Here is a 69756-nt window from a genome sequence, read left to right as displayed (position 1 = left end):
TGTGGGCCGGCTCTCGGGGCAGAAGGGGGCGGACGCTTCGGGAGGGGTGACGGCGCCATCTGGCTGGATGAGGTGAACTGCAAGGGCAGTGAGCTGCACCTGTGGCACTGCTCTTACTCACTGAAGCAGAGTGACTGCTCACACAGGCAGGACGCAGGGGTCACCTGTGCAGGTGAGGCCAGGAAGTACATTCCTGCATCCTCTCTGATAGTGTGGTTTTGTAGTTATTAAATATGAGGCTAAAATACTTGTTCTTTCCCTTAACCTGACAGTAATAAACACCAATATCATTCCTGTAGGTGTCACAGAAATCACCCCAGATGTCACTGGACCTCCCACAGTTACTCAGATGCAAACAGACCAGTCTGACCCAACAGTGTCATCAGTGGTTCTTGGGCTTCTGATCTCAGTACTTCTGCTGCTGATGGTTAGATTGGTGTACAGGAACTGGATTTTGACAAGAGGTAGGACAGTAGTTACATAAAATTATTTAGGTTTCATTTCTCTATTGAATATTTGATCAATTGATCATTTACAGAGCAGTGGGTTTTCTCCCTTAGTAACATGGCTAATCTGTCTGTGTCTGGTTGTTATATTGTCTGCTAAATAATTCTTGGTAGAGTGTGTCCTTCTTGTCTCACTATTCTTGATTTAAGTTTCGATAAACCTCTGATTTGCTCATTGCTGAAGATGGAGTCCCACAGCTATGAAGTATATCTATGTCTCAGGTCGGTTTTAAACTTCATACAAAATAACATTTGTGTCTTTATCCTTCACAGAACTTTCTGAGAATGACAATAAACAGCTGCCTCCCGCCATCTATGAGGAAATAGATTACAAACGTGCCCAAGTTAAGAGAGGTAACTTAACTGAAGTATGTATCACTGCTGAGAAACCACCACAATCACTCTGTGACACTCATTCACAAGGTGCTGTGACAGTGAGGTGGAGACAATCAAACTATAGTGATGTCATAGAAGTAGCTCACAGTGTGACTGCTGCACATCTACATTTATTTATGTGGATCTATAATGAATCTGCTCAGGGGAAATAACTCTGGGCTAAGAATGACTTTGTGCACAGTCAGGTTCATCCATGAAGACATCAGTACATTGTTCAGAGAGGATAGGTCTCCACACTGGAGTCTGACTGTATATTTAGCTGAACATCCTATAACTGCAGCCAGGTAAAGATCTGCCAGGAGTGTAAAAGTGTCACTAACCCTTCTTCTGGTGTCAGGGAGTGACCTTCCAGATGAGCAGCTCTCAGGGTATGAAGATGTGGGGGAAGCTGAAGGAGTCAATCTCTTAGGTAATGATGGTGCAGAACATCTAAGAAAATGATCTGTGGAATAAATGGGAATTTAGGGAACTTGTTTCTTGACAGGCACTGATGTGATGTGTGTCTCATGTTGTTGTGATTTAGAGAAGATGATCACTGGAGACGACCCAGAAAACTATGGTGACCATGTTTGTGAGAAAGAGACTCCAGAAAAGTTGAAAGGTGAGATTTTCTCTGCCCAGCAATACCAGGTTTCCCTTCTTAACAAATGTGTGATGGACTTCAGGTTTGAGGTCAGTCACCAACTTTACATACTTCCAGGATTTCTGAAACATTCACTTTAGAAATCTCATTCATCTTGACTTTGTGGTTGTAGCGGTAGATACCCTGGAGTACTACAATGACAACCCCGCAGATCAGACACCTGACTATGATGATGTCACTGACAGCCAGACCAATGACTATGATGATGTCACTGACAGCCAGACCAAAGACTATGATGTCGTCTCTGTGCAGCATCACCCTGACTCTCAGCCAGGTGAGTGGCTCTAAAGGGATCAGCTGGTCACTTTGCTCCAATCAGACTGAGTTTGATATAATCTCAGCCCAGGCCTTCTGTTATGCTGATTGTTATTACTAAACATGGAATTATGAATATCTCAAGTGTCACACTATAACAAGTATTTCACTAACTGCTTGGACATACAGTATGTTACTTTTTTATGGAACGTAAAGGTTATTTTTGAAATATTATACATAATATAAATGAAACATGATGTCATGCTGCCTCTTCCTCAATCAGCAATCAGAGCTACATACACATTCACCCAAAGGTCTGTGTGTCTGTGTGCCTCTCTGACAGATCTCCACCACAGTCACCCTGTAGGACACATGACTGAGCTGTCGTTCACCCAAGAATGGGGGCTGCCTAATGATGACATCACTAACTATGATGATGTGGGGGAGGGGCTTCTGTGAGAGGGAGGGGCCTGGGGGAGAGGCAGAACTGTTTCAATTCTTGTGCATCAGTGCACACAAGTAAAAGCACATTTACGTATATTTTTTATTTTAAAATATTTCTATACTATCCAGGCAAATAACCATTTAGATAAAGATATGCTTAAACATTAATATGCATAAGTACCAAAGTAGTTGATTATCTTTTTCTCTTTTCTGAGTTACCTAATAAAATTGTTTTTTTGTTTAACATTGAAATAAAATTTTGTTTACAATTTCCCTGTCTTTCTTTTGTAGTGATACTTCAACATTGAAACATTCATTGACACGTAACACACAATGACACTTTCACTATGTTTCACAGTCTCCAGTTTATCTTTCACCATCCACCCATTTTTTGTGCCGGTGGGGCCTGGTACCCTAACTGACTGTCTGTGCCCCCCAAAGTAATCACCCTTAGATGCTAAAAAGGAATGTTTCCCCAATGGTATCCTGGTAATACCACTGTTCGCCCCCCCACCTCCGTACCCTTCTGTGTTCTGTAAATCTCACACCCAGCTGCCTGATTAGTTGTGATGCCAACACTGTATCTTTGCTAAAATGCTTAATTAACAATATTCTCAGACTTGCGTTCCACACTTATGATACAATTAGTCCATTTTTACCTATAAAGTGGACTGTTTGGGTCCCATTTATTCTACTTTAGTTTTGTATAAACTGTCATGTGTCAGTACAAGTTCTCTCTCTCAAAGCTTTAAAAATTATAAATAAACTTGCTAACCACAGATGTATCTCGGAAAAAAGCAGAAAAAATATAAAAATGCAAAGAGACGTCGCCCTGCAGAGAGTTAGGAGATGGAAGTGAGAGATAGTGGATCGTAGCCCCCGGTAGCTGAGAGAGAAATGAACGTGGTGCCATCAGGCAGCGTAAGACCGCAGGCTTAAGGGGAGGAAGTATAGAGTGGAGGCGTGGGGAGGAAAGACGACTCAGCTCTATGATGCACAGGAGAGAGAGAGAGAGAGAGAGAGAGAGGGAGGGAGGAGAAGCTGCAGAGATCAGAGGAGAATGAGCAGCATGGCAGCTGGTTCATCTGCTCAGACGCTGCAGTGAGAGCATGACCTCCTGCTCCTCAGCGCTGACAGACGCTGCTGGATCCACAAGAGAAGCTGCAAACGCCGCCGTCACACTGGCAGAGTTACGTCATTTACAGAGTGAATGTGCTCAGGCAGCATGGAGTGTCTGTGTCAGGATATTACACTCTTTACTTTTGCTTAGTAGATGCTTTCATTTGTATAATGTATGTATGTAGCTTGTATACAGCTTGCAGTGCCAGACTGGTTCGGGTTGTGGCCTCACGCTAGCAGGGTTGTGGGTTCGATTCCCGCCCCAGCTCTTTGTGGGGGGAGCTTGTGTGTTCTGTCCCTGATTGTGGCAGCTTATTCTGGGTTCCCCCCATTACATCCGTGTTAAAATCCTGTCCAGCTTGTGCCCCATGCTGCATGGGAGGCTGCAGGCCCCCATGACCCCTGTCCTGGGTTAGCAGGCAGGAGATGGATGGTGTCCACGGTCTATGTCTTTGTTGATGTTTCCCCAGACCTCTGGAAGGTTCAGTATATGACTTTGATCTGTCATTACTGATATATCATTTAAGGGATTTCATTGAAAGGTGACTATCTTCATTGTACAGCATAATACAAAACACAGTTCAAGGCCGCACTAATAATCACCATGCTTCAGTAGTATGAATTATAACTATAGCCAATCAAATACCACTATTTTGTCACTTAAAGGGAGCAAAAATATTTTTATGAGCAATTACATCAGATAGAAATATCACATTATCAGTACTGTGTCAGAACACATTCAGCATGGAAGATTTTCGGATTCCTAAGGTTTGTAAATCACTGGGCATCTGATCCTGTGTCATTTATATTTAACCTTGCGGCCATTTGTCTGCCTTTTTCTCCCTTTGTGCTTTATCAGCATCCGGTCGTGTCTTCAGGTTGTAGGAGGTGTCCACAGATGTAACACATTACTGGTATATATGGAGACGTCTTCAGCAGTGTCTTCTGATTTGTTATTATTCTTGCTTGAACTATTAGACAGTTTGCTACCCTGGTGTCAAATAAGGCAAAGCTGACTGTGATTGGTGGGCTTGAGGCTGGTGGGGATGAGTGTGATTGGTGGGCTTGAGGCTGGTGGGGGCTGAGTCTTCACTTGGTGCTGGAACCTTCAGCAGAAGCTCTCAGATCTCAGGGTGCAGGTTGGCGTCTCCACATCACACAGGAGGAGGTTGATCTGCCCTGATAAACATGGGGAGCTGCCTGCTCCTCGTCTTCTTCTCTCTGCTGCCTCTGCTCTCCTCAGCAGGTAGGAACCTAAGTACTGTCTGCTTGGACCATATTCACCCAGGATCTTGGTTAGAAGCTGGAGTCACATTTTCGGGGTCATGTGGTCAGTCACGGGTGCATAAATTATATGGGAGGATTCTTTGCGTTTTTGACAAACTGTTTCCCTTTGGTTACACGTCTGCTGCCGTGTGATTTTCTCAGTATCGTGTTATATGTAGATATTTAGTTGCTGAAGCAGTACCGGTCCTAGCCAGTGTGGAGCCCTAGATGGGTATCAGCACCAGCAGACCCTGTCCGAGGTTAAGATGTCGAGCGAGTCGACGTCCCATCAGAAACTGCCTGTATCGCTTATAGGGTCTACTGGCTCTGACCAGAAGATGAATGAATATCTGATATTATTCCATATTTAGTTTTTATATCTAGTTGTTTTTATTTTTGACTGACACAGGTCTAAAGAGCATCTGTAATTCGATTGTATGTATAATTTTAAACAGCTCACAGCTTGTAGATGTTGGGTTTGGTGGAAACATTTTACACTTTCTTGTACAACAAATTTTTTAAGAATAACTAAATACCTGTCATCATCTGAGAATGGACCACAATGCACGAAGTTTTGTCCCTCTTTTGGGGTAAATATAAAAATAATTATATTATTATAAATACAGTACAGATATTGATTTGTCTCTTTACTTCATGGCCGATTTGCAGCATTCTCCACATACATGGCTGTGTTTTCTTCTCTGCTCTGAAGTCATTTTCTATATCTTGTGGCCTTTTCTCTCATTTCCGGTCTTTGTTTCTTTCCATTATCCAGCAGTGCCGTTGGTGATGTGATGTGTTGGTATATATGGAGAAATATACAGTAGCTTCTTCTGATTTGTTGCTTTACCTGTTTGAACTATTAGAGAGTTTTCTGCCCTGTGTCTAATAAGGTAACGCTGAGTGTGATTGGGCGAGTTGGTGCTGGTGGGGGCTGAGTGTGATTGGTGGGGTGGGGGCTGCTGAGGGCTGAGTGTGATTGGTGTGGTTGAGGTTTGTGGGGGTTGAGTGTGATTGGTGGACTTGAGGCTGGTAGGGGCTGAGTCTTCTCTTTGTACTGGAACCTGCAGCAGAAGGTCTCAGAGCTCAGGGTGAAGGTTGGCATCTCCACATCATAAACTTTTATTGATTATGTTAATATTTTGTGTGTTTGTAAAATGTCTACTGACTTATACTGAAGTTCGATATCATATCCATACTGTCAGAGAGATTTATACAACAAACCGAGGTATTTAAAGTTCCAGACCACAGGGGGGCCTGATTTGGGTTGGCACCGAATCCTGGGCTGTTCCCTGCTTTGCGTCCGTAGCCTCTGGGATAGGTGTCACATCGAGGACAAGGACAGAGGTGAAGGCAGGCGTGGGGGAAACCAAAAGGGGCTTCATTAAGGAAACTGTACTCCAGGCAGGGCAAAGGAAACGGACCACGAGGGGTCAAAACGGGGTAGTGAGGATCAGGCAGGAACACAGGGTACAACAGAGAGCAAATGCAGGCAGCAACATCAATGGCTGGACTGGGGATCACAGGACTGAACGAAGATTTATACAGGGCATGTGAGGGAGCAGACGAGAGGCCCCTGGGGTAATCGACACAAGGGCTGTAACGAGAGGTAAGATTAAACAGGCAACAGGTGTGGCTCGTTAGAGGGAGAGAACAAGGGAGAAGGAATGCAGTGTGTGACAATCGTAGTCCCCGCGATGCTGAACAGGACAAGTGGTTACAGATAATTGATGGATAGATGGATGGATGGATGAATGAATGCAAATAGAGGGGCAGTTTGTGGGTCAGCAAATTGGATAGTGCCTGTGATTTGAAGGTCATCATTTCAAATCTCATGGTCGGCAGAATGATCTCACCATTGAGCCCCTGAGTTTATTCCTTATTTGCTCCAGGGACTGGGTCCCCTCCAGGGACTGGGTCTCCTCCAGGGACTGGGTCCCCTCCAGGGACTGGGTCTCCTCTGCCCCTTCATGATTAACGTTTCCACTTATCGGCCAGCTTGCTGTAACTTTGCCATGCTAGACAACAGAACTCCTGAGTCTTTTCTGTGTTTTATTACAGTTTTGCTTAGATTTTCACCTGTCTCATACAGAGAAAATACGTAGCAGGTAGAGCACGCTGTTTATTACAGTATACAGTATATTACTATATTAACATTTAAAAATATTCCGAAAATACCAGTATGAAATGCTTAAAATATTGGTGACGGGCGCCTCCTGGCTTATCAGCCAATTCGCTTACAGACTTAGTTGAAGGAACGGAACTCAGTCGTTAGGTATGGAGTGTCTGTGTGTATATTTTCTCGTCAGCAATTGAAAACAGCCCTTGTCTGTAATCCTGGCCTGTGTGTACCCAGTTGTCGCGTTTGCCCTTACCTGTGTTTGTACTCGGTCCTTGCCTGATCCTCGTGTGTCTCTTTGTAATGTCTTGTTATTCACCGTGTATGTCACTGATCATCAACTGGCGGCCCGCTGAGCCGTTCAATCCGGCCCGCGACTGGATTCCAAAATTGTGAGGATCAAAAACAAAATAGTGGTCCACACTATTAAAGCAACTAAAAATAACAACAACTGAGTCTCTTGTCAGAATAACCACCATTTATGACTATATTTAGGCTATGAAATGGAAAAAGTATAAACATTAAACATAATGTTAAGCCAAAATTAGATTTTTATTTGATTTTCTTCTTGGGGGTCCGGCCCCCAAGGAGACTGTCTGGTAAAACTCTGGCCCTCTGACAAATATAGTTGATGACCCCTGGTGTATGTGATCGTGTGTCATGTGACCTTGCTGTGTTACCCTGTTTCCCTGTTATACTTGGTTCTGGTGCTTGTTCAGTGCCTGCGTTACTCCTTTTGAGGGCTATAATAAAAGGGCATGTTCTCCCCTTTGAAAGAGCCTCGTTGTCTTTCCCGCCGCTGCGATGCCTCGGTCTGCCCGGCGCCACAATATATACTTTGGGATAAAAGTCTCTGCTAAACAAATCAGACTCCTGCCAGTATGCTGCTCTACCTTCCTGTTACATTAATGCCGAATTGTCAGTCATGCGTCTGACTTTAAGGTGTAACAGAGAAACATTTTGATCCAGATGCTTGCATTGAATTATCAGCTTAGATTAAACAGGATTGAATTTTACTTATGCTTGAAATGCAGCTCCTGGTTAGATGAAACAGGAAATGCAGCTCCTGGTTAGGTGAAACAGGAAATGCAGCTCCTGGTTAGGTGAAACAGGAAATGCAGCAGGACGTCTGTTATTGGAGCCCATTCCAGGCAGCCTCAGACACAGGGCAGGCCCCCTCTGCCCCTAATTACATTAATAATGACGGTAACATGCAGGGCGGACATACAATGGGCAGCTGATTTAACTATCTTTATGTGTTTAGACTGTAGAAGAATTAGCCAACGACTATGACTTCTCTACCTACAGGACATGAGGAGCTGAGACTGGTGAAGGGAGGGAGTCCCTGTGCTGGGACAGTAGAGGTGAATCGTGGAGGACAGTGGGGGACAGTAATGCAGTTTGGCTGGGACATGAATGACGCTACAGTGGTGTGTAGAGAGCTGGGCTGTGGGTCTGCTGTAGCCACTCCTGGTAGAGCTCACTTTGGAGAAGGTTCTGGGAAGGAGCTACTTATTCAGGTTTCCTGTAATGGATCAGAGCCGACACTGTCTATGTGTCCATCTCAAGAGGCTGCTAAGATGCCAGGGTCACTCCGTCGTCCTCATGTACTTGATGCTGGAGTGATCTGTTCAGGTAAGAAACAGCCACTGCAAAGCTAATGCAGTTTTCACATTATTAGTAAAAAACCTCAAAGAAGAAGACGAATACGTTTATTTTGTAAAGCAAAAAAAATATGAGGCAGGAAAACAAGAAGCAAATGTGTATGATCATTATAAAGTACTAATGTCTATTTATGCTTTGATTTATTTGGACAATTATATATTTTTTTTCTTTATTTGTTAGGTCGCTCTGTGGTCCAGCTTGTGGGGGGGCCTCAGAAGTGCTCTGGGAGACTGGAGATTAGAGATGGAGATACCTGGGCTACAGTGTGTGATGGTAACTTTGACTGGCAGGATGCTGAGGTTGTCTGTAGGGAGCTGGACTGTGGGGCTCCTTCAGCTCTACACAAGGGGGCCCATTTTGGTGAAGGAGAAGGTCCCATCTGGTATAAAGGCTTCCACTGTGAAGGACAGGAGTCCTTCCTACTTGAATGTGTTACCCCAACTGGACCAGAACAGAACTGTACAAATCATACTGTAACACTGACATGTTCAGGTGAAATACATTCTCACACATATACAGGAATATAGCCACCTTTCTAGTATTAAATGGTTTTGGCTAAATTTTAATTGTAATTATATTGTACTGGAGATGCTATATTCACATGTTTTCTCTCATAGGAGAAGTCAATCAATGTTTTTGATAGACATAACTGTATCTCCTGTGTCTCCACAGAGCCTGCTGATGTGAGGCTGGTGAATGGAAGCAGCCCTTGTTCTGGGAGAGTGGAGGTGTATCGCTGGGGCGAGTGGGGGACCGTTTATCAGCGTAACTGGGACATGAATGATGCCGCGGTGGTGTGTAGACAGCTGGGCTGTGGCTCTGCTGTATCTGTACCAGGTGCAGCTCACTTTGGAGAAGGTTCTGGGCGGATGGTTCTAGGGGATGTTTCCTGCAGTGGGTCAGAGTCTGCGCTGAGGGAGTGTGGATCACTGGATGGCAGAGAGCATGACTTACCGCACACACTGGATGCTGCAGTCATCTGCTCAGGTTTGAAAAATTATTATAGTAATTATTTATGGATTCTATAAGGAATCAGATAATAAGATACAAATCCCTGTTAGTTTCCTGTGACTTTGGTGGTCAGATATTGTACAGTATTTAAAACGTGCCACACATTGCTGACTAGGGCTATAAAGCTGTAAAATACTTAAATAATATCTTATTTATGCACAGATCTCTTAAGAGATCTATTTCTGGATCTTTTTCTTTGGAGCCATATTTTTCACAACATTAAGCAGAGAATAATCAATCTTTAAGCCAGGATTTTTATTCTATCTGTGACTCCAGATCATGTGAAGCTTATGGGTGGAGCTGATCGCTGCTCTGGGAGGCTGGAGGTGAAGTTCAGTCAGTCCTGGGCTACAGTGTGTGATGGTAACTTTGACTGGCAGGATGCTGAGGTTGTCTGTAGGGAGCTGGACTGTGGGGCTCCTTCAGCTCTACACAAGGGGGCCCATTTTGGTGAAGGAGAAGGTCCCATCTGGTATAAAGGCTTCCACTGTGAAGGAGAGGAATCATTTCTCAATGAATGTCTCACCTCTGTTAGATCAGAACAGAACTGCAAAAACAACAGCTATATCAGACTGAGCTGCACAGGTAACCAGCTGTATTATTAATACTGTAACATCAGACCAATGATCCTTCTGAAGTGTCTTAGCAGCTCGGCTGTGTCCTAACAGGGCCTGAGGACCTGAGGCTGGTGAATGGAAGCAGTCCTTGTTCTGGGAGAGTGGAGGTGTATCGCTGGGGAGAGTGGGGGACTATAGCCCAGTATGACTGGGACCTTGATGATGCATCAGTGGTGTGTAGACAGCTGGGCTGTGGGACTGCTATATTAGCACCTATAAGTGCTCACTTTGGAGAAGGTTCTGGAAGGGTGTTGCTGAGAGATGTTTCCTGCAGTGGGTCAGAGTCTGCACTGAGGGAGTGTAGATCACTGGATTTCAGATACATGGATTTTCCTCACATCTTTGATGCTGGAATTATTTGTTCAGGTGAGAGACATAGTTTGTCATATTTTAATACACTTTTGTTGTTTCTCAATTTTCCGGTTGCAGTGATAAATTTAATACTAAATATTTAGTCAACTTCTGTGATATGATACTGTTTTAAAATGCTTAGGTATTTTCATTGCACTATTACAGATCATGTGAGGCTTGTGGGTGGAGCTGATCGCTGCTCTGGGAGGCTGGAGGTGAAGTTCAGTCAGTCCTGGGCTACAGTGTGTGATGGTAACTTTGACTGGCAGGATGCTGAGGTTGTCTGTAGGGAGCTGGACTGTGGGGCTCCTTCAGCTCTACACAAGGGGGCCCATTTTGGTGAAGGAGAAGGTCCCATCTGGTATAAAGGCTTCCACTGTGAAGGAGAGGAGTCCTTCCTACATGAATGTCTCATGTCAGATAGATCAGAGCTGAACTGCACAAATGGCCATGCAGTGGGATTGGTTTGTGCAGGTGAGTTCAGTATTCGGTTTTTATACTTATTAATTCAATATAATATTGTTGCTATTACATATTGCCCTTATTTAAGCTTTTATGATTTTCTGTTATTGAAAGTTACTGCTACTTTATAATATCCACTTATTTCAGTATGTATACATCAGTGACATGTATCAAAGATGAAGGTTGTTCTGTTTCACAGTGTAATTTTTTAAATTTCCTTTAGGTCCTGATTATGTGAGAATGGTGGATGGAGGCAGTCCTTGTGCTGGAACAGTGCAGGTGTATCTGTGGGGAAAATGGTGGACAGCAGGACCATATTTTACTAGTGTAGATGACCTTCTAACTCCTCTCAGTGTGGCAGGCAGAGATATGGGCTGTGGACCATTGGAATCCCTTGGAGGACCTGAATATTTAACTTATACTCAAAGCAATATATTGATAAGTGAACATTTCTGCAACGGATTAGAAAATAAATTAATCAATTGTAAGAATAATTACTTTATTGAAGCTCAGATACTTTCCGATGATGCTGATCAAGTCATTTTCACAGGTAAGAATCACATCATACAATAACTGCATCATGGCAGCAACAGAAATAGGCTGTGGAGCATTAGAATTTTTTGAATGTTTGCCTTGTTGGATCAAATACATTGATAACTGAACATTTCAGCATTGGATTAGAATCTGAATTGAGAAATTGCAAAAAAAATTACATTATTAAAGCTGAGGTACTTTTTGAAGAAATCCATCAATTACATTACACAGGTGGGAGTCATATACGACTGAATGAGGTTATGTAAAATGTCACGCTTTTTATGACAAATATGTATCATTAGTCAACTTTCCTGATTCATTCAGCCATTTCAGTGAAATTCATATCTATTTGCATTTACTTAGTTCCATGTTTCCAAAATCATGCAACAATATTGAGTCTTTGCAGCCAATTATCATTTCTCTGGCAATACCTACACACTGTAATAGAACTTGACTTCATTTTCTCCTAGAGTTCATCGTACAGTGAACTGTGCATTATGGCACTTTGCAGACACATAACTGAAGATGTAAAGTTAATACTGTATAAAATTATCATTTCTCTACCTGATTCTCTCATTTATTCTTCAGTCTAAAAACATGTGGTTATGCAAAATATATCTTAATTGCCCATAGTGTGTCGTTGTTAGAATGGGTGGATTATGTTTGGGTTCCGTAGGGACAAATCGAGTTCCCCTCCTGGCTGCACTTTGCCTATTGGTGTGTGTGGTATAGAAAAGGCTGTGATCCAACACTGGAGAAATGGTACTGGGAAAATGTATGTAGATGAAAATTTTACATTTGCAATATAAATATTATAGATTCAATAGATTCACTGGCATTGAACAGCTGAATGGAGCCGGAGCTTTGAGTGACAGAATATGATTAAAAGGAGTTGACTTTTTATTTTTTTAACCTTTCAGCCGTTCATGTTTACATTCAGTGTGACACTTGGACTGAGTGTCTGGTTCTGTACCAGCATTGTTAATATCTGAAGTGGCCCAATGTATTACAAAAGTCTGCATTTCTTTACATTGCATCAAGCTGATAATACACAATTTATTTTGCATTAATCGTAAAGTTAGAAATCTTAATGATGCATCAAAGGTTAATTAAAGTAAACAACATTAAGGGATCGGCCCATGTTTGCAAGGTTTTTCAGAATGGCGACGAGAGACGACTGCTTTCTGCGTAATATTATTAGCAAACAAGTTGTAAACAAGTTCCATGGATGCTAATATTTTATGTTACACATAAACCTGAGTATATGGTTCTATACCTGAATTGTCAATGTCTGAAGTGTCGCAATGTATTACAAAAGTCTGCATATCTTTACATTACATTAATCTGGTAATATACTTTTTATTTTGCCTTCATCATAATGGTGGAAACTTTAATGTTGAATCAAAGACTACCTCTATATTAAAGGTGTTTCACAGTAAATTAACAAAAGCAAATTAGCATGTCTGTTTCCATCTCAGGCCATCGGGGGATTCGGCTGATAGGAGGGAGTCACATGTGCTCTGGGAGAGTGGAGATTCAGCACGGAAGAACCTGGGGCTCAGTGTGTGACGCTGACTTTGACTGGCAGGACGCTGAGGTGGTCTGTAGATCACTAGGCTGTGGGGAACCTGCACAGCTGCTGGGGGGAGCTGCCTTTGGTCAGGGAGAGGGGGGGGTGTGGTCTGAGGAGTTTCAGTGTCAGGGAAACGAGTCTCATCTTGTTTTCTGTCCCAAAATGACACATAACAGGACCTGCGGCCATGAGAATGATGTGGGCCTGGTGTGTTCTGGTAAGAGTATCATTGCTCTCAGACACCCTCACTCTGTTATTATTATTATTATCTGAGTGACATTTCAGTGTATCTCATCTTCATTCTTCGCTCTCTCTCTTCATGCTGCTCCCAGGATACACACGGTTCAGGCTGAGGGATGGTCCTGACCACTGCTCTGGTAGAGTGGAGATGAGGTACAATGGAACATGGGGAACATTGTGTGATGCATCATGGGACATGAGAGCCACCACTGTCCTGTGCCAGCAGCTGAAATGTGGGGGCGCTGTGGCTGCCCTGGGACAGGCCTGGTTTGGGGGGGGCACTGGACCCATCTGGCCTGATGTGTTTCATTGTCAGGGGAATGAGACTCGCCTCTTCCAGTGTGCAGTGTCCCCATGGAGACGAACAGCCTGTTCTCATGGGCAGGATGCAGGAGTCGTCTGCACTGGTGAGGACTGACAAGTCAGTTATAGTCCAGAGAGAGACGGAGCAAATATTACCATAAATAGCACTTGAACTCCACAGTATGGAGACTCTCCTACTTTATTAGGCTCCTTTGTCATCAGTCTTGATTTTTTTCACAGGTTCAACCCCTTCTTCCTCTGATGGGGGTGTCAGGCTGCTGTCTGGAGGGAGTGACTGTGAGGGCTGGGTGGAGGTTTACTACAACCAGACCTGGCAGAAGGTTCACCAAGAGTCCTGGAGCTCCATGGATGCATCTGTGGTCTGCAGACAGCTGGGCTGTGGCTCTGCAACAAATATCTACAGGTCATACCTGTCAAGGACAGGGGACAGTGACAAGTGTGTGACAGGCTTTCACTGCTCAGGAACTGAGTCTCACCTGGGGAAATGCAGACCTCCACATGTCCTCAACTGCCGCCCCAGTGACCAGGTGTCCATGGTCTGCTCCAGTGAGTTTCTCCACATCAGTGGGATCTGTGTCAGCAGGATGTGTTATGGCTGTTCAGAGAGATACTTGTAACTGTTTAATTCATGAATTTGTGGTAGAAAAATGGAACATTTTATGACATTAGGACACCTAGATGTACTGACCTTTAGTTCACATGTGTGTGTTACTCTTGATTCACAGCATGAATGTTGTCATGTGAGCTCCCTGGGTTGGTAGATCTTCCTTCCTCACTCTGTCTTCTCTCCCAGACCACAGGTCCCTCAGGCTGGTGGGGGGAGGCAGTGACTGTGCAGGGAGGCTGGAGGTCTTCCACAGGGGCTCTTGGGGGACAGTGTGCCATGAGTCCTGGGCTCTGTCTGAGGCTCAGGTGGTGTGCAGGCAGCTCCGTTGTGGGACAGCCCTCAGTGGGCAGATCCCTGTACCCACTTACTTTGGCCCAGGGACTGGACCCATCTGGCTAAGCAAGCTGGGCTGTGTGGGGAACGAGTCGTCCCTGTGGGACTGTCCCTCAGTGGAGTGGGGGGGGAAGGACTGTGGGCACAAGCAGGATGTGGGTGTTGTGTGTTCAGGTAAAGCAGATCCAGCTCTGCATGAAACTGCATTCTGTCACTTTAAAGACAGACAGTGTCCAGTGGTTTCTGTAATCACTGAACAATAATGGTTCACGTTCCTTGTGTGTCTTTCACCACAGAGCACAAGGAGCTGCGTCTGTCTGAAGGATGTTCTGGCCACACAGAGGTCTACTACAATGGCACCTGGGCAAGTGTGTGCTTTGATGGTCTGGAACAACCAGCAGTAGCTGTCATCTGTCGCCAGTTAGGCTGTGGAGACAAGGGGACAGTGACTAAGACAATATCCAGGCTCAGTCCTGACCTGAAAGGGCTGGACTTTGGAAAATGTCGATCCCATGACACATCACTCTGGCAGTGTCCATCATCCTCCAAAGGGCCAAATGGCTGCTCAGAAGCTGCCAGAACAAGCTGCTCAGGTGAAGCTAAATTCAGCCTCTTTGTTGTTGTATGTTAATAAGTTCCATGAACCATGTTTTATTCCTCTATCTTGCTGATTATTGTAGATGCTGAAAAGCTGAAATCTCCATCAGACTTCATGCTCTGCAGATCTTCTTCTGATCTGAGCTTCTGTACCAGTAAGTTTATTCGGTAACACTTTACTTAAGGCCATGTTTTTAGTCATTTATAAACACATTCATAACAAATAATAATGCATTCAAAAAGCATTGTAAACATAGTTCCAAATATTTTTAACACCCAGACTACATTATAGGCTTGTTTTTTTTATCCATTATGAATGCCTTATGAAGTTCTCATCTATAAAATTTTTATAATATTTGTAGCCATGTTTATAATGCTTTTTGATTGCATGGTAATGCATTATTAATGTATTTATAAATTTCTAAAAACATGGTATTAAGTAAATAGTGTTACCATGTATTGCTTGTATCCATGTATCCCATTTATATTACAGATCTGTTTTAAAAACATTAAGAGACTAACAGGAGTAACCAGACTGCCTGTCTGTGAGTGAATGGAGTGTGAGTGTGAGTGTGAGTGTGAGTGTGCCATGCAATGGACTGGCAGAATGATTAATATATTAACTGTACTGTCCCCTTTGAGTTCTGCTCCAAATAACCTCAGCTGTCTCCTGTGTCCCCACTAGACCATCTGCCCCTGAGACTGACTGGGGGTACAGACACTTGCTCTGGGAGGGTGGAGGTGTATCACAGTGGCTCCTGGGGGACCGTGTGTGACGACTCCTGGGACCTGCGTGACGCCATGGTGGTGTGCAGGCAGTTGGGCTGTGGGCCGGCTCTCGGGGCAGAAGGGGGCGGACGCTTCGGGAGGGGTGATGGCGCCATCTGGCTGGATGAGGTGAACTGCAAGGGCAGTGAGCTGCACCTGTGGCACTGCTCTTACTCACTGAAGCAGAGTGACTGCTCACACAGGCAGGACGCAGGGGTCACCTGTGCAGGTGTGGCCAGGAAGTACATTCCTGCATCCTCTCTGATAGTGTGGTTTTTGTAGTTATTAAATATGAGGCTAAAATACTTATTCTTCCCCTTAACCTGACAGTAATAAACACCAATATCATTCCTGTAGGTGTCACAGAAATCACCCCAGATGTCACTGGACCTCCCACAGTTACTCAGATGCAAACAGGCCAGTCTGACCCAACAGTGTCCTCAGTGGTTCTTGGGCTTCTGATCTCAGTACTTCTGCTGCTGGTGGTTAGACTGGTCTACAGGAACTGGGTCCTGACAAGAGGTAGGACAGTAGTTACATAAAATTATTTAGGTTTCATTTCTCTGTTGAATATTTGATCAATTGATCATTTACAGAGCAGTGGGTTTTCTCCCTTAGCAACATGGGAGATTTATCTGTGTCTGGTTGTTATATTGTCTGCTAAATGAGTCTTTGTAAAGTCAGTCACTCACGTCTCACTATTCTGGATTTAATTTTCTGGATTATATTTCCCTGTTACTGAAGTAGAGGTCCCACAGCTATGAAGTATATCTATGACTCAGATTGTTTTAAAATTTTATACAAAATAATATTTGTGTCTTTATCCTTCACAGAACTTGCTGAGAGTGACAATAAACAGCTGCCTCCCGCCATCTATGAGGAAATAGATTACAAACGTGCCCAAGTTGAGAGAGGTAACTTAACTGAAGTATGTATCACTGCTGAGAAACCACCACAATCACTCTGTGACACTCATTCACAAGGTGCTGTGACAGTGAGGTGGAGACAATCAAACTATAGTGATGTCATAGAAGTAGCTCACAGTGTGACTGCTGCACATCTACATTTATTTATGTGGATTTATAATGAATCTGCTCAGGGGAAATAACTCTGGGCTAAGAATGACTTTGTGCACAGTCAGGTTCATCCATGATGACATCAGTACATTGTTCAGAGAGGATAGGTCTCCACACTGAAGTCTGACTGTATATTTAGCTGAACATTCTATAACTGCAGCCAGGTAAAGATCTGCCAGGAGTGTAAAAGTGTCACTAACCCTTCTTCTGGTGTCAGGGAGTGACCTTCCAGATGAGCAGCTCTCAGGGTATGAAGATGTGAGGGAAGCTGAAGGAGTCAATCTCTTAGGTAATGATGGTGCAGAACATCTAAGAAAATGATCTGTGGAATAAATAGGAATTTAGGGAACTTGTTTTCTGACAGGCACTGATGTGATGTGTGTCTCATGTTATTATGATTTAGAGAAGATGATCACTGGTGACGACCAAGAAAAATATGATGACCATGTTTGTGAGAATGAGACTCCAGAGAAGTTGAAAGGTGAGATTTTCTCAGCTCAGCAATACCAGGTTTCCCTTCTTTAGATATGTAAGATGGATGTTACTTCTCTTCCTGGATGTCTGAAACATTTACCTTAGAAATTTCATTCACCTCCTTGCCTTGACTTTGTGGTTGTAGGGGTAGATACCCTGGAGTACTACAATGACAGCCCCACAGGTCAGACTGACTATGATAATGTCACTGACAGCCAGACCAATGACTATGATGATGTCACTGACAGCCAGACCAATGACTATGATGATGTCACTGACAGCCAGACCAAAGACTATGATGTCGTCTCTGTGCAGCATCACCCTGACTCTCAGCCAGGTGAGTGGCTCTAAAGGGATCAGCTGGTCACTTTGCTCCAATCAGACTGAGTTTGATATAATCTCAGCCCAGGCCTTCTGTTATGCTGATTGTTATTACTAAACATTGAATTATGAATATCTCAAGTGTGACACTATAACAAGTATTTCACTTACTACTTAGACACATATTGCTGTTTTTCTTATGGAACCTTAAGGTTCTTTTTTGAAATATTATACATAATATAAATGAAACATGACATCATGCTGCCTCTTCCTCAATCGGCAATCAGAGCTACATACACATTCACCCAAAGGTCTGTGTGTCTGTGTGCCTCTCTGACAGATCTCCACCACAGTCACCCTGTAGGACACATGACTGAGCTGTCGTTCACCCAAGAAGGGGGGGCTGCCTAATGATGACATCACTAACTATGATGATGTGGGGGAGGGGCTTCTGTGAGAGGGGGGGGCCTGGGTGAGGGGCAGAACTGTATCAATGCTTGTGTATCAGTGCACATAAGTAAAAGTACATTTGTTTTTATTTCTTTATTAGTTTAAAGTTTCTATACTACTCCTTCAGGTAACCATTTAGATAAACAAACATATGCTCAACATTAAAAGGCATAAGTTCCACAGTAGTTAATCATCTTTTTCTGATTTCTGAGTTACCTAATAAAATACCTGTTGTACATTTACACATATTTTTAATATTGGCTTTTTTGTTTGACATTAAAAAATAAAATTTTGTTTGTAATTCCCCTGTCTTTCTGTTTTTAGTGATACTTCAACATTGAAACATTCATTGACACGTAACACACAATGACACAATGATGTTTCACAGTGTCCAGTTTATCTTCTTAAGACCATCTACCCAGTGTTGTTGCCATGGGGAGGCGCCGGTGTGACCCAGCAGCCCTAAATGCCTATCAGGTCAGGTCAGGTTGGAGAACATTTGCTGATGCAGCGCATTGCCGCACCCACCACACTGCAAAACTCCTCAGGATCCCTGCCAGTGATCACCCAGGCAGATACACGGTCCAGTCCCACCCTCCTGAAGTAGCCATCCATCTGCCGCAGCCAGCTATTACGTGGGCGTCCCCTCAGCCTGGTCCAGCCGCTAGGTCCCCAGCAATGAGGATCCTGCGAGCCGGATCACCCTCAGGGAAACGTGCCACATGGCCATAGTGCTGTAATTGACGCTCCCTCACAATGCAGGTAATGTGCCTCATTCAGGACTCCTCTAGCAACCGCTCATTCGACACAAAGTCAAACCAGCGGTACCCAAGGATTCTCTGAAGAGAGACAGTACTGAAGGAGTCCAGTCTTGGTCTCAGGGAGACGTCTCTCGAGAGCTCCGATCAGAATCTCCATTAACTCCGCTAAGATCACAGCATTTATGGCAAAGTCAATACAGGGGACAACCCAGTTCAATACAAAGTTCAATAAATCTTTCTTCACCAATGGATGCCCCACAGCTGCTGGACCCCATGACCCTGCCCAACACCCAGTCCATACAACCATTGAACAGAGTAGGAGCAAAAACACACCCCTGGCGAACCCCAGAATCAACTGAGAAGAACACAGAGGTTCTGCCTCCACTCTGCACAGCACCCACAGTACCAGTGTACAGGGTACCAGTGTACAGGCCAGCCATGACGCCCAGCGACCTCAGGGGGATCCCGCGAAGTCTCAGGATGTCCCACAGGGCAACTCGATCAACCCAATCCAACGCTTTACAAAAATTAACAAAGGCTACAAAAAGCCTCTGCTGATATTCGTGCTTGCGCTCAATGAGAACCCTCAGTGCCAAGTTTCCTTTGATTTTAGACTTCTTAGACGTAAAAGCAGACTGCTCTGGTCGCTGACAGACAAGCAAGTGATCATGGATCTGTTAAGGATGACCCTGGCAAGGACCTTACCTGGCACTGAGAGCAGTGTTATCCCCCTGAAGTTGCCGCAATCCAGGCGATCACCCTTCCCTTTCCAGATAGGGACTACAAGTCCCGTTTTCCAGTCAGTTGGGATGATGCCTGATTCCCAAATGGAAGCAATGATTACCCACAATGCCAGGAGGACAGCCTTACCAGCAGCCTGGAGAAGTTCACCCCAGATACCACAGATCCCTGTGGCCTTCCCTACCCCCAGCTGATGCAATCACAGTGAAATCAGGTGGTTCAAAGCTGATTGGAGGATCAGCTTCGAGAACCGTGGACCCAAAGATGTCCAACATCCTAGCTGGAGGGTCAGCTTTAAAAAACTGCTCAAAGTAGCTGTGAAGTAGCAGTGAATCACAACTGCAGTGTCATCCATAAGGACCGTCCCATCACCCGCCCTGACTGCAAGTCCCCAAAGAACAGATTGAGATGTGCGTAATGCTTCAATTCCTCTGTAAGCAGGACGTGGGTCACCAGACCACAGATGGTGTGTCACCTGCTCACAGATTCGTCTAACAAACGCCTCCTTATCTGCCCTCAGAACCCTCATAGCCGTCCTTCTCAGTTCCGGGTAGAGATTGGAGTTGCCACCGAGTCGTGCACTGCGACTCTTCTCAATAATATCCAGGGTGCCCTGCGAGATGAAACACCTCCTTCTGGGATCACTGGCAGGATCTAAGCTGAATCTTCAGAGTAGCAACAACAAGTCTGTGGTCAGAATTCACAAATTGGGCAATTCTGTAGACCCTGCAGGTCTGCAGGAGCCTCCAGCGTCTGCCCATGAGGATGTGATTGATCTCCTTTGCCTCACCAGTCACCACCAGTATTGGAGCACCAAGTCCAGCAATGCGGCACAGGGCGTTGGGACCAGGACTAGACGAAAAGTAGGTACAGTATACCCACCTACAGAGGGTGGCCACTCCCCAGACTGCGTACCTCAGAGAGTGCTGTCACTGAAACGCGGAGTTTACGAAGCTCCCCCGGCAGCAGAGATAGATGGTCATCTTGCTGGAGAGACAAGACGTTCCACACACCTACCCGGATGGGCCGCCTCAAACTGGGACCCAAGTGCCGCCATGCAGCAGGTGACGCCTCAGCACCACACCAGCCCCCATCCCCAACAGGCCTGACCCTATTAGCTCTCTGAAGGTTGCGAATCGTTCATGGTGCGTACAGCCTTCCTGGGGGCGGCTGCAGCAGAGCTACTCCTGAAAAGAGTATTGTGGTTGTTGAAATCGAGCAGTTGTGAGTTGTTTTACGGTGGCTGGAGTGCCAATTCCCTGCAAGTTAGAGGGCCGGATGCAGTGTAACGTCATACCCAGGACATAAATGCCTATGCCCCCCAAAAATAATCACCAGTTGATGCTAAACACCAATGTTGCCCCCGATGGCATTCTGGTAATATTACTGCTCCCTGCCCCCCGTACCCTTCTATGGAAATCTCAGACCCAACTGTCTGATTAGTTCTGGTGCCAACACTGAATCTGTGCTAAATTGTTTAATTAACAATATTCTCAGACTTGCGTTCCACACTTGTGATACAATTAGTCCATATTTACCTATAAAGTGGGCTGTTTGGGCCCCATTTATTCTACTTTAGTTTTATATAAACTGTCATGTGTCAGTACAAGTCCTCTCTCTCAAAGCTTTAAAAATTATAAATACACCTGTGGTTAGCAAGTTTATCTCGGAAAAAAGCAGAAGAAATATAAAAATGCAAAGAGTCGTTGCCCTGCAGAGAGTTAGGAGATGGAAGTGAGAGATATGGATCGTAGCCCCCGGTAGCTGAGAGAGAAACGAACGTGGTGCCATCAGGCAGCGTAAGACCGCAGGCTTAAGGGGAGGAAGTATAGAGTGGAGGCGTGGGGAGGAAAGACGACTCGACTCTATGATGCACAGGAGAGAGAGAGAGAGAGAGAGAGAGAGAGGGAGGAGAAGCTGCAGAGATCAGAGGAGAATGAGCAGCATGGCAGCTGGTTCATCTGCTCAGACGCTGCAGTGAGAGCATGACCTCCTGCTCCTCAGCGCTGACAGACGCTGCTGGATCCACAAGAGAAGCTGCAAACGCCGCCGTCACATTGGCAGAGTTACGTCATTTACAGAGTGAATGTGCTCAGGCAGCATGGAGTGTCTGTGTCAGGATATTACACTCTTTACTTTTGCTTAGTAGATGCATATTTGTATAATGTAAGCATGTAGTTTGCAGGTCATGCAGTGTCTGAGTGGTTTGGATTGTGGTCTCACACTTCCAGGGTTGTGGGTTCGATTCCTGCCCCAGTTCAGTGTCTGGAGCTTGTGTGTTCTGTGGCTGTTAATTCTGGGTGTCCCTGTTTAATCCCAGTGTCCAAATACTGTCCAAATGTCCCCCTGTGTTGTGCCCCATGCTGCCTGGGAGGCTGCAGGCCCCCATGACCCTGTCCAGGGTTAGCAGGCAGGAGATGGATGGACCCATCCTGGGTTGTCCCTTGCCTTGCAGCCATAGCGTCCAGGATAGGCTCCAGATCCCCCACAGCCCTGAGATAAAATTTGAAACTACTCTAATTATCACTCTGCATTATCAGTACGAACTAAAGCCATATGAAAACCACCGTTTTGTCATTTAAAGGCAGCAAAAAATAGTTTTATGAGTGATTACAGATTACAGATCTCTACAGTATCACTGTTTATTCAACGTGGAAGATTTTCAGGATTCCTCTGGTACATAAATGAATTTGTATCTGATTCAGTGTCATTTATTTTAAACCTTATAGCCATTTATCTGTTTTTTTCTTTCTTCGTGTTTTATCAGCATCCGGTCGTGTCTTCAGGTTGTAGGAGGTGTCTGCAGAAGTAACATATTCTTGGTATATATGGAGACGTCTACAGCAGTATCTTTTGATTTGTCATTGTACTTATTTGAAGTATTAAAGTTTCCTGCCCTGTGTCTAATAAGGCAAAGCTGAGTGTGATTGGTGGGCTTGAGGCTGATGGGGGCTGATTGTGATTGGTGGGCTTGAGGCTGGTGGGGGCTGAGTCTTCACTTGGTGCTGGAACCTTCAGCAGAAGCTCTCAGATCTCAGGGTGCAGGTTGGCGTCTCCACATCACACAGGAGGAGGTTGATCTGCCCTGATAAACATGGGGAGCTGCCTGTTCCTCGTCTTCTTCTCTCTGCTGCCTCTGCTCTCCTCCGCAGGTAGGAACCTAAGTACTGTCTGCTTGGACCATATTCAGCCAGGATCTTGGTTAGAGGCTGGGGTCAGATTTTCGGGGTCATGTGGTCAGTCACGGGTGCATAAATTATATGGGAGGATTCTTTGCGTTTTTGACAAACTGTTTCCCTTTGGTTACACATCTGCTGCCGTGTGATTTTCTCAGTATCATGTTATATGTAGATATTTAGTTGCTGAAGCAGTACCGGTCCTAGCCAGTGTGGAGCCTAGATGGGTATCAGCACCAGCAGACCCTGTCCGAGGCGAAGTGAAGATGTCGGGCGAGTCGACGTCCCGTCAGAAACTACCTGTATCGCTTATAGGGTCTTCTGGCTCTGACCTGAAGATGAATGAATATCTGATATTATTCCATATTTAGTTTTTATATCTACCGTATTTTCCGCACTATAACGCGCACTGCATTATAAGGCGCGCCGTCAATCAGTGGTCTATTTTCAAACTTTTTCCACATACAAGGCGCACCGGACTTTAAGGCGCTTTAAGCAAAACAAAACAGTCAGATAAGCCAGTCAACCAAAATTTATTTTACATCACGTGTTCACAATGACTGTCAACATTGTTCAAACGTTTATGAGCGTCTTCACTACTCTTTAACACGTAAAAAAAATGAGTCTTATACCGCTAAATCAAAAGTCAGCCTATTAACAATAACTGTAGCCTTAATGCTAGTGGTGCGGCTTTGCAGTTTACCAAAGTCATACTAAAACATTAAAATCGCTTCGATTTCAGTATGCACAACAGAAATTAATCCACGTTTAAAGCACACTGGATTATAAGGCGCACTGTTATTTTTTAAGAAAATCAAAGGCTTTTTAGTGCGCCTTATAGTGCGGAAAATACGGTAGTTGTTTTTATTTTTGCCTGACACAGGTCTAAAGAGCATCTGTAATTTGATTATATGTATAATTTTAAACAGCTCACAGCTTGTAGATGTTGGGTTTGGTGGAAACATTTTACACTTTCTTGTACAACAAATTTTTTAAGAATAACTAAATACCTGTCATCATCTGAGAATGGACCACAATGCACGCAGTTTTGTCCCTCTTTTGGGGTAAATATAAAAATAATTATATTATTATAAATACAGTACAGATATTGATTTGTCTCTTTACTTCATGGCCGATTTGCAGCATTCTCCACATACATGGCTGTGTTTTCTTCTCTGCTCTGAAGTCATTTTCTATCTTGTGGCCTTTTCTCTCATTTCCGGTCTTTGTTTCTTTCCATTATCCAGCAGTGCCGTTGGTGATGTGATGTGTTGGTATATATGGAGAAATATACAGTAGCTTCTTCTGATTTGTTGCTTTACCTGTTTGAACTATTAGAGAGTTTTCTGCCCTGTGTCTAATAAGGTAACGCTGAGTGTGATTGGGCGAGTTGGTGCTGGTGGGGGCTGAGTGTGATTGGTGGGGTGGGGGCTGCTGAGGGCTGAGTGTGATTGGTGTGGTTGAGGTATGTGGGGGTTGAGTGTGATTGGTGGACTTGAGGCTGGTAGGGGCTGAGTCTTCTCTTTGTACTGGAACCTGCAGCAGAAGCTCTCAGAGCTCAGGGTGAAGGTTGGCATCTCCACATCATAAACTTTTATTGATTATGTTAATATTTTGAGTGTTTGTAAAATGTCTACTGACTTATACTGAAGTTCGATATCATATCCATACTGTCAGAGAGATTTATACAGCAAACCGCTGTATTCCAGACCACAGGGGGGCCTGATTTGGGTTGGCACCGAATCCTGGGCTGTTCCCTGCTTTGCGTCCGTAGCCTCTGGGATAGAGGGCATTGAGGGCAAGGACAGAGGTGAAGGCAGGCGTGGGGGAAAACAAAAGGGGCTTCATTAAGGAAACTGTACTCCAGGCAGGGCAAAGGAAACAGACCACGAGGGGTCAAAACGGGGTAGTGAGGATCAGGCAGGAACACAGGGTACAACGGAGAGCAAATGCAGGCAGCAACATCAATGGCTGGACTGGGGATCACAGGACTGAACGAAGATTTATACAGGGCATGTGAGGGAGCAGACGAGAGGCACCTGGGGTAATCGACACAAGGGCTGTAACGAGAGGTAAGATTAAACAGGCAACAGGTGTGGCTCGTTAGAGGGAGAGAACAAGGGAGAAGGAACGCAGTGTGTGACAATAGTAGTCCACACGATCCTGAACAGGACAAGTGGTTACAGATAATTGATGGATGGATGAATGCAAATAGAGGGGCAGTTTGTGGGTCAGCAAATTGGATAGTGCCTGTGATTTGAAGGTCATCATTTCAAATCTCATGGTCGGCAGAATGATCTCACCATTGAGCCCCTGAGTTTATTCCTTATTTGCTCCAGGGACTGGGTCCCCTCCAGGGACTGGGTCTCCTCCAGGGACTGGGTCCCCTCCGCCCCTTCATGATTAACGTTTCCACTTATCGGCCAGCTTGCTGTAACTTTGCCATGCTAGACAACAGAACTCCTGAGTCTTTTCTGTGTTTTATTACAGTTTTGCTCAGATTTTCACCTGTCTCATACAGACAAAATACGTAGCAGGTAGAGCACGCTGTTTATTACAGTATACAGAACACTACTATATTAACATTTATAAATATTCCGAAAATACCAGTATGAAATGCTTAAAATATTGGTGACGGGCGCCTCCTGGCTTATCAGCCAATTCGCTTAAAGACTTAGTTGAAGGAACGGAACTCAGTCGTTAGGTATGGAGTGTCTGTGTGTATATTTTCTCGTGAGCAATTGAAAACAGCCCTTGTCTGTAATCCTGGCCTGTGTGTACCCAGTTGTCGCGTTTGCCCTTACCTGTGTTTGTACTCGGTCGTTGCCTGATCCTCGTGTGTCTCTTCGTAATGCCTTGTCATTCACCGTGTATGTGATCGTGTGTCATGCGACCTCGCTGTGTTTCCCTGTTATACTTGGTTCTGGTGCTTGTTCAGTGCCTTTTGAGGGCTATAATAAAAGGGCATGTTCTCCCCTTTGAAAGAGCCTCGTTGTCTTTCCCGCCGCTGCGATGCCTCGGTCTGCCCGGCGCCACAATATATACTTTGGGATAAAAGTCTCTGCTAAACAAATCAGACTCCTGCCAGTATGCTGCTCTACCTTCCTGTTACATTAATGCCGAATTGTCAGTCATGCATCTGACTTTAGGGTGTAACAGAGAAACATTTTGATCCAGATGCTTGCATTGAATTATCAGCTTAGATTAAACAGGATTGAATTTTACTTATGCTTGAAATGCAGCTCCTGGTTAGATGAAACAGGAAATGCAGCAGGACGTCTGTTATTGGAGCCCATTCCAGGCAGCCTCAGACACATGGCAGGCCCCCTCTGCCCCTAATTACATTAATAATGACGGTAGCATGCAGGGCGGACATACAATGGGCAGCTGATTTAACTACCTGCATGTGTTTAGACTGTAGAAGAATTAGCCAATGACTCTGACTTTTCTACCTACAGGACATGAGGAGCTGAGACTGGTGAAGGGAGGGAGTCCCTGTGCTGGGACAGTAGAGGTGAATCGTGGAGGACAGTGGGGGACAGTAATGCAGCTTGGCTGGGACATGAATGACGCTACAGTGGTGTGTAGAGAGCTGGGCTGTGGGTCTGCTGTAGCCACTCCTGGTAGAGCTCACTTTGGAGAAGGTTCTGGGAAGGAGCTACTTATTCAGGTTTCCTGTAATGGATCAGAGCCGACACTGTCTATGTGTCCATCTCTAGAGGCTGATAAGATGCCAGGGTCACTCCGTCGTCCTCATGTACTTGATGTTGGAGTGATCTGTTCAGGTAAGAAACAGCCACTGCAAAGCTAATACTTATAATTATTCTTTTACAAATCAAACAGGAAAAAAAAAGATAATTCTGTATGATACATTATAAAGTACAAATGACTACTTATGCTATAATTTTCTATGGACAAAGTTGTTTCTTTCATCGTAGGTCCCTCAGTGGTCCAGCTTGTGGGGGGGCCTCAGAAGTGCTCTGGGAGACTGGAGATTAGAGATGGAGATACCTGGGCTACAGTGTGTGATGGTAACTTTGACTGGCAGGATGCTGAGGTTGTCTGTAGGGAGCTGGACTGTGGGGCTCCTTCAGCTCTACACAAGGGGGCCCATTTTGGTGAAGGAGAAGGTCCCATCTGGTATAAAGGCTTCCACTGTGAAGGAGAGGAGTCCTTCCTACATCAATGTGTCACCCCAACTGGACCAGAACAGAACTGTACAAATCACACTGTAACACTGAACTGTTCAGGTAATATACATTGTCATATACATACAGGGCTATAAATACCTGTCCAGGATCAATTATTTTTGGTTAAATATTAATTTAAATGTTTTTTATTATGAAATATGATATATTGTCATGTCTCTTTGCTCTAATTATGGAATTAAAAGTTATTAACCTGTAAAATTGGACATAACTATCTCCTGTGTCTCCACAGAGCCTGCTGATGTGAGGCTGGTGAATGGAAGCAGCCCTTGTTCTGGGAGAGTGGAGGTGTATCGCTGGGGAGAGTGGGGGACCGTTTATCAGCGTAACTGGGACATGAATGATGCCGCGGTGGTGTGTAGACAGCTGGGCTGTGGCTCTGCTGTATCTGTACCAGGTGCAGCTCACTTTGGAGAAGGTTCTGGGCGGATGGTTCTAGGGGATGTTTCCTGCAGTGGGTCAGAGTCTGCGCTGAGGGAGTGTGGATCACTGGATGGCAGAGAGCATGACTTACCGCACACACTGGATGCTGCAGTCATCTGCTCAGGTTTGACAATTTATTAGAATAATTATTTATGGATTCTATAAGGGATCAGATTATAAGATACAAATCTGTGTTAGTTTCCTGTGATTTTTGTGGTCAGATATTGTATTTAAAAGGTGCCACACATTGCTGACTAGGGCTATAAAGCTGTAAAATACTTAAATAATATCTTATTTATGCACAGATCTCTTAAGAGATCTATTTCTGGATCTTTTTTTTTGGAGCCATATTTTTCACAACATTAAGCAGAGAATAATCAATCTTTAAGCCAGGATTTTTATTCTATCTGTGACTCCAGATCATGTGAAGCTTATGGGTGGAGCTGATCGCTGCTCCGGGAGGCTGGAGGTGAAGTTCAGTCAGTCCTGGGCTACAGTGTGTGATGGTAACTTTGACTGGCAGGATGCTGAGGTTGTCTGTAGGGAGCTGGACTGTGGGGCTCCTTCAGCTCTACACAAGGGGGCCCATTTTGGTGAAGGAGAAGGTCCCATCTGGTCTAAAGACTTCCACTGTGAAGGAGAGGAATCACTTCTACAAAAATGTCTCATGTCAGAGAGATCAGAACAGAACTGTAAAAATAACAGCAATATCAGACTGAGCTGCACAGGTAACCAGCTGTATTATTAATACTGTAACATCAGACCAATGATCCTCCTGAAGTGTCTTAGCAGCTCGGCTGTGTCCTAACAGGGCCTGAGGACCTGAGGCTGGTGAATGGAAGCAGTCCTTGTTCTGGGAGAGTGGAGGTGTATCGCTGGGGAGAGTGGGGGACTATAGCCCAGTATGACTGGGACCTTGATGATGCATCAGTGGTGTGTAGACAGCTGGGCTGTGGGACTGCTGTATTAGCAGCTATAAGTGCTCACTTTGGAGAAGGTTCTGGAAGGGTGTTGCTGAGAGATGTTTCTTGCCGTGGGTCAGAGTCTGCACTGAGGGAGTGTAGATCACTGGATTTCAGATACATGGATTTTCCTCATATTTTTGATGTTGCAGTTATATGCTCTGGTAAGATGAAGCTTTCTTACAATTTAATAAATGTTTGCTGTTTAGTAAGATCCATATGAATAATAATCCATGAGTTTTTTACAGTCTGCAAAATCCTAGAAAATTGAGTATTTTTATCTTGCACGCACAGAACACCATTTATTTACTTTGTTTTATTCTGTGCGATGAATTCATGCAATTTCTCACCAACTGGTAAATTAAACATGTGTTGCTGGTTTCATTGCTCAATTACAGATCATGTGAGGCTTGTGGGTGGAGCTGATCGCTGCTCTGGGAGGCTGGAGGTGAAGTTCAGTCAGTCCTGGGCTACAGTGTGTGATGGTAACTTTGACTGGCAGGATGCTGAGGTTGTCTGTAGGGAGCTGGACTGTGGGGCTCCTTCAGCTCTACACAAGGGGGCTCATTTTGGTGAAGGAGAAGGTCCCATCTGGTATAAAGGCTTCCACTGTGAAGGAGAGGAATCCTTCCTACATGAATGTCTCATGTCAGATAGATCAGAGCTGAACTGTACCCATCACCATGCTTTGGGATTGGTTTGTAGTGGTGAGTTCAGTATTACATTTTTATATTTTTTATTTATTCTACTATTTTGGCTATTACATATTGCCCTTATTTAAACTTTTATCATTTTCTCAGTTATTGAAAGTTACTGCTACTTTATAATATCCACTTATTTCAGTATGTATGCATCAGTGTCAGATATCAAACGTGAAGGTGTTTCACAGTTTAATTTTTTTAAATTTACTTTAGGTCCTGATTATGGGAGAATGGTGGATGGAGGCAGTCCTTGTGCTGGAACAGGGCAGGTGTATCTGTGGGGGAAGTGGTGGACAGCAGCAACCTATTTTGCTAGTATAGATGACCTTCAAACTCTTCTCAATGTGGCAGGCAGAGATTTGGGCTGTGGACCATTGGAATCCCTTGGAGGACCTGAATATTTAAGTTATACTCAAAGCAATGTATTGATAAGTGAACATTTCTGCAACGGATTAGAAACTATATTAATCAATTGTAAGAATAATTACTTTATTGAAGCTCAGATACTTTCCGATGATATTGGTCAAGTCATTTTCACAGGTAAGAATCACATCATACAATAACTGCATCATGGCAGCAACAGAAATAGGCTGTGGAGTATTAGAATTTTTTGAAGGACCTGAATGTTTGCCTTGTTGGATCAAATACATTGATAACTAAACATTTCAGCATTGGATTAGAATCTGAATTGAGAAATTGCAAAAAAAATACATTATTAAAGCTGAGGTACTTTTTGAAGAAATCCATCAATTACATTACATAGGTAGGAATCATACACGATAACTGAATGACAGAGGTTACGTAAAATATCACAGTTTTTATAACAAATATGTATCATTAGTCAACTTTCCTGATTCATTCAGCCATTTCAGTGAAATATGTATCTCTATTTGCATATTCCTATTTGCATGATTCCAAAATAATACAAAATATTCAGTCTTTGCATCCAATTATCATTTCACTGGTCATATCTAGACACTGCAATAGAACTTAACTCCACTTAGACTTCATCTAACAGTGAGCTGTGCATTCTGCAGACACGTAACTGAAAATGTATTTAAGTAAATATAATATTATCGGTTCTCTGCCCGTTTCTCTAATTTCCTCCTGCAATACAAAAACATGTGGTCATGCAAAGTATTTCTTAATTGCCCATAGTGTGTCGTCGTTAGAATGGGTGGATTATGTTTGGGTTCCGTAGGGACAAATCGAGTTCCCCTCCTGGCTGCACTCTGCCTATCGGTGTGTGTGGTATAGACAAGGCTGTGATCCAACACTGGAGAAATGGTGCAGGGAAAATGTATGTAAATGAAAATTTTATTTGCTATATAAATATTATAGATTAAATAGATTGAACAGTATAGAATGGTTGACTGGAGCTGCATCTTTGAGTGACAGGATATGATTAAAAGGAGTTGACATTTTATTTTTTTAACCTTTCAGCCGTTCATGTTTACATTCAGTGTGACACTTGGACTGAGTGTCTGGTTCTGTACCAGCATTGTTAATATCTGAAGTGGTCCAATGTATTACAAAAGTCTGCATTTCTTTACATTGCATCAAGCTGATAACACACTTTTTATTTTGCATTAATCGTAAAGTTAGAAATTTTAATGTTGCATCGAAGGTTAATTAAAGTAAATTAATTAAGAGATCGCCCGTGTTTGTAAGGTTTTTCAGAATGGCGACCAGAGACGACTGCTTTCTGCGTAATATTATTAGCAAACAAGTTGTAAACAAGTTCCACGGATGCTAATATTTTATATTACACATAAACCTGAGTATATGGTTCTGTACCAGAATTGTCAATGTTTGAAGTGTCGCAATGTATTACATTAATCTGGTAATATACATTGTATTTTGCTTTAATCATAATGGTGGAAAGTTTAATGTTGAATCAAAGGCTACCTCCATGTCAAAGGTGTTTCACAGTACATTACCAAAAGCAAATTAGCATGTCTGTTTCCACCTCAGGCCATCGAGGGATTCGGCTGATAGGAGGGAGTCACATGTGCTCTGGGAGAGTGGAGATTCAGCACGGAAGAACCTGGGGCTCAGTGTGTGACGCTGACTTTGACTGGCAGGACGCTGAGGTGGTCTGTAGATCACTAGGCTGTGGGGAACCTGCACAGCTGCTGGGGGGAGCTGCCCTTGGTCAGGGAGAGGGAGGGGTGTGGTCTGAGGAGTTTCAGTGTCAGGGAAACGAGTCTCATCTTGTTTTCTGTCCCAAAATGACACATAACAGGACCTGCAGCCATGAGAATGATGTGGGCCTGGTGTGTTCTGGTAAGAGTATCATTGCTCTCAGACACCCTCACTCTGTTATTATTGTTATTATTATTATTATTTTTATTATTATTATTATCTGAGTGACATTTCAGTGTATCTCATCTTCATTCTTCGCTCTCTCTTCATGCTGCTCCCAGGATACACACGGTTCAGGCTGAGGGATGGTCCTAACCACTGCTCTGGTAGAGTGGAGATGAGGTACAATGGAACATGGGGAACATTGTGTGATGCATCATGGGACATGAGAGCCGCCACTGTCCTGTGCCAGCAGCTGAAATGTGGGGGCGCTGTGGCTGCCCTGGGACAGGCCTGGTTTGGGGGGGGCACTGGGCCCATCTGGCCCGATGTGTTTCATTGTCAGGGGAATGAGACTCGCCTCTCCCAGTGTGCAGTGTCCCCATGGAGACGAACAGCCTGTTCTCATGGGCAGGATGCAGGACTCGTCTGCACTGGTGAGGACTGACAAGTCAGTTATAGTCCAGAGAGACAGAGCAAATATTACCATAAATAGCAATTAAACTCCACAGTATGGAGACTCTCCTACTTTATTAGGGTCCTTCTTATCACTTTTGAATTTTTTCACAGGTTCAACCCCTTCTTCCTCTGATGGGGGTGTCAGGCTGCTGTCTGGAGGGAGTGACTGTGAGGGCTGGGTGGAGGTTTACTACAACCAGACCTGGCAGAAGGTTCACCAAGAGTCCTGGAGCTCCATGGATGCTTCTGTGGTCTGCAGACAGCTGGGCTGTGGCTCTGCAACAAATATCTACAGATCATACCTGTCAAGGACAGAGGACAGTGACAAGTGTGTGACAGGCTTTCACTGCTCAGGAACTGAGTCTCACCTGGGGAAATGCAGACCTCCACATGTCCTCAACTGCCGCCCCAGTGACCAGGTGTCCATGGTCTGCTCCAGTGAGTTTCTCCACATCAGTGGGATCTGTGTCAGCAGGATGTGTTATGGCTGTTTCAGAGAGATACTTGTAACTGTTTAATTCATGAATTCATGCTAGAAAAATGGAACATTTTATGACATTAGGACACCTAGATGTACTGACCTTGTGTGTGTTACTCTTAATTCACAGCATGAATGTTGTCATGTGAGCTCCCTGGGTTGGTAGATCTTCCTTCCTCACTCTGTCTTCTCTCCCAGACCACAGGTCCCTCAGGCTGGTGGGGGGAGGCAGTGACTGTGCAGGGAGGCTGGAGGTCTTCCACAGGGGCTCTTGGGAGACAGTGTGCCATGAGTCCTGGGCTCTGCCTGAGGCTCAGGTGGTGTGCAGGCAGCTCCGTTGTGGGACAGCCCTCAGTGGGCAGATCCCTGTACCCACTTACTTTGGCCCAGGGACTGGACCCATCTGGCTAAGCAAGCTGGGCTGTGTGGGGAACGAGTCGTCCCTGTGGGACTGTCCCTCAGTGGAGTGGGGGGGGAAGGACTGTGGGCACAAGCAGGATGTGGGTGTTGTGTGTTCAGGTAAAGCAGATCCAGCTGTGTATGAAACTGCATTCTGTCATTTTAAAGGCAGACAGTGTCCAGTGGTTTCTGTAAACACTGAACAATAATGGTTCACGTTCCTTGTGTGTCTTTCACCACAGAGCACAAGGAGCTGCGTCTGTCTGAAGGATGTTCTGGCCACACAGAGGTCTACTACAATGGCACCTGGGCAAGTGTGTGCTTTGATGATCTGGAACAACCAGCAGTAGCTGTCATCTGTCGCCAGTTAGGCTGCGGAGACAAGGGGACAGTGACTAAGACAATATCCAGGCTCAGTCCTGACCTGAAAGGGCTGGACTTTGGAAAATGTCGATCCCATGACACATCACTCTGGCAGTGTCCATCATCCTCCAAAGGGCCAAATGGCTGCTCAGAAGCTGCCAGAACAAGCTGCTCAGGTGAAGCTAAATCCAACCTCTTTATTGTTGTATGTTAATAAGTTCCATGAAAAATGTTTTATTTCTCTGTCTTGGTTATAGTTGTAGATGCTGAAAAGCTGAAATCTCCATCAGACTTCATGCTCTGCCGAACTTCTTCTGATCTGCACTTATGTGCCAGTAAGTTTATTGGGTAGCACTTTACTTAAGGCTATGTTTTTAGTAATTTATAAACACATTCATAACAAATAATAATGCATTCAAAAGGCATTATAAATATGGTTTTAAATATTTATCAAAACACATAACACATTATAAATATGTTAATTATGCATTATGACTACCTTATGAAGCTCTCATCTATAATGCACTATAGATACCTTTATAATGCATCACATTGGTCGGTATAAGCATTTAGGATGCTTTTTACTGCATTATCAAGGTATGTATAGTGCATTATAGATGAGAGCTTCACAAAGCAGTCATAATGCATAGTAAACATGGCTATATTTGTTGTACTTTTTTATAAATATTTGTAGTCATGCTTATAATGCTTTATGAATACATTGTAATGCATTATTAATGTGTTTAGAAATTATTAAAAACATGGCCTTAAGTAAAGTGTTACCATTTATGGCTTGATGGATTTGCAGATTTATATTACAGATGTGTTCTAAAATCCTTTGAAACACAGAAGATAATATTACACCGTATATCAGTGTTTCCCAACCCAGTCCTCGGGGAACCCCAGACAGTCCACGTTTTTGCTTCCTCTCAGCTCCCAGCGCACCTGTAACAGGTATTCGGTGTTCCTGATTGGCTGGGAGCTGGGAGGGAGCAAAAACGTGGACTGTCTGGGGTTCCACGAGGACTGGGTTTGGAAACACTGCCATATATAATACAGTCATGAAAAAGGCAAAGAATTAGAAATAAATGTGTTAATTTATTAAGAATTAGAATTAGTGTAGATTGCTGTGTTTAATGCACCTAAACCGCGTTTTCATACGCAAAACAATTAATGTATTAAATGTCTGTCCCCTCTGAGTTCTGCTCCAAATAACCTCAGCTGTCTCCTGTGTCCCCACTAGACCGTCTGCCCCTGAGATTGACAGGGGGTACAGACACTTGCTCTGGGAGGGTGGAGGTGTATCACAGCGGCTCCTGGGGGACCGTGTGTGACGACTCCTGGGACCTGCGTGACGCCATGGTGGTGTGCAGGCAGTTGGGCTGTGGGCCGGCTCTCGGGGCAGAAGGGGGCGGACGCTTCGGGAGGGGTGACGGCGCCATCTGGCTGGATGAGGTGAACTGCAAGGGCAGTGAGCTGCACCTGTGGCACTGCTCTTACTCACTGAAGCAGAGTGACTGCTCACACAGGCAGGACGCAGGGGTCACCTGTGCAGGTGAGGCCAGGAAGTACATTACTGCATCCTCTCTGATAGTGTGGTTTTGTAGTTATTAAATATGAGGCTAAAATACTTATTCTGTCCCTTAACCTGACAGTAATAAACACCAATATCATTCCTGTAGGTGTCACAGAAATCACTCCAGATGTCACTGGACCTCCCACAGTTACTCAGATGCAAACAGACCAGTCTGACCCAACAGTGTCCTCAGTGGTTCTTGGGCTTCTGATCTCAGTACTGCTGCTGCTGGTGGTTAGACTGGTCTACAGGAACTGGATTTTGACAAGAGGTAGGACAGTAGTTTATAAAATCATTTAGATTTCATTTGTCTTACTAATTTTTGGCCGATTGATAATTTATAGAGCAGGGGGTTTTCTCCATTAGTAACACTTTGACTGCTAAATGATTCTTTGTACAGTGTGTCACTCTCTCTTCTGGATTTTATTTTCTATTAACCTCTGGTTTCCTTGTTACTGAAGAAGGGGTCCCACAGCTATCTATGTCTCAGATTGTTTATATATTTTATACATAATAACATTTGTGTCTTTATCCTTCACAGAACTTGCTGAGAGTGACAATAAACAGCTGCCTCCCGCCATCTACGAGGAAATAGATTACAAACGTGCCCAAGTTGAGAGAGGTAACTTAACTGAAGTATGTATCACTGCTGAGAAACCACCACAATTACTCTGTGACACTCATTCACGAGGTGCTGTGACAGTGAGGTGGAGACAATCAAACTATAGTGATGTCATAGAAGTAGCTCACAGTGTGACTGCTGCGCATCTACATTTATTTATGTGGATCTATAATGAATCTGCTCAGGGCAAATAACTCTGGGCTAAGAATGACTTTGTGCACAGTCAGGTTCATCCATGAAGACATCAGTACATTGTTCAGAGAGGATAGGTCTCCACACTGGAGTCTGACTGTATATTTAGCTGAACATCATATAACTGCAGCCAGGTAAAGATCTGCCAGGAGTGTAAAAGTGTCACTAACCCTTCTTCTGGTGTCAGGGAGTGACCTTCCAGATGAGCTGCCCTCCGGGTATGAAGATGTGGGGGAAGCTGAAGGAGTCAATCTCTTAGGTAATGATGGTGCAGATCAGCTTAGAAATAATTAATTATACGCAAGGTTAAAAAGTAAGAATTCAGAAAATTTCTTCTGACAGGCACTGATGTGAAGTGTGTCTCATGTTATTATGATTTAGAGAAGATGATCACTGGAGACGACCCAGAGAACTATGGTGACCATGTTTGTGAGAAAGAGACTCCAGAAAAGTTGAAAGGTGAGATTTTCTCTGCCCAGCAATACCAGGTTTCCCTTCTTAACAAATGTGTGATGGACTTCAGGTTTGAGGTCAGTCACCAACTTTACATACTTCCAGGATTTCTGAAACATTCACTTTAGAAACCTCATTCATCTTGACTTTGTGGTTGTAGCCATAGATACCCTGGAGTACTACAATGACAACCCCGCAGATCAGACACCTGACTATGATGATGTCACTGACAGCCAGACCAATGACTATGATGATGTCACTGACAGCCAGACCAAAGACTATGATGTCGTCTCTGTGCAGCATCACCCTGACTCTCAGCCAGGTGAGCGGCTCTAAAGGGATCAGCTGGTCACTTTGCTCCAATCAGACTGAGTTTGATATAATCTCAGCCCAGGCCTTCTGTTATGCTGATTGTTATTACTAAACATGGAATTATGAATATCTCAAGTGTGACACGATAACAAGTATTTCACTTACTGCTTGGACATACAGTATGTTACTTTTTTATGGAACGTAAAGGTTATTTTTGAAATATTACACATAATATAAATGAAACATGACGTCATGCTGCCTCTTCCTCAATCAGCAATCAGAGCTACATACACATTCACCCAAAGGTCTGTGTGTCTGTGTGCCTCTCTGACAGATCTCCACCACAGTCACCCTGTAGGACACATGACTGAGCTGTCGTTCACCCAAGAATGGGGGCTGCCTAATGATGACATCACTAACTATGATGATGTGGGGGAGGGGCTTCTGTGAGAGGGAGGGGTCTTGGGGAGGGGCAGAACTGTATCAATTCTTATGTATCAGTGCACATAAGTAAAAGCACATTTACGTATATTTTTTATTTTAAAATATTTCTATACTATCCAGGCAAATAACCATTTAGATAAAGATATGCTTAAACATTAAAATGCATAAGTACCAAAGTAGTTAATTATCTTTTTCTCTTTTCTGAGTTACCTAATAAAATTGTTTTTTTGTTTAACATTGAAATAAAATTTTGTTTATAATTTCCCTGTCTTTCTGTTTTAGTGATACTTCAACACTGAAACATTCATTGACACGTAACACACAATGACACTTTCACTATGTTTCACAGTCTTCAGTTTATCTTCTTATCACCATCCACCCAGTGTTGGTGCCGGTGGGGCCTGGTACCCTAACTCACTGTCTGTGCCCCCCAAAGTAATCACCCTTAGATGCTAAAAAGGAATGTTTCCCCAATGGTATCCTGGTAATACCACTGTTCGCCCCCCCACCTCCGTACCCTTCTGTGTACTGTAAATCTCACACCCAGCTGTCTGATTAGTTGTGATGCCAACACTGTATCTTTGCTAAAATGCTTAATTAACAATATTCTCCATCTTGCGTTCCATACTTATGATACAATTAGTCCATATTTACCTGTAAAGTGGACTGTTTGGGCCCCATTTTACTTTAGGTTTATATAAACTGTCTTGTGTCACTACAAGTTCTCTCTCTCAAAGCTTTAAAAAATATAAATAAACTTGCTAACCACAGATGTATCTCGGAAAAAAGCAGAAAAAATATAAAAATGCAAAGAGACGTTGCCCTGCAGAGAGTTAGGAGATGGAAGTGAGAGATAGTGGATCGTAGCCCCCGGTAGCTGAGAGAGAAACGAACGTGGTGCCATCAGGCAGCGTAAGACCGCAGGCTTAAGGGGAGGAAGTATAGAGTGGAGGCGTGGGGAGGAAAGACGACTCAGCTCTATGATGCACAGGAGAGAGAGAGAGGGAGGAGAAGCTGCAGAGATCAGAGGAGAATGAGCAGCATGGCAGCTGGTTCATCTGCTCAGACGCTGCAGTGAGAGCATGACCTCCTGCTCCTCAGCGCTGACAGACGCTGCTGGATCCACAAGAGAAGCTGCAAACGCCGCCGTCACATTGGCAGAGTTACGTCATTTACAGAGTGAATGTGCTCAGGCAGCATGGAGTGTCTGTGTCAGGATATTACACTCTTTACTTTTGCTTAGTAGACGCTTTCGTTTGTATAATGTATATACTGTATGCAGCTTGCAGTGCCAGACTGGTTCGGGTTGTGGCCTCATGCTAGCAGGGTTGTGGGTTTGATTCCCGCCCCAGCTCTTTGTGGGGGGAGCTTGTGTGTTCTGTCCCTGATTGTGGCAGCTTATTCTGGATTCCCCCCATTACATCCGTGTTAAAATCCTGTCCAACTTGTGCCCCATGCTGCATGGGAGGCTGCAGGCCCCCATGACCCTGTCCTGGGTTAGCAGGCAGGAGATGGATGGTGTCCACGGTCTATGTCCTTGTTGATGTTTCCCCAGGCCTCTGGAAGGTTCAGTATATGACTTTGATCTGTCATTACTGATATATCATTTAAGGGATTTCATTGAAAGGTGACTATCTTCATTGTACAGCATAATACAAAACACAGGTCAAGGCTGCACTAATTTTTTATTTATTTATTTATTTATTTTTGTGAAGGGAGGGAGTCCCTGTGCTGGGACAGTAGAGGTGAATCGTGGAGGACAGTGGGGGACAGTAATAATCACCATGCTTCAGTAGTATGAATTATAACTATAGCCAATCAAATACCACTATTTTGTCACTTAAAGGGAGCAAAAATATTTTTATGAGCAATTACATCAGATAGAAATATCACATTATCAGTACTGTGTCAGAACACATTCAGCATGGAAGATTTTCGGATTCCTAAGGTTTGTAAATCACTGGGCATCTGATCCTGTGTCATTTATATTTAACCTTGCGGCCATTTGTCTGCCTTTTTCTCCCTTTGTGCTTTATCAGCATCCGGTCGTGTCTTCAGGTTGTAGGAGGTGTCCACAGATGTAACACATTACTGGTATATATGGAGACGTCTTCAGCAGTGTCTTCTGATTTGTTATTATTCTTGCTTGAACTATTAGACAGTTTGCTACCCTGGTGTCAAATAAGGCAAAGCTGACTGTGATTGGTGGGCTTGAGGCTGGTGGGGATGAGTGTGATTGGTGGGCTTGAGGCTGGTGGGGGCTGAGTCTTCACTTGGTGCTGGAACCTTCAGCAGAAGCTCTCAGATCTCAGGGTGCAGGTTGGCGTCTCCACATCACACAGGAGGAGGTTGATCTGCCCTGATAAACATGGGGAGCTGCCTGTTCCTCGTCTTCTTCTCTCTGCAGCCTCTGCTCTCCTCAGCAGGTAGGAACCTAAGTACTGTCTGCTTGGACCATATTCAGCCAGGATCTTGGTTAGAGGCTGGGGTCAGATTTTTGGGTCATGTGGTCAGTGACAGGTGCATGAATTCCGTGATAATGTTCAGTGAACTGTAGGAACAGTTGTCTTTTTGACTAGTATTTTTCCTTTGCTTACGTTTTTTCTCACTGTGACATTTTCCAATTATTGCGGTGAATGTAGAGGTTTGTTACTACTTGAAGTATAATGAACATGCAGAATTGTTGCATGTTTTAGTGTTAATAACTTCCCTGTTGTGGCCTGGCACAGATCCAAATAGTTTCTTTCTTTTTAGTATGTTGATAGGTCAAAAAAATTCAGAGCTTCAGATGTTGAATTTCATTGCAATATACTTTCCCATTCAAAAATTATTTTGAGAATAACAAGATACGTGTTATCATCTGAGAATGTACGAAATGTACAAGTTTTGGTAAAGTTTTCTATCTTTTGTAATAAACATAAAAAATTATTATTATTTCAAGATTTCACCAGCAGTGATGATGTGACATGTTGTTTGTATATATGGGACGTGTACAGTACAATCTTCTGATTTGTCATTGTACCTGTTTGAACTATTAGAGAGTTTCCTACCCTTAGTCAAATAAGGCAAAGCTGAATGTCATTGGTGGGCTTGAGGCTGGTGGGGATGAGTGTGATTGGTGGGCTTGAGGCTGGTGGGGGCTGATTGTGATTGGTGGGGCTGAGGCTGGTGGGGGCTGATTGTGATTGGTGGGCTTGAGGCTGGTGGGGGCTGAGTCTTCACTTGGTGCTGGAACCTTCAGCAGAAGCTCTCAGATCTCAGGGTGCAGGTTGGCGTCTCCACATCACACAGGAGGAGGTTGATCTGCCCTGATAAACATGGGGAGCTGCCTGTTCCTCGTCTTCTTCTCTCTGCTGCCTCTGCTCTTCTTAGCAAACAGAACCAGCTCCTGGGACCAGACCCTCTCTTCTTTGGTCATATTCAAACAGTGTCTTGGTCAGAATCTGGGATTATATATATTACTCATGAAACCATTTTATTGTGTGTGTGAATGTATTGAAAGACCACATACGGGCCATGTTCACAAAATGTCTCCTGATCTATACTGAAGCTTTTGGCTCTGCATTTGTGGAAGTAAAAATAAATTATTCTCTTTGTTCGGCACCAGGTATGAAGTAACAGAGTATTCCCGTTCCAAAGAAATGAACCCCCCCCCCAACAGAATGGCTCGGTTCTTTTACATTTCTGTAACCCCACTAAGAAGAAATCTTCTGCCCCATCGGTTATAAAAAGCGTGATGGCCTCAGAGGTGGTGACCTTGTGCACCTCCACGTTGCTCTAGGCTCAGGTATAAGGACAGGGACAGACAGCCAGTCCCCATCAGCTGCATCCCACCCTTGGTAGAACTTCACACATTTCTGTTCAACATTCCATTCCATGCAATCAAGCAAACCAGATTAAACATAGCAGAAATATAAGACTACAGAAGAATATACACCTGCTTCTCTATTCTGTATTTCTGGCTGCTCCCCCGTTATCTTCCTCTGAGGTATAGCGCTGCCTGTGTAATACGTCCCGTTCTCTCCGCAAGGCAAAGGAGACTCTGAATATCTGCAGAAACAGGCAGTTTCAGCTTCCAGGTTCTGGGTCACCGCAAGGCGCACACACACACACACACACACACACAGTCTCCTAAGACATTGACAATGCTCCCTACGCACCCCTCCCTGCCCGACTAGAACTTCCCTTCCACACATGTTGTGTACATCCATATCCTGGCCTGCATCCATGCTGTAGTAGAAACTGATACATTGGTGTCGGACTGTACCAGCCGAAAGGAGACACTATATACATGCAGTTCCTGAGCTAAGAATGTCCGATTTATGGACAATTCGTACTTACAAACATACTTCTTTGATTGCAATTACATTACAAATTCGAGTCTGTAATAACGGATGAATGCACATCTTTGTGACGCTCATGAAAACATTGTGTGGCTTCACCGGTTCATCGGCACGACATGCACTGTAGTTCTATATGTAGTTACTTTTATTGTTACTGTGTTATCATTATCATTATTATTATCATTATTATTATTACTATTATTATTATTATGTACTGTATTATTATTATTTCGGCTTAGCTACAAAATCAACCTGAAGACAGTCTTAGGGAACGGGTACGTATTTAATGTAGGAGATTTATGTGGTTTAGTGGGTTAGCATGCTATGCTTGTACATGTGATTTGGCAGTTGCTGGCTGAAATCCCATCGGGCCCTTGAATGTGGCCCTTTATGCCCAATTGCTCCAGGGGCTGGTTTTCTCTCAACAGAAATTTACATTGTTTTGGGGAAAAGCATCAGTTAATAAAATACAAAGAAGAAAAAAAACAAAAGTCATCTCTGAATATGTTTGCATTAGCTTATCTGGTTACAGCAAATACCACTGAAACGGTTTGCTTATATTTAAAATAGAGGTCCTGGTTAGATAATACAGGAAATACAGCAGGACTTCTGCTTCTGGAGTCTATCCCAAGTAGCATCGACCACAAAGCAGGGGAACAAGGCAGGAGAACAAGGCAGGAGAACAAGGCAGGGGAACGCCAAGGGCCCAGTTTCTGGAAACTTTCTTAACGCTATGTCATTCGTAAATTCTACCTTAAGTTGTCTCTTAATGCTAGAAATTAGTTTCCCGAAACGTTCTTAGTTAAGTGTATCTTCCGTAAGGTTGGCCTGAGCCTCTGTTAGCTGTCTTTTATCGTGGTTGTCGGCTCAAACTGCTCATTTAAAATAAGACTAACATAGTTAATGGTAGTTTCCTAATCAAAAATCACTTAACTAAAAAAATAACTGATCCGTATAATCCATATAATACAATGATTTTGTCTGACACATGACTACAGTCTTCACTCAGTAACTCGCAGGTTCATAATGAAAGATTACTCGGGGGGGGGGGGGGGAGTTCTGCTGATATTGACGTGGATGACATCCCCCTATTTCCGACACCCCTGTGATGCACACCTAAGTGTACCGAAGTCACGGTATATCAAAACTTTGGTTTATGAGGTTGATCAGAGTCGACCCTGCAGATTCATTTACATGCATGTCTAAAATAGTTTTCCCAAAAAAGCTGTAGCACATAGGACATTCTCTTATGTTTAGACAGTAACACGACATTTCTTTCTGCTCGTCCCCGTATCAATGACATGCATATACTGTATGTTGGTGCACGCAGGTGTTTTATAGAACAAATTAAAATAAACTGATGGTACCACATTCAGGGTTTGTGCACCAAATTGGTGAATATCATTTATGTTAGATGATTCAATTTGTTAATTTTGTATTTTTTTTTTAGCTTCTCCCCATTTATGATCAATGACATATTTTGAAGCATTTCTGCAGTGTTATATTTATACAAAAAACCTCACTTTCTCTCATGCGGCTGTCAAGCAATTGCTGCATGGAGGGAAACATCAATTCTCGAGCCATTAATCTCAACCAATCAGGTGTTCCAGCGCCTATTAAGTTTGCATTTAAGCTCTCCCTTTAGCAATCTCTTAAGAGATTGTTTGGGAAACACTTTTAGGAAAACAAATACCTTTTGCAAGATATATCTTTAGACTCTAAGATGCTAAGAGTCGCCGTTATCAGGAAAATGGGCCCAGGACAGGCTGCCGGGGAAACGCTCCCGGCCCCCGGTTCCTCTATTTACATTAATAATGACGGTAACATGCAGGGCGGACATACAAAGGGCAGCCGATTTAACTTCTTGTATGTGTTTAGACTGTGAGTGGAAACCCACACAACAGAAAGAGGGCATTTTAACTTCACACACAAACACACAAGGAGTGTGATTCTAACCCCCAACCCTGAAAGTGTGAAGTAATAGTGCCAAACATCGAGCCACTGTGACCCCCCCACCCCCCACCACCATCACAAGAGTGTAAAACCAAACTGTTTAGCATAAACATCTTGTTTTGTCATTTCAATGTTACACGGCTGAGTGAGAAAGTGAATGGTTATTTTGTGATTTTACTATTACATACTGTAATAATTCTTTCTTATATTATTGAGAATAGTTCTCCATTCCTCCTGTTGTGTGTCCCTGACTCTCTGAATGTGGAGCACAGTCTGTGAGGATAAAATACCCAACGACTCTGACTTCTCTACCTACAGGACATGAGGAGCTGAGACTGGTGAAGGGAGGGAGTCCCTGTGCTGGGACGGTAGAGGTGAATCGTGGAGGACAGTGGGGGACAATAATACAGATGGGCTGGGACATCAATGACGCTACAGTGGTGTGTAGAGAGCTGGGCTGTGGGTCTGCTGTAGCCGCTCCTGGTAGAGCTCACTTTGGAGAAGGTTCTGGGAAGGAGCTACTTACTCATGTTTCCTGTAATGGATCAGAGCCGACACTGTCTATGTGTCCATCTCACAAAGCCTCTGAGTTTTCAGGTTCACTGCGTCGTCCTCATGTACTTGATGCTGGAGTGATCTGTTCAGGTAAGAAACAAAGATAATACAGTTCTTGTAATTTTAATTCACAAATCTTCTGCTGCTGCCTGTGCTGTTAAAGAAGAAATTTCTTTTGTGAAGCGAAAAAAGTAAATAAGACAGGAAAAACAAAAGAGATAACAATGTTTTTTTTTTTTCTTCTTCATTTGTTAGGTCCCTCAGTGGTCCAGCTTGTGGGGGGGCCTCAGAAGTGCTCTGGGAGACTGGAGATTAGAGATGGAGATACCTGGGCTACAGTGTGTGATGGTGACTTTGACTGGCAGGATGCTGAGGTTGTCTGTAGGGAGCTGGACTGTGGGGCTCCTTCAGCTCTACACAAGGGGGCCCATTTTGGTGAAGGAGAAGGTCCCATCTGGTATAAAGGCTTCCACTGTGAAGGAGAGGAATCCTTCCTACATGAATGTCTCACCCCAACTGGACCAGAACGAAAATGTACAAATCACACTGTAACACTGACATGTTCAGGTGAAATACATTCTCACACATACAGTACACAGGGATATAACCACCTTTCTGGTATTAAATCGTTTTGACTGAATTTTAAATTAAATTATGTTCTATTAGATATGTCATATTCACATGTCTGTTTTCTCTCATAAGAGAACTAAACAATATTTTTGATTTGGACATAACTGTATGTCCTGTGTCTCCACAGAGCCTGCTGATGTGAGGCTGGTGAATGGAAGCAGCCCTTGTTCTGGGAGAGTGGAGGTGTATCGCTGGGGCGAGTGGGGGACCGTTTATCAGCGTAACTGGGACATGAATGATGCCGCGGTGGTGTGTAGACAGCTGGGCTGTGGCTCTGCTGTATCTGTACCAGGTGCAGCTCACTTTGGAGAAGGTTCTGGGCGGATGGTTCTAGGGGATGTTTCCTGCAGTGGGTCAGAGTCTGCGCTGAGGGAGTGTGGATCACTGGATGGCAGAGAGCATGACTTACCGCACACACTGGATGCTGCAGTCATCTGCTCAGGTTTGACACATTATTACAGCACCTGCTTTTAATACTGGATTCTATGAGGGAGAAAATGAAAAACTTTCAGAATCCATGCAATTTACCTGTGAGTATTTACAATATACAACGTTTCACATAAGGCATCATTACTGATTAGCACATCTTAAACTGTGAAATGAAAATAAGAAAATACTATCTCATTTAATCACAGATCTCTTAAAATTGGTGTTTCTAAATAATTTCCTAAAAGCTATATTTTACTACATTTTAATCTAATTATAATGTTCCAATATCTTTCAGCCAGAATTTTTATTTTATTTGTTTACTTGCAGATCATGTGAGGCTTGTGGGTGGAGCTGATCGCTGCTCTGGGAGGCTGGAGGTGAAGTTCAGTCAGTCCTGGGCTACAGTGTGTGATGGTAACTTTGACTGGCAGGATGCTGAGGTTGTCTGTAGGGAGCTGGACTGTGGGGCTCCTTCAGCTCTACACAAGGGGGCCCATTTTGGTGAAGGAGAAGGTCCCATCTGGTACAAAGACTTCCACTGTGAAGGACAGGAATCACTTCTACAAAAATGTCTCATGTCAGAGAGATCAGAACAGAACTGTAAAAACAACAGCAATATCAGACTGAGCTGCACAGGTAACCAGCTGTATTATTAATACTGTAACATCAGACCAATGATCCTTCTGAAGTGTCTTAGCAGCTCGGCTGTGTCCTAACAGGGCCTGAGGACCTGAGGCTGGTGAATGGAAGCAGTCCTTGTTCTGGGAGAGTGGAGGTGTATCGCTGGGGAGAGTGGGGGACTATAGCCCAGTATGACTGGGACCTTGATGATGCATCAGTGGTGTGTAGACAGCTGGGCTGTGGGACTGCTGTATTAGCACCTATAAGAGCTCACTTTGGAGAAGGTTCTGGAAGGGTGTTGCTGAGAGATGTTTCCTGCAGTGGGTCAGAGTCTGCACTGAGGGAGTGTAGATCACTGGATTTCAGATACATGGATATTCCTCACATTTTTGATGCTGGAATTATTTGTTCAGGTGAGAGAAAGTGTTTCTCATATTTTGAATGATTTTTGTTGTGTTTCTCAATTTTCCAGTTACAATGATAAATTTAATACAAAATATCCAAAATATTTAGTCAATTTCTGTGATATGATACTATTTTTTAAATGTGTACCTATTTTCATTGTACTATTCTAGATCATGTGAGGCTTGTGGGTGGAGCTGATCGCTGCTCTGGGAGGCTGGAGGTGAAGTTCAGTCAGTCCTGGGCTACAGTGTGTGATGGTAACTTTGACTGGCAGGATGCTGAGGTTGTCTGTAGGGAGCTGGACTGTGGGGCTCCTTCAGCTCTACACAAGGGGGCCCATTTTGGTGAAGGAGAAGGTCCCATCTGGTATAAAGACTTTCACTGTGAAGGAAAGGAATCCTTCCTCCATGAATGTCTCATGTCAGATAGATCAGAGCTGAACTGCACACATGGCCATGCAGTGGGATTGGTTTGTACAGGTAAGTTCTCTCTATATTTAATTGAAATATTTTGTATTTCAGTATATATTTTTGACGTTCAGATGTGCCTTGATTTAAAATCTTGGTTACTGCAAGTATCAGCTACTTGTATCAAGTCGTACCTTCGTTCAATTTCAGGATGTATATCAGTTGCTATTTTGTATTCCAGACACACATTAGTAAACAGAGATGGGCACAAATACATCAAACGTATTTTGTTACAAAAGACAAATACTTGCTCATCAAATGTAACAAAATAAAATACAAAATACTGCTATGAGAAAATGTATTTAATTAAAATTTCTCATTTGAAAATACAAAAAAATATGTAAAATAGTGATGGTACATGATGAATACGTGAAGCAATATAGCCCCAGTCATGTGTTGTATTTACAAAATACAAAGATTGCCCTAACTTTAAACAGAATAATAATTTTGTGATTTATAAAAGTTACAACATTAATTGTGAATTGACTTTTGTAACATTAGTTACGTAATGCGAGCTCAACAGGCTGCATCTGCAGCAGCGGGTTGGGAGGATCCAAGAGATAAAACCGCGATAGAAATGTTCTCGATCTCGAATCATGGTTACGGTCCTGGATTGAGAACCGTTACGGCCTTAGTTTATACCCAGTGTTTCCGCACAGAATTAGTGCCGGCGTGTACATGTCCACTCAAAAGAGGCACACAAATACTTCCTTAAATAAATTAACATAATGTATAAATTTCCTGCTTTGTCTTACAATAAGGTGCTGAACATGTACAAACTCAAAGAAGAATCTGTTTTTAAAATATATGCTCAAAAAAAGAACAACAGAACGGCTGTGGGGAATTTCATATACAACATCTCAGTTCACCAGTAGCTTCTCCCCTTTTCACAGACTCAGTGGCTATTAAAGCACCTACATTTAACTGATAGGAATTAATTTCTTCCTTAGGAACAAAAGTAGCTAGCCTGATTTATCACTAATGAAGGCTTCCATACTGTATATGGCAAACCACGAGATTTTGAAATTAACTAGAATGCCACTAGCAGGCTAGCAAGTTCATTTGCAAGTTCTATATCGCAGCACTGCTGTTTGCTAATGGCTCTATTTTTCTGTACTTGAATGACATTTGATGAGCAATATCTGGTAGTTTATCTTACTACATATTTTACCTTGAAGAAATTTGCACCGAGCACCAAAGCAACTTCTTTCCTTGGCTTGCTGGTCATGGGAGGTCCGAGTTCCTAACGAACAGGCTAGGCCAAACAGGATGTGTCATGTGATTTATTTGCATCTAACCAAAGGCAATGATAGGTTGCATTTAAAAGTCTGTAAGCCTGGTGATGAAGCCTCTTTAAATGATAGAAAATAAACAAATAAAATGACATATTAAATACATATTTTAAATACATAAAACACAATCTCTCAAAGTTAGAAATTACATCAGATTTTTTTCAGTTGAGCAAAATACAAATTACAAAATACTTAAAAGTAATAACATATGTAGTTTAAATACAATTAATTGAAATACTGCCCATCTCTGTTAGTAACATCTTACATGAAGGTAACATTGACGTGACATGAAGGTGATTTTTGTTTTGCCATTTACTCTTATTTTCTGTAGGACCTGACGATGTGAGATTGGTGGGTGGAAGCAGCCCTTGTGCTGGAGTACCACAGGTGTATCTGTGGGGAAAGTGGTGGATAACAGTCCCATATTATAGCCGTTTGTATGATCGTCAAATTCCTCTCATGGTGATAGGCAAACAAACGGGCTGTGGACCATTTCAACTCTTTGAAGGAGTTAAACGTTATTCTTCTTCTCAAAACAATGTATTGACAAGTGAACATTACTGCAATGGATCAGAATCGAAACTCTTCAGCTGTGAAACTAACTTCTTTATCGAGGCTGAGTTATCTCTGGAATTGATTATACCCATGTTCATATTCACAGGTAGGAATTGCATCATACAGTACTGGATCACAGAGCAAAACCCACCTGTTTTTTTTTTCCTGATTCATCCAACCATATGTGGAACTTATATCTTTATTTGTGTTTTCCATCTTCCATATAGTTCCATAGGCATACAAGAGTATTCTGTATCAACTTACCATTTCTATGTTAAATCTATACACTGCATTACGACTCCATTTTGGCCTAGACTGTATTTTTTAGTAAGCTCTACATTATGCTACTTTGCAAACAGGTGACTGAAAACATATTCCAGTGAATGTAACATTATGGGGTCTCCCTCTGTTTGTGAGGGTCTCTATTTGGTCCTCTTGTTTCCTCCAGGAGTTCAAGAATATGTGAAATGGTCTTAACCCTTTGAACTCTATCTGATTTTGAGCGCTTTTCCATCCCTTTCACCCCTTCATTTTAGGCCTATTACACTGTATGTATGTGAGTTAGCCACTTACGCTGTACGTTTTTGTATTCAGGACATTCTGGGCTACTCACACAATTTTTTTTGTATTCAGGTCAACATGGTGAATACATACAGTTAGTGTTCCTTCTGATGTTATTGTGTTCGTCAGTAAAGTCAGGTGTAGTGTTTAATGTTATCTGTTGTAAATAATGTGCGTGTTAAAGGAGCAGGTCACCCCAAAGCTCAAAAAGATATGTCTTAGAGGGATTTTAGTGCTATTAATCCATCAAGGTTGTTCTGCTGGGAGTTCTATAGTTTTGGAGATATCGGTCATAGGAATGTCGGCCTTCTCTCGAATATATTGGGAAGAATGGCATTCTTTCTTTGGTGATTAAAACGGCAAAAAATATATCGTTGAATACATTCAAGAGCAATGTCTTTAATCAGAAATGACGACCCGGTCACTCAAGGTAATTCATAGACTTTGTAACGGACAGTTTATTTCAGGGTCAGTGCCCGTCTGACCCTGTCCTATGTGTCTTGTCCTCTTTTGGCCAGCAGGTTTTGCTGGTCACTATAAGTCTCACTATAATTTCCATTTGAAGTTCTACAGTTACCCTCACTGCTCACTTGCTTAGAGACCATGATCACTGTTATCATTGAATGTACTGTGGATAAAGTAAAAAAATTCACACCGAACACAGTAACACAGCTTTCGCATGCCAAACTCGGTCGAGAGGTACCACGAGGCCCAGAGTGATATATAGGCATCAGCATCCCAGTAGTTCCCCTTGTCTTTGTGTGAACCCATCACCATGATGCGTCTCAATCCATACACATTTTAGCAGGTCTGTTTTGGTTTGTTGTATTCTGAGTTTTTGGTCGAGTTGCGGTCAGATTTTTCTTGACCGACCCGTTCAAGGCCTGAATTGCTAGAGTTGAATGCATCTCGACCCATAAAAGTTTTAGCAGCAACGGTCAAGTTTCAAGATTTTGATCGAGGTACAAGTCGGAAAAAATTCAATAGACCCGTTCGATGTCTGAGTTGGCCGAGTTAAGAGGCATTGGAGGTCCATGGTTCTATTGTACATGTGTCTAGTCTTTCTTTGTGCAATTAGCCCCAGTGCTGGTTAATGTTCCCTCGTTTCCTGTGCTTGAAGAATTGTAATGTATTCTACCAGTTTCTCATTGGTGGTTTTTGGTTACCTGTAATGAGAAACATGGATTTGTTAAAACATGTTGTGGGTATTCACCAGGTTACAGCCAGTCTTCGCTTGGTGCGCGGTTTGAATCCTGTGAAGCAGCTCTGGAATTTGGCCTCCGTTTCTGAAATTTTAAAACTTGTTTTTCAGACTCCGGTAAACTGTGGGTGACAGACACCTCGGTTACTGAAACTGCAGATACAGGAGTCCCACTGTATAATGCACAGCTTGGAGTGCATTAACCCTTATTTAAGATAATAATACACGCTTTTTTGTTTTGCCTTAATCATAATGTGTGTAAGTTTGCTATTTAATCAAAGATTACACGTTGGTTTGTGTGTGGCATAGAAAAGGCTGTGATCCAACACCGGAGAAATGGTACAAGGAAAATATATTAATTTATGAATTTTGCCCTTTATTAACACTATAGTACAGATTCAATAGTACAGAGTGGCTGATTGGAGCATTCAGGTAAAGGAAATTATTGTTGTAACTATTTTTTTTTAAGATTTCAGCCATTTGTGTTTATTTATTTGTGTCAATATTTGAAGTGTCGCAATGTATTACAAAAGTCTGTGTTTCTTTACATTACATTAATCTGATAATACACTTTTTATTTTGCCATAATCATAATGGTGGAAAGTTTAATTTTGAATCAAAGATTACTTCCTTGCTACAAGTGTTTCACAGTAAATTAACAAAAGCAAATCTGTCTGTTTCCATCTCAGGCCATCGAGGGATTCGGCTGATAGGAGGGAGTCACATGTGCTCTGGGAGAGTGGAGATTCAGCACGGAAGAACCTGGGGCTCAGTGTGTGACGATGACTTTGACTGGCAGGACGCTGAGGTGGTCTGTAGATCACTAGGCTGTGGGGAACCTGCACAGCTGCTGGGGGGAGCTGCCTTTGGTCAGGGAGAGGGAGGGGTGTGGTCTGAGGAGTTTCAGTGTCAGGGAAACGAGTCTCATCTTGTTTTCTGTCCCAAAATGACACATAACAGGACTTGCAGCCATGAGAATGATGTGGGCCTGGTGTGTTCTGGTAAGAGTATCATTGCTCTCAGACACCCTCACTGTGTTATTATTATTATTATCTGAGTGACATTTCAGTGTATCTCATCTTCATTCTTCGCTCTCTCTTCATGCTGCTCCCAGGATACACACGGTTCAGGCTGAGGGATGGTCCTGACCACTGCTCTGGTAGAGTGGAGATGAGGTACAATGGAACATGGGGAACATTGTGTGATGCATCATGGGACATGAGAGCCGCCACTGTCCTGTGCCAGCAGCTGAAATGTGGGGGCGCTGTGGCTGCCCTGGGACAGGCCTGGTTTGGGGGGGGCACTGGGCCCATCTGGCCCGATGTGTTTCATTGTCAGGGGAATGAGACTCGCCTCTCCCAGTGTGCAGTGTCCCCATGGAGACGAACAGCCTGTTCTCATGGGCAGGATGCAGGAGTCGTCTGCACTGGTGAGGACTGACAAGTCAGTTATAGTCCAGAGAGACAGAGCAAATATTATCATAAATAGCAATTAAACTCCACAGTATGGAGACTCTCCTACTTTATTAGGCTCCTTCTTAAAACTTTTGAATTTTTTCACAGGTTCAACCCCTTCTTCCTCTGATGGGGGTGTCAGGCTGCTGTCTGGAGGGAGTGACTGTGAGGGCTGGGTGGAGGTTTACTACAACCAGACCTGGCAGAAGGTTCACCAAGAGTCCTGGAGCTCCATGGATGCATCTGTGGTCTGCAGACAGCTGGGCTGTGGCTCTGCAACAAATATCTACAGATCATACCTGTCAAGGACAGGGGACAGTGACAAGTGTGTGACAGGCTTTCACTGCTCAGGAACTGAGTCTCACCTGGGGAAATGCAGACCTCCACATGTCCTCAACTGCCACCCCAGTGACCAGGTGTCCATGGTCTGCTCCAGTGAGTTTCTTCACATCAGTGGGATCTGTGTCAGCAGGATGTGTTATGGCTGTTTCAGAGAGATACTTGTAACTGTTTAATTCATGAATCCTTGCTAGAAAAATGGGACATTAGGACACCTAGATGTACTGACCTTTAGTTCACATGTGTGTGTTACTCTTGATTGACAGCATGAATGTTGTCATGTGAGCTCCCTGGGTTGGTAGATCTTCCTTCCTCACTCTGTCTTCTCTCCCAGACCACAGGTCCCTCAGGCTGGTGGGGGGAGGCAGTGACTGTGCAGGGAGGCTGGAGGTCTTCCACAGGGGCTCTTGGGGGACAGTGTGCCATGAGTCCTGGGCTCTGCCTGAGGCTCAGGTGGTGTGCAGGCAGCTCCGTTGTGGGACAGCCCTCAGTGGGCAGATCCCTGTACCCACTTACTTTGGCCCAGGGACTGGACCCATCTGGCTAAGCAAGCTGGGCTGTGTGGGGAACGAGTCGTCCCTGTGGGACTGTCCCTCAGTGGAGTGGGGGGGGAAGGACTGTGGGCACAAGCAGGATGTGGGTGTTGTGTGTTCAGGTAAAGCAGATCCAGCTCTGCATGAAACTGCATTCTGTCATTTTAAAGACAGGCAGTGTCCAGTGGTTTCTGTAATCACTGAACAATAATGGTTCACGTTCCTTGTGTGTCTTTCACCACAGAGCACAAGGAGCTGCGTCTGTCTGAAGGATGTTCTGGCCACACAGAGGTCTACTACAATGGCACCTGGGCAAGTGTGTGCTTTGATGGTCTGGAACAACCAGCAGTAGCTGTCATCTGTCGCCAGTTAGGCTGTGGAGACAAGGGGACAGTGACTAAGACAATATCCAGGCTCAGTCCTGACCTGAAAGGGCTGGACTTTGGAAAATGTCGATCCCATGATGCATCACTCTGGCAGTGTCCATCATCCTCCAAAGGGCCAAATGGCTGCTCAGAAGCTGCCAGAACAAGCTGCTCAGGTGAAGCTAAATTCAGCCTCTTTGTTGTTGTACGTTAATAAGTTCCATGAACCATGTTTTATTTCTCTATCTTGCTGATTATTGTAGATGCTGAAAAGCTGAAATCTCCATCAGACTTCATGCTCTGCAGATCTTCTTCTGATCTGAATTTCTGTACCAGTAAGTTTCTTACTTGATTCATTTGCAGATTTATAGTATAAATGTGTTTTAAAAGCCTTTGAAACATAGAGGGAATTATTATACCATATATAATACAGTCATGAATGATACAAAGAATGAATGAGAATTACAGTAACTATTTTATTAAAACTGATGATTAAATGGAGATTGATGTGATTATTGCATCTAAACCCTGTTTTCATTCGGGAAATGATGTATATATTAAATGTACTGTCCCCTCTGAGTTCTGCTCCAAATAACCTCAGCTGTCTCCTGTGTCCCCACTAGACCGTCTGCCCCTGAGACTGACAGGGGGTACAGACACTTGCTCTGGGAGGGTGGAGGTGTATCACAGCGGCTCCTGGGGGACCGTGTGTGACGACTCCTGGGACCTGCGTGACGCCATGGTGGTGTGCAGGCAGTTGGGCTGTGGGCCGGCTCTCGGGGCAGAAGGGGGCGGTCGCTTCGGGAGGGGTGACGGCGCCATCTGGCTGGATGAGGTGAACTGCAAGGGCAGTGAGCTGCACCTGTGGCACTGCTCTTACTCACTGAAGCAGAGTGACTGCTCACACAGGCAGGACGCAGGGGTCACCTGTGCAGGTGAGGCCAGGAAGTACATTCCTGCATCCTCTCTGATAGTGTGGTTTTGTAGTTATTAAATATGAGGCTAAAATACTTATTCTGTCCCTTAACCTGACAGTAATAAGCACCAATATCATTCCTGTAGGTGTCACAGAAATCACCCCAGATGTCACTGAACCTCCCACAGTTACTCAGATGCAAACAGGCCAGTCTGACCCAACAGTGTCCTCAGTGGTTCTTGGGCTTCTGATCTCAGTACTTCTGCTGCTGGTGGTTAGACTGGTCTACAGGAACTGGGTCCTGACAAGAGGTAGGACAGTAGTTTATAAAATTATTTAGATTTCATTTGTTTATATAATATTTGGCCAATTGATCATTTAAAGAGCAGAGGATTTTCTCCATTAGTAACATATGTATGATGTCTCACTCACGTCTCACTCGTCTATTGTGGATTTTATTTTCTATTAACCTCTGGTTTCCTTATTACTGAAGAAGGGGTCGCACAGCTATGAAGTATATTTATGTCTCAGGTCGGTTTTAAACTTCATACATAATAACATTTGTGTCTTTATCCTTCACAGAACTTTCTGAGAGTGACAATAAACAGCTGTCTCCCGCCATCTATGAGGAAATAGATTTCAAACGTGCCCAAGTTAAGAGAGGTAACTTAACTGAAGTATGTATCACTGCTGAGAAACCACCACAATCACTCTGTGACACTCATTCACAAGGTGCTGTGACAGTGAGGTGGAGACAATCAAACTATAGTGATGTTATAGAAGTAGCTCACAGTGTGACTGCTGCACATCTACATTTATTTATGTGGATTTATAATGAATCTGCTCTGGGGAAATAACTCTGGGCTAAGAATGACTTTGTGCACAGTCAGGTTCATCCATGAAGACATCAGTACATTGTTCAGAGAGGATAGGTCTCCACACTGAAGTCTGACTGTATATTTAGCTGAACATCATATAACTGCAGCCAGGTAAAGATCTGCCAGGAGTGTAAAAGTGTCACTAACCCTTCTTCTGGTGTCAGGGAGTGACCTTCCAGATGAGCTGCCCTCAGGGTATGAAGATGTGGGGGAAGCTGAAGGAGTCAATCTCTTAGGTAATGATGGTGCAGAACATCTTAGAAAAAGATTTGTGGGGTAAATAAAAATTTAGGAATCTTGTTTCTTGACAGGCACTGATGTGATGTGTGTCTCATGTTGCTGTGATTTAGAGAAGACGATCACTGGTGACGACCCAGAAAACTATGATGACCATGTTTGTGAGAAAGAGACTCCAGAGAAGTTGAAAGGTGAGATTTTCTCAGCTCAGCAATACCAGGCTTTCCATCTTAAAAAGTATATGCTAGACATCGCTCCTCTTACTGGACGTCTGAAACATTTACTGTATAAATTTCATTAACCTCCTTGCTTTGACTTTGTGGTTGTAGCGGTAGATACCCTGGAGTACTACAATGACAGCCCTGCAGGTCAGACACCTGACTATGATGATGTCACTGACAGCCAGACCAATGACTATGATGATGTCACTGACAGCCAGACCAATGACTATGATGTCGTCTCTGTGCAGCATCACCCTGACTCTCAGCCAGGTGAGCGGCTCTAAAGGGATCAGCTGGTCACTTTGCTCCAATCAGACTGAGTTCGATATAATCTCAGCCCAGGCCTTCTGTTATGCTGATTGTTATTACTAAACATGGAATTATGAATATCTCAAGTGTGACACTATAACAAGTATTTCACTTACTGCTTGGACACGTTGTTTTTCTTATGGAAGCTAAAGGTTATTTTTGAAATTTTACACATAATATAAATGAAACATGACGTCATGCTGCCTCTTCCTCAGTCAGCAATCAGAGCTACATACACATTCACCCAAAGGTCTGTGTGTCTGTGTGCCTCTCTGACAGATCTCCACCACAGTCACCCTGTAGGACACATGACTGAGCTGTCGTTCACCCAAGAAGGGGGGCTGCCTAATGATGACATCACTAACTATGATGATGTGGGGGAGGGGCTTCTGTGAGAGGGAGGGGCCTGGGGGAGGCGGAACTGTCTGAATGCTTGTGCATCAGTGCACACAAGTAAAAGTAACTTTACTTATATTTCTTATTTTTATATGTTTCTATACTATTCAGGCAAATAACCATTTAGATAAACATATGCTTAAACATTAAAATGCATAAGTACCACAGTAGTTAATCTTCTTTTTCTGCTTTCTGAGTTAGCCTACCTAATAAAATACCTGTTTAAGTTTTACACGTATTCTTAATATCAGTTGTTTTGTTTAAAATTGAAATAAAATTTTGTTTATAATTTCCCTGTCTTTCTGTTTTAGTGATACTTCAACATTGAAACATTCATTGACACGTGACACACAATGACACAATGATGTTTCACAGTCTCCAGTTTATCTTCTTATCACCATCCACCCATTTTTTGTGCCGGTGGGGCCTGGTACCCTAACTGACTGTCTGTGCCCCCCAAAGTAACCACCCTTAGATGCTAAAAAGCAATGTTTCCCCAATGGTATCCTGGTAATACCACTGTTCGCCCCCCCCCCCCCCCCCCCCCACCTCCGTACCCTTCTGTGTTCTGTAAATCTCACACCCAGCTGTCTGATTAGTTCTGGCACCAACACTGTATCTCTGCTAAAATGCTTAATTAACAATATTCTCAGACTTGCGTTCCACACTTAGGATACAATTAGTCCATTTTTACCTATAAAGTGGACTGTTTGGGTCCCATTTATTCTACTTTAGTTTTATATAAACTGTCATGTGTCACTACAAGTTCTCTCTCTCTCAAAGCTTTAAAAAATATAAATAAACTTGCTAACCACAGATGTATCTCGGAAAAAAGCAGAAGAAATATAAAAATGCAAAGAGACGTTGCCCTGCAGAGAGTTAGGAGATGGAAGTGAGAGATAGTGGATCGTAGCCCCCGGTAGCTGAGAGAGAAACGAACATGGTGCCATCAGGCAGCGTAAGACCGCAGGCTTAAGGGGAGGAAGTATAGAGTGGAGGCGTGGGGAGGAAAGACGACTCAGCTCTATGATGCACAGGAGAGAGAGAGAGAGAGAGAGAGAGAGAGAAGCTGCAGAGATCAGAGGAGAATGAGCAACATGGCAGCTGGTTCACCTGCTCAGACGCTGCAGTGAGAACATGACCTCCTGCTCCTCAGCGCTGACAGACGCTGCTGGATCCACAACAGAAGCTGCAAACGCCGCCGTCACATTGGCAGAGTTACGTCATTTACAGAGTGAATGTGCTCAGGCAGCATGGAGTGTCTGTGTCAGGATATTACACTCTTTACTTTTGCTTAGTAGATGCATATTTGTATAATGTAAGCATGTAGTTTGCAGTTCATGCAGTGTCTGAGTGGTCTCACACTTCCAGGGTTGTGGGTTCGATTCCTGCCCCAGTTCAGTGTCTGGAGCTTGTGTGTTCTGTGGCTGTTAATTCTGGGTGTCCCTGTTTAATCCCAGTGTCCAAATACTGTCCAATTGTCCCTCTGCGTTGTGCCCCATGCTGCCTGGGAGGCTGCAGCCCCCATGACCCTGTCCAGGGTTAGCAGGCAGGAGATGGATGGACCCATCCTGGGTTGTCCCCTGCCTTGCAGCCATAGCGTCCAGGATAGGCTCCAGACCCCTCACAGCCCTGAGATAAAATTTGAAACTACTCTAATTATCACTCTGCATTATCAGTACGAACTAAGGCCATATGAAAACCACCGTTTTGTCATTTAAAGGCAGCAAAAAATAGTTTTATGAGTGATTACATCAAATACGACTATCATCTCTACAGTATCACTGTTCATTCAACGTGGAAGATTTTCAGGATTCCTCTGGTACATAAATGAATTTGTATCTGATTCAGTGTCATTTATTTTAAACCTTATAGCCATTTATCTGTTTTTTTTCTTTCTTCGTTTTTTATCACCATCCGGTCGTGTCTTCAGGCTGTAGGAGGTGTCCACAGATGTAACACATTACTGGTATATATGGAGACGTCTTCAGCAGTGTCTTCTGATTTGTTATTATTCTTGCTTGAACTATTAGACAGTTTGCTACCCTGGTGTCAAATAAGGCAAAGCTGAGTATGATTGGTGGGCTGAGGCTGGTGGGGGCTGAGTGTGATTGGTGGGCTTGAGGCTGGTGGGGGAAGAGTCTTCACTTGGTGCTGGAACCTTCAGCAGAAGCTCTCAGATCTCAGGGTGCAGGTTGGCGTCTCCACATCACACAGGAGGAGGTTGATCTGCCCTGATAAACATGGGGAGCTGCCTGTTCCTCGTCTTCTTCTCTCTGCTGCCTCTGCTCTCCTCAGCAGGTAGGAACCTAAGTACTGTCTGCTTGGACCATATTCAGCCAGGATCTTGGTTAGAGGCTGGGGTCAGATTTTTGGGGTCTTGTAGTCAGTCACAGGTGCATAAATTATACTGGAAGGTTCATTCAGTTCATTGCTGAGTTTTTGATAAATATGTTTTGCTTTGCTTACATTTTTGCTCGCTGTGAGATTATCCCAATTTTATGTTGCATGTAGACATTTAGTAGTACTTGACGTGTAATGGAAACTTGATTTTATTCAATGTTTTCTTATATTTTGGTCTGATACTAGTCTACAGTCATTTGTTTCATAATTTTTGCTATTTTAAACAACCCAGAGCTTTCAGATGTTGGATTTGCTAGTAATATTATACACTTTGATATATAATATTTTTTCAAGATTAAAGAAATATATCTGTTTCTGAAAATGTACCACCACACACACTTGTATTTTGATAAAGGGACATTTTCTCTCTCGTACTACCTTTCTGAAAAATTATAATTGCAAGTTTGCATCTCAGATCCTTTGTTAAGTTCATTGTTGAATTCCAACATTTTTCGTATTGCTGACATTCTCTGTGTAGCCGATTGTGTTTCCCGCTCCACCGTGAAGCTGTTTTCTATCTTGTGGCCATTTCTCTCATTTCCGCTTTGTGTTTTATTGTTATCCGGCAGTGGTACTGGTGATTCAATGTGTTCTTGGTATATATGGAGAAAGATATAGTAGTATCTTCTGATTTGTTGTGATACTTGTTTGATCTATTAGAAAGTTTTCTTTCCTGAGTCTAATAAGGCAAAGTTGAATGTGATTGGTGGGGTTGAGGCTGGAGGGGGCGGAGTTTTCAGCAAAAGCTCTCAGAGCTCAGGGTGAAGATCAGCATCTCCATATAGCCTAGCAGAAGGTTTACCTACCTTGATAAATTTGGGTCCTGGTTGCTCGTTGTCTTGATGGTGTTTCTGCTCTTCTAGGAAGATTTATCAACTGTGCGTGCAAAGTATTCTGTTTGTAAATCATGGAAATGCAAATTGTTATGCAGAGTGGAAGTTATCCAATTATTCCTGTGCTTAAATAAATGTGTATTTAAGTGTAACTGAAGCAAACCGATTGGCATGTAGGATACACACAGACTCCCACTGAATTATCAATTATCAACCTGTATAGACTGACAGATAGACTGACCTACAGTAGCTATGGTTGTACCATGGATATGCAGGCAGGTCATGCTCATGACAAAGAATCGTGCCAAAGTCATAAAAGGTCCACAGTCAAAGAAATAATATATCACTGTCACTAAATACAATCCTACACTGAGATACACAAGATCGGATTGCGTTTCCATTTACATTTGAGGTCTATAATGCACCAGGGGTCGGCAATCTTTTCCACAAAGGACTCTTGTGTATGAGGGTTTTCACCGCAACCCAGAATTACCAGTAAGAGGAGGAGTCCTCACACCTGGGTTTGAACAGCTGACCTATATGTTCTCCCAAAAACCTGCATACATTCTGGCCCTTTGTAGATAAGATTGGCCACCCCTGATATACATTGATCGAGAGACACCTGAAAGTGGACACAGTAGGACGTTAGTAGGTGTATCGCTTAGTGTAACAGATACAGGAGATGGGAAGCGCTGTGAGCCCATATAAGAACCCGCTGTTCATATCTAACATGTAATACAGTCTGCATACAGTAATGTATATACTGTACTGTACTATGGACGCCCACAATAAGCAGATACAAATACAGCACCTCTGCTGTGCTAAATATTTCATTACATAAACTTACTGTAACGTACAATAAAATATTTCATTGCAGCTTCAGGCGCCGTCTTATTTCCCTGCTCCAATTGTTTGCTTTTGATTTCGTAGTGCAATTTGTGCCGTCTTTTTCGTTAAATGTAAGTGAAATATTTTTATTATAAGCATTATGATTTTATATTTACATTATTTGCTGTAGACTACTGTGTGTATATTACACGGCAATAACTGCATGTGTCACCTGTCCCCATTCTGGGTCTTTCTTTTTCTTTGATTGCCCACTGGTAAAGTTGCCCACAATACGCATTTGTCTATTTTCTCTATTTCGTCCAGCATAACTTCCACCTCATTCTCAGTGAAGTTCAGCTTTCACCATCCACTTCTTTTTTACTTTCTTAGTAGCAGAATAGCTACAAAATCACAATACAAGCATGTAGTGCAAAATATATTACAGACAGGTACGTTTCTGCAGTATGTTTATTTAAATTCGTTTTTATTTAAATTCGTTACAGGCACAGTCAGATTTCGAATGCGTGACATTCATCAACCTTCGCTTTGTAGAGCTCTTCATACGCAGGAGTGATAAAAGCCAATTTGCCTGTATGTACACATGATTCGTACCCACACACTTAGGAACTGATCTATACACACTTAGATAAATGAGACCCCAGATCCTCTCTTCTTGGGTAATATTCAGCTGGAAACTTATATTATTCTGGAAAGAGTTTTGCGTTAAAATTTTTAAAGACCTCCCAATTGCACAAATGTTTATAAAATGTCTGATCAATGTCATGTCCAGGGCTGTAGTCAGGTTTGAAACCCTGGGGGGGTTTTCTCAATCACACCTTACATACAGGAGGCCAATCTCTATTTGTAAGAAACATTTCTACTGGTGTTGAAAATCTGAAAAACACAAATTATGAAAAATACACCACATAAGAACATTACACACAAAATGGTAAAATATTATGGGTCTGAAGCATATAATTTAAGGTCATTTGTAACCATTTTAAAATTAAAAATGAAAGAAATGCTTGATATTAACAAACCATTACAAGCCAACATCAATTGCACTTGTTTTGATATCCATGTTTGGCTTTGAAATGTTTCCATGGACACTATTACTGATACCGTCCCCTTCATAAGTTATTTATTATTTTTTATGATGTTATGTGAAATGTTAGTTAGCCTAATCTAGCCCATTAGGCGTAATATGAAAGAAACCCAACCTTTATCCTGTCCAGAGTAGCATATAACGGAATTTCGCTTATAACGGACAAACAGTTTGTTCCCCAGGGCCGCTTTTAGCTGTAGTTTTGTTCGGCTATAACGGACATGCAGGCTCCGCCTACAAGGCGCGTGGCGTGCCTGTGATATCCAGCATAGATACCTATTCGGGATTATTAATAGTCATGCATCTGGTCAGATAAATTGGATTACTGCATGTACAATATAATAATCTATACCACAAGTGTGTCTGCTGGGGTGTGGCATGAGTAAATGGTGTCCTGTAGTTGTGTTCTGGGCAAACAGCAACTCTGGATATAACGGATTTTGGATATAGCGGACGGTTGTTCCAGGTCCCTTGAAGTCAGTTATAACGGGATTTTACTGCAAGTACATTTAAAATAAAGCTTCCGGTTAGACAATACGGGAAATACAGCAGGACTTTTGGAGTCTATCCCAGGGGAACAAGACAGGGGAACAATACAGGGGAACAAGGCAGGGGAACAAGGCAGGGGAACAAGACAGAGGAACAAGGCAGGGGAACAAGACAGGGGAACAAGGCAGGGGAACAAGACAGGGGAACAAGGCAGGGGAACAAGGTAGGGGAACAAGACAGGGGAACAAGGCAGGGGAACAAGGCAGGGGAACACCCTGGACAGGCAGCCGGGGAAACAATCCAGGCCCCCGGTGCCCATAATTACATTAATAATGACGGTAACATGCAGGGCGGAAATACAATGGGCAGCCGATTTAACTACCTGTAGGTGTTTAGACTGTAAAATAAATTTGCCAATGACTCTGACTTCTCTACCTACAGGACATGAGGAGGTGAGACTGGTGAAGGGAGGGAGTCCCTGTGCTGGGACAGTAGAGGTCAATCGTGGAGGACAGTGGGGGACAATAATACAGATGGGCTGGGACATCAATGACGCTACAGTGGTGTGTAGAGAGCTGGGCTGTGGGTCTGCTGTAGCCGCTCCTGGTAGAGCTCACTTTGGAGAAGGTTCTGGGCAGGAGCTACTTATTCAGGTTTCCTGTAATGGATCAGAGCCGACACTGTCTATGTGTCCATCTCTAGAGACTGCTAAAATTCCAGTAAAACTCCATCATCCTCATGTACTTGATGCTGGAGTGATCTGTTCAGGTAAGAAACAGCTGATAGAAAGTTCATACTGATTTTATGCTATTATGTAAAAGATCTTGAGGTATTTCCTGTTCAGGAAGAATTTTACATTTTAAATAAGGGTGTAGATTTGGGTATGGATGGTAAGGAGAGATATCAGAGTTTCTGGCAATTTGACCCAAATGATCACTTTCAGTTTTGTAGGAGTATCGTGTCTGTTTAGGAGGGTTGGGGGTTTGGGGCCAATTTGGTCCCTCTAGTGCTGAAACCAAACCCACCCCCTTGATTTCATAACAAAAATTATTGAATGAAATGAAACAAATGCTGAAAGAGGGAAAACAAAAGCTAATGATGAATGTTACATGGAACGATGCAGTTTTATGTTTAGATTTTGGTTTGATTGTCCTGCTCCGATCATCTGCTCCTTCCGTGTGCCACGCCCCCTCGTTAACCCTGTGTGGATTCCCCATGTTTACCAGCTGTTCCTGATTGTTGTCATTAGTCCATTATATTTAGTCCGCATTTCCGTTTGTTTCCCCAGTCCGGTCATTGTAGTGTCATTCTGCTTTACCGCTTGTGTTTGATCCTTATGCTCATTAAACCCCGCATTTCCCCGATTCTACGTCTCCTCGCTTCTGCTTCCCCGGTCAGCGTCTTGAATAATCTTTCATGGTTTCTTTCATCGTAGGTCCCTCAGTGGTCCAGCTTGTGGGGGGGCCTCACATGTGCTCTGGGAGACTGGAAATTAGAGATGGAGATACCTGGGCTACAGTGTGTGATGGTAACTTTGACTGGCAGGATGCTGAGGTTGTCTGCAGGGAGCTGGACTGTGGGGCTCCTTCAGCTCTACACAAGGGGGCCCATTTTGGTGAAGGAGAAGGTCCCATCTGGTATAATGGCTTCCACTGTGAAGGACAGGAGTCCTTCCTACATGAATGTATCACCCCAACTGGACCAGAACAGAACTGTACAAATCATTCTGTAACACTGACATGTTCAGGTGAAATACATTCTCACATATATACAGGGTTGAATTTTAATATAATCAGTTTTTTATTGAATGTGATATATTTTCATGGCTCTTTTCTCTGATTATGAAATTAAATGTTATTAGCCTGTAATATAGGACATACTGTAACTGTATCTTCTGTGTCTCCACAGAGCCTGCTGATGTGAGGCTGGTGAATGGAAGCAGCCCTTGTTCTGGGAGAGTGGAGGTGTATCGCTGGGGCGAGTGGGGGACCGTTTATCAGCGTAACTGGGACATGAATGATGCCACGGTGGTGTGTAGACAGCTGGGCTGTGGCTCTGCTGTATCTGTACCAGGTGCAGCTCACTTTGGAGAAGGTTCTGGGCGGATGGTTCTAGGGGATGTTTCCTGCAGTGGGTCAGAGTCTGCGCTGAGGGAGTGTGGATCACTGGATGGCAGAGAGCATGACTTTCCACACACACTGGATGCTGCTGTCATCTGCTCAGGTTTGACGTCAGTTTTTATCATGGGATGTACAATGCTCACAGAAAGTCCAGAGATGCATCATCCAGTAAACATGTTGCAAATGTACTGGTTTTATAACAAAAATCAGTACTTTATTCATTTGTTTACAAATAATGCATATCACATTAGAATTAACCAGTAGTTTTAATAAAATATTCATTTCAAGTAATAAATTTAGAACCTATTAGTCTTGGCATTATGTTACGTTTATCCTTGTAATAATTCGCAGAAATTTACCTCGTTATCTCGAGTTAACGGCATTAAAAAAAAATGCAAGCATGGCCGTTCTGGGCTTCCGTCGTTCTGAGTTAAAAAGTTCATTCACAGTCTCATTTGGTGCTTTTTAATTCGTATACCATTTACAGTAAAAAAACAAAATGTGTATGTGGAAGGTATGTGCAGATATGTTACTCATTGGGAACTAATAGGGAAACAATATCATTAATCTCGTATTTATGAAAAAGTATTTATCATTTTGTGTCATTGTTTTAGATAAAATACTTAATAAAATATTAAAAGTGTTCCTGTTTTTTTTTTTTCAATTTATGTGACTCCAGATCATGTGAGGCTTGTGGGTGGAGCTGATCGCTGCTCTGGGAGGCTGGAGGTGAAGTTCAGTCAGTCCTGGGCTACAGTGTGTGATGGTAACTTTGACTGGCAGGATGCTGAGGTTGTCTGTAGGGAGCTGGACTGTGGGGCTCCTTCAGCTCTACACAAGGGGGCCCATTTTGGTGAAGGAGAAGGTCCCATCTGGTATAAAGACTTCCACTGTGAAGGAGAGGAGTCCTTCCTACATGAATGTCTCCCCTCTGTTGGATCAGAACAGAACTGCAAAAACAACAGCAATATCAGACTGAGCTGCACAGGTAACCAGCTGTATTATTAATACTGTAACATCAGACCAATGATCCTTCTGAAGTGTCTTAGCAGCTCGGCTGTGTCCTAACAGGGCCTGAGGACCTGAGGCTGGTGAATGGAAGCAGTCCTTGTTCTGGGAGAGTGGAGGTGTATCGCTGGGGAGAGTGGGGGACTATAGCCCAGTATGACTGGGACCTTGATGATGCGTCAGTGGTGTGTAGACAGCTGGGCTGTGGGACTGCTGTATTAGCACCTATAAGAGCTCACTTTGGAGAAGGTTCTGGAAGGGTGTTGCTGAGAGATGTTACTTGCAGTGGGTCAGAGTCTGCAATGAGGGAGTGTAGATCACTGGATTTCAGATACATGGATATTCCTCACATTTTTGATGCTGGAATTATTTGTTCAGGTGAGAGAAATGGTTTCTTGGATTGTAATACATTTTGTATGCAGTAAGCTTCTCAAGCTTTCTGTTTTCAATGATGGATTTAATATAAACACATTTAGCCAATATCTGTAATATGTTACCAACTTTAAACTCATATCTGTTTTTTTATACTGTTCCAGATCATGTGAGGCTTGTTGGTGGAGCTGATCGCTGCTCTGGGAGGCTGGAGGTGAAGTTCAGTCAGTCCTGGGCTACAGTGTGTGATGGTAACTTTGACTGGCAGGATGCTGAGGTTGTCTGTAGGCAGCTGGATTGTGGGGCTCCTTCAGCTCTACACAAGGGGGCCCATTTTGGTGAAGGAGAAGGTCCCATCTGGTATAACGGCTTCCACTGTGAAGGAGAGGAGTCCTTCCTACATGAATGTCTCATGTCAGATAGATCAGAGCTGAACTGCACACAGGGCCATGCTGTGGGATTGGTTTGTGCAGGTGAGATCTTTAAATATTTATTTTATATTCAGGAAATTGATATTCAGTGAAATATTACCATTAGTTTCACGGTTGAGGGTGAACTTTGGTTCACAGTTTTCTCTTTTGTCCTTCAGCACATGACGATATTCGATTGGTGGATGGAGGCAGTCCTTGTGCTGGAACCTTGCAGGCGTATCAATGGGGAAAGTGGTGGACAGCTGCATACATAACTGGGCTAAATGACCTTCAAATACCTCTTGCAGTAATAGGCAGAGAACTGGGCTGTGGGCCATTAGATTTTTTTGGAGGACCTGATTATTTTTATTATCGTCAAAACAATGTATTGGCGAATGATTGTTTCTGCAATGGATCAGAATCTAAAGTGTTCAGTTGTGTAGTAAACATTTTTGCTGAAGCTGAGGTGCTTGTGAGAGATATCCCTCAATTTACTTTCACAGGTAAGAATCATATCATGTAAAACTCGATCACAGGATATTTTAAATGGCTTACCTTCCAAATATATATACATTTTATGAATTGACTTCCCTGATTCATCCAACCATTTCAGTGAAATTTATATCTCTATTTGTGTTTTCCTAGTTCCATACCATAACAAAGCACGCAACGATATTCAGTCTTTGCATTTGTTCATCATTTCTATGGTTATATCTATGCACTGAATTAGAGTTTGACTCCATTCTCTCCTGGACTTCATCTTACACTGAGATGTGCTTTATGACACTTTGAAGACACATAACAAAGATATATGTCAGTAAATGTAACATTATGGGGTCTCCCTGTGTTTGTCAGATTCTCCATCCAGGTCTGGTATTTCTTCCAGCAGGATAAATCATGTGATTATGTAAAATGGCTTTTCTTAATTCCCCACATTGTGTAATTCTGAGAATGAATGGATTTTGTTCTTCAACGAAGGACCAATCTGTCTCCCAGTTTGCCCCACCATGTCTATGCACTAAATGTGTAATAGAGGGAAATGAATTCATAAATGAATGTTAGAGTCTGTAATAATTAAATATTAATATTAAATATTAATTAAATAGTAAACACAAGTTGTAAAATTAAAAATAAAGACTTTTAAAAGAACATTGCTTATGTGCAAATATAACTGATTGGATATTTCAGGTTACAGAAACAAATTAATATCTCTTCATATTTGCACTTAGTGTTACTCTTGAATTGGGGGTTTGCTTCTGTACCAGCATTGTTAATTTTCCATTGTATTACAAACATCTACAACCTGATAATGCACTGCTGTGTGTCAGATTACTGCTGAATCGGAGGTTACCACTATGTTATAAGTGTGCTAAAGGAAATTAACATAAGTAAAATTGTCTTTCTCAATCTTAGGCCATCGAGGGATTCGGCTGATAGGAGGGAGTCACATGTGCTCTGGGAGAGTGGAGATTCAACAAGGAAAATCCTGGGGCTCAGTGTGTGACGCTGACTTTGACTGGCAGGACGCTGAGGTGGTCTGTAGATCACTAGGCTGTGGGGAACCTGCACAGCTGCTGGGGGGAGCTGCCCTTGGTCAGGGAGAGGGAGGGGTGTGGTCTGAGGAGTTTCAGTGTCAGGGAAACGAGTCTCATCTTGTTTTCTGTCCCAAAATGACACATAACAGGACCTGCGGCCATGAGAATGATGTGGGCCTGGTGTGTTCTGGTAAGAGTATCATTGCTCTCAGACACCCTCACTCTGTTATTATTATTATCTGAGTGACATTTCAGTGTATCTCATCTTCATTCTTTGCTCTATCTCTTCATGCTGCTCCCAGGATACACACGGTTCAGGCTGAGGGATGGTCCTGACCACTGCTCTGGTAGAGTGGAGATGAGCTACAATGGAACATGGGGAACATTGTGTGATGCATCATGGGACATGAGAGCCGCCACTGTCCTGTGCCAGCAGCTGAAATGTGGGGGCGCTGTGGCTGCCCTGGGACAGGCCTGGTTTGGGGGGGGCACTGGGCCCATCTGGCCCGATGGGTTTCATTGTCAGGGGAATGAGACTCGCCTCTCCCAGTGTGCAGTGTCCCCATGGAGACGAACAGCCTGTTCTCATGGGCAGGATGCAGGAGTCGTCTGCACTGGTGAGGACTGACAAGTCAGTTATAGTCCAGAGAGACAGAGCAAATATTACCATAAATAGCAATTAAACTCCACAGTATGGAGACTCTCCTACTTTATTAGGCTCCTTCTTATCACTTTTGAATTTTTTCACAGGTTCAACCCCTTCTTCCTCTGATGGGGGTGTCAGGCTGCTGTCTGGAGGGAGTGACTGTGAGGGCTGGGTGGAGGTTTACTACAACCAGACCTGGCAGAAGGTTCACCAAGAGTCCTGGAGCTCCATGGATGCATCTGTGGCCTGCAGACAGCTGGGCTGTGGCTCTGCAACAAATATCTACAGATCATACCTGTCAAGGACAGGGGACAGTGACAAGTGTGTGACAGGCTTTCACTGCTCAGGAACTGAGTCTCACCTGGGGAAATGCAGACCTCCACATGTCCTCAACTGCCGCCCCAGTGACCAGGTGTCCATGGTCTGCTCCAGTGAGTTTCTCCACATCAGTGGGATCTGTGTCAGCAGGATGTGTTATGGCTGTTTCAGAGAGATATTTGTAACTGTTAAATTCATGAATCCTTGCTAGAAAAATGGAACATTTGATGACATTAGGACACCTAGATGTACTGACCTTGAGTTCACATGTGTGTGTTACTCTTGATTCACAGCATGAATGTTGTCATGTGAGCTCCCTGGGTTGGTAGATCTTCCTTCCTCACTCTGTCTTCTCTCCCAGACCACAGGTCCCTCAGGCTGGTGGGGGGAGGCAGTGACTGTGCAGGGAGGCTGGAGGTCTTCCACAGGGGCTCTTGGGGGACAGTGTGCCATGAGTCCTGGGCTCTGCCTGAGGCTCAGGTGGTGTGCAGGCAGCTCCGTTGTGGGACAGCCCTCAGTGGGCAGATCCCTGTACCCACTTACTTTGGCCCAGGGACTGGACCCATCTGGCTAAGCAAGCTGGGCTGTGTGGGGAACGAGTCGTCCCTGTGGGACTGTCCCTCAGTGGAGTGGGGGGGGAAGGACTGTGGGCACAAGCAGGATGTGGGTGTTGTGTGTTCAGGTAAAGCAGATCCAGCTCTGCATGAAACTGCATTCTGTCACTTTAAAGACAGACAGTGTCCAGTGGATTCTGTAATCACTGAACAATAATGGTTCACGTTCCTTGTGTGTCTTTCACCACAGAGCACAAGGAGCTGCGTCTGTCTGAAGGATGTTCTGGCCACACAGAGGTCTACTACAATGGCACCTGGGCAAGTGTGTGCTTTGATGGTCTGGAACAACCAGCTGTAGCTGTCATCTGTCGCCAGTTAGGCTGTGGAGACAAGGGGACAGTGACTAAGACAATATCCAGGCTCAGTCCTGACCTGAAAGGGCTGGACTTTGGAAAATGTCGATCCCATGACACATCACTCTGGCAGTGTCCATCATCCTCCAAAGGGCCAAATGGCTGCTCGGAAGCTGCCAGAACAAGCTGCTCAGGTGAAGCTAAATTCAGCCTCTTTGTTGTTGTATGTTAATAAGTTCCATGAACCATGTTTTATTTCTCAATCTTGCTGATTATTGTAGATGCTGAAAAGCTGAAATCTCCATCAGACTTCATGCTCTGCAGATCTTCTTCTGATCTGAACTTCTGTACCAGTAAGTTTCTTACTTGATTCATTTGCACATTTATAGTACAGATGTCTTTTAATAGCCTTTGAAACATAGAGGGAATTATTACACCACATATAACACAGTCATGAATAATACAAAGAATGAGAATTAAAGTTACTATGTTATTAAGACTTAAGATTAAATATATTAAGTGCAAATTCATGTGATTATTGCGCCTAAACCCTGTTTTTATTCGGGAAATGATGTATGTATTAAATGTCTGTCCCCTCTGAGTTCCGCTCCAAATAACCTCAGCTGTCTCCTGTGTCCCCACTAGACCGTCTGCCCCTGAGACTGACTGGGGGTACAGACACTTGCTCTGGGAGGGTGGAGGTGTATCACAGCGGCTCCTGGGGGACCGTGTGTGACGACTCCTGGGACCTGCGTGACGCCATGGTGGTGTGCAGGCAGTTGGGCTGTGGGTCGGCTCTCGGGGCAGAAGGGGGCGGACGCTTCGGGAGGGGTGACGGCGCCATCTGGCTGGATGAGGTGAACTGCAAGGGCAGTGAGCTGCACCTGTGGCACTGCTCTTACTCACTGAAGCAGAGTGACTGCTCACACAGGCAGGACGCAGGGGTCACCTGTGCAGGTGAGGCCAGGAAGTACATTCCTGCATCCTCTCTGATAGTGTGGTTTTGTAGTTATTAAATATGAGGCTAAAATACTTATTCTGTCCCTTAGCCTGACAGTAATAAACACCAATATCATTCCTGTAGGTGTCACAGAAATCACCCCAGATGTCACTGGACCTCCCACAGTTACTCAGATGCAAACAGGCCAGTCTGACCCAACAGTGTCCTCAGTGGTTCTTGGGCTTCTGACCTCAGTACTTCTGCTGCTGGTGGTTAGACTGGTCTACAGGAACTGGATCCTGACAAGAGGTAGGACAGTAGTTCATAAAATCATTTAGATTTCATTTTTCTTACTAATTCTTGGTCAATTGATAATTTATAGAGCAGGGGGTTTTCTCCATTAGTAACACTTTGACTGCTAAATGATTCTTTGTACAGCGTGTCACTCTCTCTTCTG

The 69756-nt window shown here is 43.6% G+C and overlaps 6 protein-coding genes across 6 annotated transcripts in view; all 6 read left to right on the top strand.

The window, feature by feature from the left end:
• The window catches only part of LOC140581689 (antigen WC1.1-like), a 2891-nt gene extending 2181 nt beyond the window's left edge, over window positions 1-710 (top strand). The window contains exons 6-8 of the mRNA XM_072705180.1: window positions 1-172; window positions 300-464; window positions 691-710. The exon at window positions 1-172 is cut by the window's left edge and continues 140 nt beyond it. Of these exons, the coding sequence (XP_072561281.1) occupies window positions 1-172; window positions 300-464; window positions 691-710 (357 nt within the window). The remainder of the gene's footprint in view (window positions 173-299; window positions 465-690) is intronic.
• The window catches only part of LOC140581702 (antigen WC1.1-like), a 20631-nt gene extending 18372 nt beyond the window's left edge, over window positions 1-2259 (top strand). Inside the window, exons 9-13 of the mRNA XM_072705232.1 lie at window positions 780-860; window positions 1240-1311; window positions 1426-1503; window positions 1658-1819; window positions 2144-2259. Of these exons, the coding sequence (XP_072561333.1) occupies window positions 780-860; window positions 1240-1311; window positions 1426-1503; window positions 1658-1819; window positions 2144-2259 (509 nt within the window). The remainder of the gene's footprint in view (window positions 1-779; window positions 861-1239; window positions 1312-1425; window positions 1504-1657; window positions 1820-2143) is intronic.
• A 10625-nt stretch (window positions 2260-12884) lies between these two features.
• Window positions 12885-55384, top strand: LOC140581701 (antigen WC1.1-like). Its single transcript, XM_072705231.1, has 12 exons — window positions 12885-13178; window positions 13294-13608; window positions 13745-14071; window positions 14319-14639; window positions 14762-15058; window positions 15748-16059; window positions 16188-16352; window positions 35244-35324; window positions 54387-54458; window positions 54573-54650; window positions 54789-54950; window positions 55269-55384. Exons 1-12 carry the CDS (start codon window positions 12902-12904, stop codon window positions 55382-55384), a joined length of 2523 nt encoding a protein of 840 aa, XP_072561332.1. The 5' UTR covers window positions 12885-12901.
• LOC140581688 (CD5 antigen-like) lies at window positions 17315-29090 on the top strand. Its single transcript, XM_072705179.1, has 6 exons — window positions 17315-17387; window positions 17526-17717; window positions 27270-27585; window positions 27872-28188; window positions 28272-28586; window positions 28945-29090. Exons 1-6 carry the CDS (start codon window positions 17315-17317, stop codon window positions 29088-29090), a joined length of 1359 nt encoding a protein of 452 aa, XP_072561280.1.
• Window positions 31044-34967, top strand: LOC140581687 (antigen WC1.1-like). Its single transcript, XM_072705178.1, has 8 exons — window positions 31044-31409; window positions 31550-31864; window positions 31998-32324; window positions 32563-32883; window positions 33006-33302; window positions 33384-33461; window positions 34370-34681; window positions 34954-34967. The coding sequence occupies exons 1-8, from the start codon at window positions 31079-31081 to the stop codon at window positions 34965-34967; spliced, it is 1995 nt and encodes a 664-aa protein (XP_072561279.1). The 5' UTR covers window positions 31044-31078.
• Window positions 55385-57585: 2201 nt separating the features above from the next.
• Window positions 57586-69019, top strand: LOC140581700 (scavenger receptor cysteine-rich type 1 protein M130-like). Its single transcript, XM_072705230.1, has 11 exons — window positions 57586-57686; window positions 61485-61811; window positions 62488-62697; window positions 64858-65016; window positions 65133-65456; window positions 66367-66678; window positions 66791-67105; window positions 67239-67565; window positions 67814-68134; window positions 68257-68582; window positions 69005-69019. Exons 1-11 carry the CDS (start codon window positions 57629-57631, stop codon window positions 69017-69019), a joined length of 2694 nt encoding a protein of 897 aa, XP_072561331.1. The 5' UTR covers window positions 57586-57628.
• Window positions 69020-69756: the final 737 nt, after the last annotated feature.

This window comes from Paramormyrops kingsleyae, chromosome 22, assembly GCF_048594095.1.
Source record: "Paramormyrops kingsleyae isolate MSU_618 chromosome 22, PKINGS_0.4, whole genome shotgun sequence".
Classification (NCBI taxonomy): domain Eukaryota; kingdom Metazoa; phylum Chordata; class Actinopteri; order Osteoglossiformes; family Mormyridae; genus Paramormyrops; species Paramormyrops kingsleyae.
The sequence above is the reverse complement of the archived record's forward strand: the minus strand, read 5'-3'. Positions and strand labels throughout refer to the sequence as shown.

Excerpts from the sequence above, each read along its gene's own strand:
- LOC140581701 (XM_072705231.1), top strand. The coding sequence starts at position 12,902 with ATGTGCTCTGGGAGAGTGGAGATTCAGCACGGAAGAACCTGGGGCTCA. Across the intron at positions 16,353-35,243 it reads GAACTGGGTCCTGACAAGAG|AACTTGCTGAGAGTGACAAT; the intron begins GTAGGACAGTAG and ends TATCCTTCACAG. Across the intron at positions 35,325-54,386 it reads ACGTGCCCAAGTTGAGAGAG|GGAGTGACCTTCCAGATGAG; the intron begins GTAACTTAACTG and ends TTCTGGTGTCAG.
- LOC140581688 (XM_072705179.1), top strand. The coding sequence starts at position 17,315 with ATGATCACTGGTGACGACCAAGAAAAATATGATGACCATGTTTGTGAG. Across the intron at positions 27,586-27,871 it reads GCTGCAGTCATCTGCTCAGG|GACTCCAGATCATGTGAAGC; the intron begins TTTGACAATTTA and ends TATTCTATCTGT. Across the intron at positions 28,587-28,944 it reads TGTTGCAGTTATATGCTCTG|GGAGCTGGACTGTGGGGCTC; the intron begins GTAAGATGAAGC and ends GGTTGTCTGTAG.
- LOC140581687 (XM_072705178.1), top strand. The coding sequence starts at position 31,079 with ATGTCTGTTTCCACCTCAGGCCATCGAGGGATTCGGCTGATAGGAGGG. Across the intron at positions 33,303-33,383 it reads TGCCAGAACAAGCTGCTCAG|TTGTAGATGCTGAAAAGCTG; the intron begins GTGAAGCTAAAT and ends TCTTGGTTATAG. Across the intron at positions 33,462-34,369 it reads TGATCTGCACTTATGTGCCA|ACCGTCTGCCCCTGAGATTG; the intron begins GTAAGTTTATTG and ends TGTCCCCACTAG.
- LOC140581700 (XM_072705230.1), top strand. The coding sequence starts at position 57,629 with ATGGGGAGCTGCCTGTTCCTCGTCTTCTTCTCTCTGCTGCCTCTGCTC. Across the intron at positions 66,679-66,790 it reads TGTGGGCCTGGTGTGTTCTG|GATACACACGGTTCAGGCTG; the intron begins GTAAGAGTATCA and ends TGCTGCTCCCAG. Across the intron at positions 67,566-67,813 it reads GGTGTCCATGGTCTGCTCCA|ACCACAGGTCCCTCAGGCTG; the intron begins GTGAGTTTCTCC and ends CTTCTCTCCCAG.